Raw genomic sequence first — 72,089 nt, 5'->3', positions numbered from 1 at the left:
TTTGCCAGTGGAGTAATTTACTCTCTAAAGAGCTGATCAAACAATCCGCTAGTATCTCTGAAGAGCTAGGATCAGAAAAGTTGAATGAATCAGATTTAAAAGGCAATTAAATAAATGAGGACTCACTTTACTGTATATTTTCATTATTTTAATTGTTTTAATGATTGTCGTATCTGATCAGGTAATGACTCTGTCACAAAGCAGATGGAGTGATTAAATGAGTTAAAATACAGTGCAAATATAAGTGCATCCTACTGCAGAAGTGAAAACTGAATGAATGTCCTTGTACCTTGGTGGGTGGGATGGAAGTTGGCTGGAAGTTGTGGAAGGTAAGGTCCCTGCAGTAGTGGAGGGTGCAACTTTATATCAATGTCTTAAATGTTGTTCATGTCCTTGGAAGCAAAATAATTTCAGTATGTTTCACAGGTTTGTTGAGTTGGATTGCTTTTTCTTCCTTTCTTCTGTTTGCTCCATTGCTTGGATAAGTGTGAAGCCTGGAGGTGAGTGTAGGAACCTTAACTTGAAGTTTAGAAAGAAACCTTTTGTCAAGTGAAAAAAGGAAATGAGGATGATTATGCACTGGAACAGGTTGTACCATCTGTACCCATCTGTGTTGATGTACTACTGTGTGTTCTTCATGTATACCATACTGGGTTTTATCATTTAATTGCGAAGTAGTACTGTGATAGGGATATCAGTGTCCAACACTAATAACTTCTACAAACTTATGGTAATGGGAAAATTGCAGTTCTTGGAAGTGAGAGATAGATTATAAGAGACATAATTTGTTTGGAAATCAGAAAATTTGGCTGTACAGTTGGAGATTTGATTTAGAAATAGAGCCTCTGCCATATCTGAAACTTATCTTTAAAAATATATTATGGACTACACATGTGAAATTTCACTCCATCAGTCAGAAAATGCTTTTGTAGTTATGAATGTATAGCTTGGATAACTTTAGTGAAAACATTTCATTTTTCCATCTTGTAGCAGCCATGCTTTTCTCTGCAGAATGAGGTATTTTACCATTTTTGAAGATTAAAGAATCGATTATCTTGTGGACTGATGCAGCACAATCATTCCTATCTTCCAGTCACAGACTGCCACACCTGTGGCAGTATATAGGGCACTGTGTAATGTAGCTCGTTCCGAAAAGAGAAACTTCTGAATGAGGTACGGGATGCAGTAATGCCTCATCTAATCCATTAGTGAGGATGCTTCAGTAACATGGCTCATGGTTCCTCATAACTTGAGAAATGTTAAGGTGTGTGATTTCTGTACTGATTTAATGTAATTTCTCTTACTGTGGGTGCATACTTGTTTAAAAGCCTGCAAGTTAAACTAGCCTGCCTCTAAAATCCTCAAGTTAAAGGACTTGTGGATTATGTTCTGGAGCAAATTTTCTTTTTGTTATTCATCATTCACTATCAGTGGTTCACTGCTGCTATTGATGACTCTAAAGATTCCAGAAACAAAAATTTAGCACAGTTAACCTGAGACATTAAGCAGAGATGAAGTTCATGGAAAGTAGAGCAGATCAGCAGACTGCAAACCAGCAATTTTTTCTGCCTTAAAGTTTTAAGACTGGAGTGGGAGTGCTGGAATGCCAGATTTCTGCCTCCACCCTGTTACTTTTTCTGTTACTTTTTGAGACTTTGTTACGGCACTTTTTTCACAGAAAGGTCATGAGTAGGAGAGTGAGTGATGAACTTTTCCCTCTTTCCATTGCCTCATCCTTCCACCTACTTGTTGCTTTAGTATATGTCGGTGTGCAGACACTACTTTTTTTGCCTACTCTTACACTGACCTGCTGGGCATGTGGCATGTGCAAGAAGCCTAGTTTTTGATGATCACTCTGTGCTGTAAAATGAAAATGTGCACTTACAACGATGCTGTTTAGCCTTAGATTTGCCAGAGAAAGCGACGTTTGGGTTAATCTTTTAATTTCTCAAAGCTCTGTGAGCATCTTTTTGTATCTTGTTGCCAGGCAGAATGGCAAACCACCCAACTACTTCCATTTACTTTCTCCCTCATCCAGCTTTGCTGCAGTCTAAGAACATGTCCTGCCTTGGGAAAGGAGCAGAGTTTCTCAAATGCACTTCAGCTCTGAGATATTTAGTAGCAACAGCTGCTTCCATCTGCCTTACGTGTGCAGGAAGAGGTATTCAGCTGAACAGGCGGCATTCTCTTTTTATTGTGGTATGCATAATACTAGCATATGTTCTCAGTTTGCAAACTGAAGAACATGGCATACTTTTTCTGAAGCTCATTTAAGAAAGATGACTGTATATATTTGTATTTTACAACAAAGAAAGTAATAAAAACCCAAACAACCAACCCCAAAACCCCACCCTGAATCTTGCAGTGATTTGAAGATGTGATGCATTTGGTCATCTATCAAACCTATCATCACACAGGTATATTATTTTCCTTTCTGTGTATTGAAGTGAAATGCTACCTTCTGTCTAGGTCTCCAGAGGAGGAGCCAAGGCTTCTGGCTTGCACTGAGAGTGCACCTAGAATCTATTTGTAACTATCTGACCATTATCTGAGGCAAAGCTTTGATTCATTCAGCCCGTGCAACTCGGTCCACAAAATTTGTTTTGGATGCAAATCTATCTGTTCAGGAACTGGAGTTGTGACTTGAAAATCTTTTGAGGGAGTCAGTGAGCATGATGGAAGAATTTTTTAGGAATAATCAATGTTTGGGGCAATCCAGGCAACGTAATATATGTATGGCACAAAGCAGTGTTTTCTCCTTGTCTGCAAAAGCTTGGAGTTTGAAAGCAGACAGAAGAAAAGCTGAGCAGTTGGCACATATTGTGTATCAACACAAGTCTCTCCACACAGGATAATGTTAGGCACACACTTCTCAATTCAAACAGGGCTAGTTCAGGAGAAGTATTACCTAAGGTCAGCTAGAGAGAAAAGACAATCTAGATTTGCCTGTAGCCTGCACAGAAAGATTAGGAGCCATGGCATAACTAACGTTTAAAATCACTCTAATTATGTTAAGGTATTTGGAGCCAACAGCGAAGCTGTTTGCTGCTTGCAAAGAAGTATTTGCATATGGGCATAAATAACATTTATAAAAAAGCAGACCTACTCGAATGTTCTGTCAGTCTGTTATGTTTCTTGTATGGATTTTTTAAAAAAATCCCCACATTTTATTCAAATGCTGTTTGAAGTTTTGACTTTCCCATTCTGCAATACTGTATGTTCTAGTGATCAGTATAGACATGTCCCACTTTGAAGTGGTCTGTACTTAATTACCTCGCTGAAATTCCAAGCAGAGCTCCACTTAGAAATTTGCAGTGAGATTCTTTCCTGCCCCTGTGAGGCTTATCAGTTCAGACTATTTATTTTCAATCCAGGTACAACTACTGCTTTTTAACTCTCTTCTGAATGTTAAGAAAAATTGGTTTTCATAGGAGAAATAAGTTGGTGTCAAGTGTCATGATATTCTGATGCTGGTGAGAAACTTCTTCTCGCTCTCGGGTATCCTTTGCGGAGATGTGATCTTGGCAAATGAGCACAAATAGTCAGCACGAGCTAATTTTCCACCTCAAGTAAAGAACATACAAACATGAGATCATACTCCTGACAGTTTTAAAGAGTATTAGAGATCTGCCATTAGCTTGCACACAAATGTACTTGCCTTCTGATTATTCAAATAATACAGATTTGATTCCATTTTGGGTACTGAGTAAGGTTCTTCATGTAGCAGGCAAGATCAGCATGGTGCTTACATAGAGTTTCTCTGCCTGCTTGTTTGTGTAGCTTTCTGCACCCAGAGCAAAACACATGGTGGAGGCCTTGGTTGGAATATACGTGAGAGTCTAATGACCTGGTGGTATTCTTTAAAGTATGCTAAAATAACTTCAGGACATTATTGAAAGCAAGATTATTCCCTTCCCATCACTCAACTGAGTAAATGCTCTTTACTGTGGAGAAATTAAATTTCTATTAAAAAACCCCAAACCCTCTTGATGGCTAACTGCATTGGAGAGAGGCTCCTGTGTGCCTAAAAATTCTTGACTTCGAGACCATCAGTTCTGAAGCTAAGTCTTCCATTCAGTTTACATGAGCAGAGAAAAAGTTGTCCAATACCTTTATTTTTAGCAGATGCTGCCTGAAGTTTGCTGTCTAGTGTGTTAGAGAGGTTGATTTCTTACTCCTAATCTCTAAGATATATTATATTCTGAACCATTCTGCATACTTAGTGTTTTGGTGTCTCATATTTTTTTTCAATTCCTGTTTTCACATTAAAAAGCCATTTAAAAATTTCCTTCTTTTTAATACAGGAATTATAAATATTTAAATAGCTATTTGTTGATAATAGCTTTGTTTTGTTGGTAATGTCTAAAGTTAAAGCCAGAGGGTGGATGCTGTTGTCTTTCACTTTATTATAGAAGAAACTTGAAAAAATTTGCTTGAAGATACTGTGGAAGAAATAATAACGCCATACCGATTACTTCTAGGGAGAAGAGGGATATGATGGTATGTCTGCTGATGTTGTAATGTAAAAACTGCATCATGGTCTGAAGTCCCAAGTTAAGTATACTTCTGACAAGAAGTCATTATCCAGGAAAAGTAGGAGTTAGATTTTTAATTGTATTAAACAAACTACAAAAGAGAGTTACTGGTAAAGCAGCACAAAGGAAAAAACAAACAAACAAAACCCCCAACAAACAAAACCCCCAAAAAGGACACAACAGTGTTACCTGTTTGATAGAAGGGTTTGCAGGAAAATTTTAAGAACTCAAAGATGCTGAGCTAATAGTACTAGGACTCCTTGGCTGACACAAGAGTGAAGTTACTTGTAGCTCTATGGTTGCCTCAGAGACAGCAAAAGAATATGGACTGTTCACATAACACATCAATATGTCTGGTTTGGGTGATTGATCAACAGAGTATATGAAAAGAATGCCTGCAAGCCTAAACTCTTCTCTGTTCAGGCCATTTCTAGGGCCCCAGGTAGTCATGGCTCAAAAACAAAGTCTACAAAACCTGTAAGAAAGTTCATGGATGCCTCCAGATGCTATCAGCTATAAAGCTTTCAGAAAAGGAAAATGTTCATTTTTATCTTACATTTCTGTGATGCCAGTCCCAGACATCAGATATTTTGTTAGTCAGAGAACTTTTTCTCTGCTCATCAAGATTGACAGAGGAGGAAATCAATGTGACTGTCACTTCCAGGTAATTGAAATTATCCTTGCACCTAATCACTTCAGGTGACTTTTCAAATGCAGTGATTTTTCTTTCATAACTTACACAACATGTAACAAACTGCTGTAGCAGTAGGGATGTCTGCTTCATCCCTGCTGCCATTGGTATCACCAGCCAGCGTACGTCTGTCCCATTAGGTAGGTGACCCAGCTGACACTCTGCTGCTCAGACTCATAAAGCAGTATGCAGGTATATGATTGTCTGTACTGAACAGCTGTCAAAAGCTGAAGGTAGCAGAAGGCAGCCACGTTCTGCAGGCAGGCAAACTGCTGTTGCCAGCCTTCTCTGATGGCAAATTTGTTTCATGTCACATAATTGATGTCCAGTGACAGAGAGAATGTGTTACAAATAGAGGAATGGGGCCAAGAGCTGCTCGTAGGAGTGGACTGAAATAGGTGAGTGAATTCCAAGGCAGGATGTGCAGGTCTCCTAGCCAGGTGGTGTAGCAGCACAGGGGAAGCAACAGATACCCTTTCTTCTTACATTTCTGGGGAAAAAATATGTAGATAACTATTAAGTTGACTTATCACAATTACATGTGTCCATGTTTTTCTGTTCTGAGATTTTATTGAAAGCTTCATTTCTTTTTTCTCCAGCACCACAAGTACAATGTTTGAGGGGAAGGGGAGGGAGAATCTGCCCTGACAAAGGAATTTCTAAAACTTGTGTTATGCTTTTCCTGTGCAAAAACATAATCAGTCAAGGGTGGGCAAAAGTTCATGCTAACACAAACAAGATGCTGAACTTGGTTGCAGAATGTTGCATGTGACAGCAGTCTCTTCAGCACATGCACACAAACAGTGAATCAGCACTGGGATTTCTTAATACTGCGTGTTGTACAATAACATTTATGACTTAACATGTCACAGACAGAATTTTAAGGCTGTGAAAAACATACACAGGTTTGCACATTGAACTGGTCAGTATGATGGTCATGTTAAGCCTTCTCAGGACAGTGGACTTCCATGTACCAAAACTGAGACATAAAATGTTGCTCCATATTCAGACTTTCCATTTTGGACACTAAGAGCATGTGTAATTTGTTTATCTCTGTGCTGCCTCTATTTATTGATGTGTATTGGATTGGTTCTACTTACACCTTTTCAAGTAAAACCACCATAATTGGCTGAAGACCCTTAATGTTTCTGCTTGCTTGGAGTCTGTTTTGGATGCCTGGGATATTGTGAAACCTTCCAAGTTGTGACAATGAATGCCTGATAAGCTTTATAGTCTCCAATGATTGTATTCATTGAGCCAGCAAAATCATTCCACGAATCCTATCATTGATCTAAATTGATAACAAAGATAAGTCAACTTCTTACCTGTGCCAGGCTGCTTTGGGGATTTTTGCCTCTGTTTTTAAAGGAGGGAAGGAGTTGAGTTTTTTTAATTGTTGTTATTCCTAGCCCATATCTTGGCCAGGTCCTTGGGTTCCAACTTGCTGATGTTCTAGTCTTTCTGCTCTCCTATAATGTTACTCTGGTTCCTGTGCTCATTCACACTCTTCAAGTTCTTTGTTTGTTGCGTTTTTTCAGAACTTTTTGCCCCAAAGGATTTACTTTCCATTGTGTAACACTCAAATGCACAACACTTCAGTGCTGGGTGTTTGAGCCCTTCACATTAATGGCAAGTTGAAGTCCTGCTTGGTCATGTGTGTATTCTTTTTTGTTTGATCTGAATCTCTATCCAGCTCTACTTACTCTTCTGGCCTTGTTGAGAGACTGTCCTTTAGCTGGTGAGTTTTGACATACTAGTTCTGGTTTGTCTTCTACTGAACCTCTTATCACAAATTTGCAGTTGGTGTCTGAGTTTCTGGCTGGCAAGTCACATTTTGGGTGCTGAAAGGTGATGTCCAACTCTATGTCCTTCTTTGTTTCATATAGGTAATAATGTGGGGAACCTCATGGAACTAGGTGCTCAAAATGTGAGATACTGCTGCAAGAATAGAGGCAGTGGTTGGGCTGAAACCCACTAAGTGTAGTGAGAACATGCCTGTAGCAGTATAAACCCTCCGATTCATTCCTTGACAAGAGCCTGTTTGCTGCGTAGCTTCCTTTCCATTTATGTGATACTTAGGATTTTTCATGTGTTGAAACAGCAGTGCTCAGCTATGTTAACTGTCATTGTTTGGATTTTTTCTATATGGCTGAGACTTTGTTGCTTTTAAAAATATTTTTAAAAGGAAGACTTTCTATGGCACTCCAAAACAATGTTCTGTTTGATCATATCATGAATAATTTAGATAACTTGCTTGTATTATCAAAATAACATTGGTATACAAGTTTTTCTGTTTATTTTTCGTGGAACACACTTTTATAGAAGACATTTTAGAACAGTGTAGTGAAAAAACTTGCTAAGCACTTATCAGAGTAATTTTTTCCTAACTTTGGTATTGGAAAAGCAAAATATGTAGATTCCCAAATTGCATTCCAGCATGACCTGCTAACAGGCAAGACAATTTCTGCTTCAGTGCTGCAGCTCATTAAAGAGTTGTAAACAGAAATGCTGCAAAAGTGTACTGTGGGGCATGTGATGAGAGGTTCCTGATAACTTCAAGGCTGCCTCACAAATGATCTTATTAATTCTGTGAGTAATCCGGGGAAAATCAGTGGGGTTTCTTTGACTTTTGCCCTCTGAGGTTGCAGTTTTTACAGCTTGGAGCAGCTATTAGAAACAATAGCTCTTGAAGTGTAATTTAAAAAACCCCAGGAAATGTGTTCCTGTTTTTCTTTCTGATGCGGTTACAACTGACAACTCTTCTTCCTTTAGCCCCTAATTCAGTGTGCTGCTGTTCCTGGAAACCCGCTTGGAATGTTATAATGAAGTTTTTCACTTGTCTGAAGTACGTCAAATGTAACTCATGAGCCTGGTTTCTGATGGAGGCTTCATTCTGGGTGCAGTCAACTCTTTCTCATGAGTCACACCAAGGGCCGGGTGAGGAAGGAAAGGGTTACTTTGTCCAGGCTCTGGGAAGTTCATTATTTTAATTCCTCTCTATTGGAAAGACTTCTGTTATAGTTGTCAGCTCATTCATGTTCAAGGTGACCAGTGCCAGAAAGGGACATATTTTCTAGCTATTAGTGACAATTAAATGTCACTAATAAATCGATGTTTTCTGATGAACATGGTCTGTCTAATCTCACTTGACCTTTTTTTATTTTCTTTTCAGTTTCCCTTTGAGAATTTTTTTTTTTATTGTTCAGATCTTCTCTTGAAGAGTTATGCAGAGGTATCTCAAATTGCTTTTCTCTTTATACAGTGCCTTTGAGTGGCATAGTCCTACCTAGAACTGGATGAACTTTTTCCATGTGCCTTTTCTTCTGTTCCCTTTGAGTTGACATTGTATAATCTGCATTTGTGAGGGCCAGATTCCTGAGAGTATCAGACATTAACTGTGTTGAAAGGTTTGTGTCTGTGGCTTTGTGTCTGGAACAGAACTGATAACTACATATACCTATAAAAAATTGCCATTTTAAGACTGTTCCTTACTATGCAAATTAAACTTGGCTGTTCTTGAAAACTGTCACTTTTTAAAACTGCTTTTCAGCTTAAGGTAGGCATGTTTATCAACATATTTCTTTGATCCGTATAGCTTTGACACTATTACAGTTTTCTAGTTTAGCTAGCTGCCCTGTCTCTATGCTTTCAAATCAGATTTGGTCTTTTAAATGAGATAATTGGGAAGGCACATAACTTAATAGAACAACAATTTCAGAAAGTTTGGTCTGGGCTTCATTAATATTAAATCTTTGGTTGCCACAGGTAGGTGATTATGAAAGTTTCAAATTTGTTTCAGTTCTTTAAAACTTCCTGATAATTACTAGTTTTGAAGCCAGCAGCTGTGTTACTTGATGCATCAAATAAGTAGATAATGTTATTGTGATTAAATTTATCTTTGGAAATCTTTTTTCATTGTTTGATATCTGTTAAGCCTAATAATACCAAAGTCACATTATAACCCTGAAAAGTCATAGTATTCATTTTAGCCTGTTAGCATTATATTTGTTACCGGCTTGGAAGAATCACAATATCCAGTAATGCTATTAGGGAGCATGTGGGGATTTTTCCCCTAGATAGTTTTGGTAAGAAAAGTTACCTTGTATAGCTTGCTCATGAACTAGATAAATTGAGAGTTCTTATTTGATTTTTTTTTTTCCTACTAGCTCTCTTTTGTTATTCTTCAGAGACTTAATGATAATGTCTTCATTTCTGACTTCAAGAAAAGTCAAATACAAGTCAACTAATGTGTTGTATTTATATCCCAGGATCCAGACATAGGAAACAGGTTGCACACTCCATTATATATATGTATAATGTATCATTTGGCTGTTAGAAGTGTTCAGGCTTCTTGGCCTTTCTGCTTCTCAATTTTCTAGTTAAAAGAATATAAAGTTAATCTTATAAAATAGTTTCTGAAATACTGCTGGAATAGTCAGTGACCTACAATACACCTTGGCTTGCCAATTTTGTAAAACAGATTCGTGATACTTGCAGGGTTTAGATAATCAGAGGAGATACAGCATTTGAAGTGTTAAACAATTGTCAGGCATTTTGAATTCTAGTGCTCTGACTGATCCCACTGCAGATGGGTTTGGGTAATGTGCCTTTACCCCTTCAGTAAATGTAAGGGGCAGGCTTCTAACTGTTCAGGTACGAGTTTTAAGTGGGAGAAGCAAAGATTTGTTCACTTTATTTTTTTTCCTTCTGACTTCTGAAGCAGTTTTTTTAAATATTAAATAATAAGTTAAGAAAAATAAGTATCTACAATTTGCCAGTATCCACTATTATTTTAACATTCTGCTTTCAAGGGTTTAAAGTTCTAGCCCTAGTTCTCAGTATTTTCTTTTAGGAAGGTAGGGACTTTGATAAATAGCTAGTATTTGTTCAATGGACTTTTGGCAGTTGAAAGTAGTTGACTGGTTTGACCTGAAGTTGGTGAAATGTAACTGAATTGCAGCTTACCAGCTGAGTGAGAATCATGTAGAAAGGTTTTTCCGAAATACTGATTTGAAGTCAGTCTATAAAACCAAACTAATGACTGTGAGTATCGCAGTTTCTCACTGATCTCACAAATCAAATTTCTGATTTCATCTTCCAACTGTTTCCCTTAAGAGGATAAATAGCCTTGCAATAATCTTAGCCGAAATTGTAAAACTTGTGAAGTGCCTCAGCAATGAGCTTCATGGTGCCTGACACTTCAGTGTTGTGGAAGGTGCAAATGCAGTGCAGGTCACTGTGATGATTAAAAGGTGAGACCGGTTAATGGAGTCTGTGGAAGCTGTGTGCCCACAGAGACTTCTTGGTTATATGTTAAAACTGTCCCACACATCTAAACTTCTTCCAGTGATAAATAGTGTTTATGCAGGTAGGTATTCTACCCAGTCAGACTGCCTACAGAACAGAGACACCTCCTTCCCTATCTAGACTGCTACTTCTACAAATTTGTCTTCTGAGTTTCTGGTTCTGCTGATTCAGAAGACTTTATAACGAGAAAAAATCAGCAACAGAGGAGGTAAATGTAAAAAAAAGAAGCAGGAGATGAGAAAGAAGCCAAGGTCCATATGAAAGAAAGAGAGGGTGCTGTACTTGGCGCATAAGGAGAGGCGCTTATTGGGAGGCTGCCAGACTTGTGCAAAACAGGTTTGATAGTGCCATCCCTTTGAAGGTTTTTTCTGGTTTTATAGCAATTGGCTTTTTCATCGTTATTTTGCTGCCGTAGATTGAAAAGCAGAATTTGACAGGCGCTGCTTTCTATCCTCTTTTCTGGTTTGCCTGTGTAGTGTTCAGAGTTGGGTCTCGAAGAACTGTAGCTCCCCACTGTGCAGGAAACTGGTTTTAAGTTTCAATATTTTCCTCTGACACTTACTGCATACACTTGTACAGATTCTTAGGGGATTCTGGCATATACAGGGACAATCTCTAATTTAGACTCTTATCCCCCAAGTTCCCAGCAGCAGTAAGGGAGGGAAATTCAACTTCATCAGATGTTGTATACGCATAAAGAAATACTCGCTTTGATAACAAGAGGCTCTGGAAAGATCTCCTTCAAGTTAAAGTGCATAATTTGACAACTTTTAAAATAAAGAATACTGTCATACCCTTGATACTTTGATTCATAAGTGGCATGATCAGAAAGGTGGCATGATCAATGGCTTTAGCAGATTTTATTAGCCTTGTCTGCTCTGTTGTAACAGGAGGAATAAATGTTCCAGATATCCAACAGATTTTGGTTGAGTCAATGTGTGTTTACCAGAATAATGAAAGGAAAACTGATTTTCTTCTCAGATTACTCTGTTGTGTTTTCTATGTTCACATCTCCTTTAGATTTACTGTAGCTTAACTTGTTAGACTATGGGCTTGATTTAATAAACAGGATATAGAGCATTTCTCTTGTAGATCACTTTGCTGAATTCGTGTGATGCCAGCAAAGACCAAGCTGGCTTCCCACTTGGATAGCAGTGGCTAAACCATCCCTGGGGAGACTCCAAAACATTTACTAGCCATAAAACTGGCGTTTGCTTTCCTTTTGCATGTTGTTCAATGCTTGTATTTCGTTTGTCTGTCTTTAAGCTTTTTGATTTAAACTTTACTTTTACCAAATCCTTATATACAATGACAGTTTAATTTTTTGGAAGATAAATTGAGGTGGAGTATACAGTAAAATAACTTTTCAATGGCTTAGTGCTAAATGTTTCCAGATATAGATGCAATTTAATCACATCTACGCTTTATGAAAAATGTAAATCTGCAGTTCTGGAAGGACTGTTTATTAATACCTTTAATGTTTATCGCTGTGTATGAGGGAGGTATACATAATCCCTCTGTGTTAGAAAGACCCTTCAGTTTAAATTTATTAAAGATTACTTTACTCTGTCATGAACAAAGTGTCCCCTAAATCCAGTTCCCTCTCATGAAAGCGTGAGAATTTCCCCCGTACTTGGGGTCTGTGCAAATCATCTGCACTACAAAAGAACCTCAGCCCCTTCCATTTTAGGAATCTGGGAAGGGTAAATATTTAGAAGTGCTGGCATAACAATAGCAGAAGTAGAAGGAAATTAAAGTTTGAGATCCAGTGCTGAGACATTTGGCTTAAACTGTAGGTGGCGAAGAAAGAAAAGCTTTTTAGTAAATTGCTGACAGGTTACAGTTTTCATTTTTGGATTTAAGGAAAAAGCATAACTGTTACATGTAGAATAAACTTCCCAGTTTCACAGACAAAAAGGCTGTTGTGAAAAGTAGCCTTTTTGAGTTCTGGGTTAGTTTTTTGCTTTTTCTGTCAGACCAGAGCACTTTGTTGTTCAGTTACTTTCTGACAGATTGCAGGAACTAATATTTCACTGAGCAAAGACTAGCACTGTTGAGTGAACAAGTCTTTTTATGGAAGACTACTGCTGGTATGAGAACTTCTTGAATGCAAGGCTTAGAGGCTGTAAGTTGAGTGAATAGATGAAGTAGACTGAAATTAAGACCGTGGCATAAAAATTGATTTCGTTAGAGAAACCCCGGTTTTTAGGTTGCAAGGTATTTTGCTCCTATGAAAGATTTTTTTGTAGACCCTTTTAGAGAATTTCCAGCATCTGTTGTTTGTAACAGCTGTTCGATATTGAGCAGAAAGATGGGTCTGTCCTCAGAATTGCAAGAAAAATGTAATCTTTATCTTGATAAATTCGATTCACGTTGAATAACTCTTCAGATATTAAATCCTGTTTTCCTGGTGTATTTCACTTATCTTTCGGAGATTTTTGGCAATGTATTCAAATACCTAAACATATATGTTCTAAAGACCAAAGTCTGTTTCTGCCAAAACTTGCTGTGTGACTTATGAGCCTATATAAAGACCATTATAGTAACTTAAGCTGATACTTGGCTTGTGTTTATGCAAGACAACTCCAAGTAATCCTTTAACTTAATTTTGAACAGTCCTATGTTTTTTTCCAGAAAGAGACCATATAGAGTTGGCTGGAGAAAGGGAACTGTACTTTTGCAAAGAATTTTAGTGTTTCTAAATTTGATTTTTTTCTAAAATGCAATTTAAAAGTTAAAACAAACTTCTATGTTGCTTTGTAGAAGGAAACAGTTTGATCTCCAGAATGTTTATCTCCACAGGTAGGACACCCTGCTGTGTAGCCTCATCTGATGCCTCAGGGCTCTTAGCTCTCACTCAGCTTGCTCTAAATGGTGCAGGTCATCAGAAAGGCAGTTAGTTCTGTTGGAAGGTTGTCAAACTATACCATCACCATCATGTTTTAATAGTATTTTTTCGTTACCCTTCATATAATTTTGGTTTTTATGGTTTCCAGATGGTAGATAATTCAGTGCAGCTCCTGACAGAGTTTGTTGAATTTCACATCACCTAGTGTCTTGAAGGCTGGCAGAAGTTGCTCTTCAGATTCAGGCACCAGTTGCTGCAGGGGGAACTAGACCCACAGAACTAATGAAACATAGTAATAATAGTGAAATATAGTGTAGTAGTATTTGGAGGTCATGTTGACTATTCCAGGACGTTAATGCCTGAGTTTTCTTACACATTTCTCAGTATTTTGGTTACCTACTTACACAGATATTTGTGATCTTGAAGTTTTGTTTTGTGGAATGACAAAACACTTTGGTATTTAACTGTCCCCTCTTGGCTGAATGTTAGTGAGAGCACTCTGTGAATTCTGCCATGTAGAACAATTCAAAGAAATTCTTACTTCAGTAAGTTCATTTGTTCAACCTAGGCATCTGAAGAGCTAAGCGCCGTGATGGGAGGTAACTGAACACTACAATCTTCCTCTGAACCACAATGATAGAGAAACTGGCACAGCAGAAAACAGGTTGGTTACCTGCTTTATTTAGAAGCAAATGTGATGCTGAATCTCACAGTTGATTTATCAAATACGTTTCCAGCCTTTTGCATCATTGTCTGTTACCAGAGTATTTCTAGTTACTGCAGGAGTTGTGATAGTTATTAAAACAAAACCCCTCAAGATATTAAGAGGAAACAATAAAAAGTAAAAGGAACTCTATTATAATAACCTGAATTTAGACTGAAATCTGCAGTTTATGGTAGCTTAGTTTCTTAATGGCAAGTTTATCAGTCTACTTCAGAGTCTATGTGATAACTGTTGAGTTTTCCACGAAACTTGTGATAGGTAAGGGTTAGTTATGACTTGAAACTTGAGTTTCAAGTGTCTTTGCATAATAGCTTTCTACTGGCAAAATAAATTAGAGTATGTTTTTTAGTTTATGGCTTGTAGAACTCTGAAATGTTTACGAAGTTCCTGTTTAGTACTAATGAATGTTGTGGCTTAGTTATGACAGTGAGGTGACATTCACTTGAGCATGAGATTTCCCATGACCATTTTGTGGGGTGTTGTGTTTCTTCCCCAGTAATTCAGCCCTGTCACCATTTTGCCTGTAAGTTCCTTATGAACCAGTGGAATTAAAGATGTTTAGCCTGTTGAAAAATGGGGATTCCAAAATGCTTTTACTTAGGATAGTGTCGTTACTTCTAGAAGTTTTACTGACAAAGTATATCAGAACTTAGAAGGGGCAACAAAGATGAAGGCTCTCACTGCATGTGGGAGGAGTGGAGAAAGCTTGTTACTAACAGATGCCACACTCCAGACCTCTTGCAGCCCAAGCATCAGGGTGCACTTACGTGTTGTGGAGCAGAGCCTGTGACCGGTGCTCCTCTACTGATGCTCCTGTGTCTAAGTTCCATTGCAACAGCAATGAAGAAGCGTCTCTGAATGCTGTGCAATGCTCCTGTGTAACTGCTAGGCAACTGTATGACAACTCCAAGAAAAAGATGTGGATTTCATGCCATCTGAAGCCTTTCAAGCTTCTCACAAAGCAGCAGAGACTTAACTGCTTAACTGCTCTGCTGTTTGTTTGTTTGGGATTAAGGACACCCTTTGTACAGTAATGCAAAATTTACAGGACCAGTGTGAGGCAGAGCAGGAGAGATGGCACTTCATAATCCACTGAAGAGGTGTCACCTAAGAGGGGGGGCAAAGGGGCTCTACTTTGAGGATTGTATGTGTATTTTACATGGAACAGTACACAAGTTTATTAGCAGTCTTGGAAGCTTAAACAGAACCAGCCTGTAAAAATGGCAGATTGAACAATTTTTTTTGTCTAAGGTCCTTTGTAAATAATTGAGCGAAGCATTAAAATGGCAGAAATAAATACAGAATGAAAGGATGTGTATGTGGTTTCTCTTTTTTTCTCCCCAGATTCTTGATATTTGCAAAATTGATTTATTTCATAACAGAACTTTACATGGGGAAAGCCTCTGTTTAATCTTATTTTAAGCCTCTGTTTAATCTTATTTTAAATGTACTGATCAAGCTATGGTTTGTGCACTTGCCAGATGAATTACTCTTCACTTGTGTTACAGTTTTAAGAGAAATGAGCATATTGAAAATCAATAGAAATTCTATATCCACATCTGTGGATATAAAATGTTGATGTAATAGAGGTGTGTGCCAGCACTCGTGTATTTCTCAGTTTATAACTTTGAAGTGAAGAAAATGCAAATGTATTGTGCTTAAGTGCATGAGTACATTAGGGTGCTAAAACAGGTTCTTTATTATGTTTACCTCTAATTTTGATGGTTTAAAAAACTCACTTGTTAGTAGCTAAATTTACAATGGCAGTTTTAGGTTTCTAGGAAGCTCTAGTGACCTCTGTAAAGAGGTAATTCAGTGAACCTGTCACTAATAATTTCATTCTTCAGCTAATAGTAATGGGTTTAATCCAGAAATTATGAGCTGGGCCCCCCTTCCCTGAGGGAATTATTTCTTTCCATCTTTAAATGGGAGGCAAGGGGAGTGTAGTAAGTTTTAACGGGACCTGGCTGTTCTTTTATTTTTGAAGTCCATGAGGCTTTTGCTAAGTACTGCACAGAATGTAGTAATGTGTGGCACTTTTTTTAATTACCTCCATCTGAAGGCACACGTTTCACCCGTGCTGTTTTTTAATAGAATAGAGCTTTGCTGTCACTCTCATGCATTTACCTGTGGTTTTGCAAACTATCTCATAAGGACTGGCATCCTTTAGCTAACAGCGAGCAAGAAGCCTTGCTGTTTCAATCATGCCCTGATTGATAATTTGAAGAGTAAGGATGCTTCTGCTCAGTGTTTACAGTAGCTGTGTAAGTAGGTTAGTAATGCAGCAATTGTGAAGAAAGTCATAGAAGATAATGACATTGTTGAACTGTTGACTTGTTTAGCCCTGAAAGAGGGGCAGTCATTCAACAAGGAAGCAAGAAACCTGGGAAAATGCCTTCAATGGCTTTACCAATGGTATCCAACTATGTTTTAGTATTGAATTAGAATGCTAATCACTGAGGAGTTCTCCATCTTGTCCTAATGAAAGAAATTCCTGTATGTAGGGGACTGGAATTTTAATTCGTTAGCATTTCAAACACAGCCCTTTGTTTCTGCTTTGTTACTTTGTGAGAATTCAAAACTGGTTCAGCAATAATTTGTTTTATAGAAAACTTACAACTGGAAATCGTTGTGCTTATCCTTTTGATATGCAGTTCTACTTATTAGTTATATTCTCAATACTACATGCTTTTTCTTAAGCAAAATGTTCTGAAAGTTTTTGTTTAGAGCAAGTGGTGACTCTAAAGCATGTTGCTTTTACAATATGTACTATAGTCTACACATTATTCATTCTCTGATGTTGATGTGAATCAACAAGAATAACCTGTTGGTTATTCTTGACTGTTACGGTTGCCATCCTTGTGCCAGCAAACAAGCTTGTTGTGGGCATGTGGTGAGTTGAATTTAGAAACTTTATTGGGATTAAAACTAATCTGTGAGTGGAATGTGTGTGTCAGAGAGTCTTAACACATGTTTGTGTGATAGACACTTGCCTCTTAAAATTATCACCTAGCTTTGAAATTCCTTGTCCTCTGACCTGGGGCTGAGCATTCCAGGTTCTTTTTTCTCCCTTTTTCCCTTCCCCCCTCCCCTTGAAAGGTGTAGTTTGCTCTCATCCCTGGCATATAATATGCCAGTAACCAAGGCGCAGCAGGTCACCTGTTTCCACTTGCTGTGCACAAATACTGCTGGTCCTGCCTGACATCTCACATCTCACATTTGGTCGTAGTAGAAAGGTAGGAATAACGCTGCCAGATATTAATCTTTTCTAATGCCCAGCAACAACTTAGTATGCATTTGGCTTTGAGTACTGTAACCAGATCCATCTGATACAGTTTTGTTTGCTGTGAGGAAAAAAATGTAGTAGACATGTCACACAAGCATGAAGAACAAGTCATCCAAAATTGATTGGGATGCTATCCTCAAGGTTAGAGGTTGGTGGTTTTTTTTTTATCTTTGCCACCCCAAACTCTTTGGGGAAGTCTCTCTTTTTTTGCTGGTAGATTTATACCTAAGCTGTTTTGGAAAGGGTATATGTGAAGATGAATATTTTTTGACAAATGGAACAATCTTTGTGGCTGCTTTTTTGCTTTCAGTAGCTGATTGGGCCAGGAGTTCTTCCTGGGAAGGTCAATGTCTTAATGCATGCGCTGCTCATGTTAAAATAGTATCTGGCTGATGGCTATTAAATACTGTAGACTAAACAAGGCTGTTCTGTTAAATAAGATTTAACATTGTAAAAGGAATATTCAGGTTTTATTATCTGAACACTGCTAATAAGGTTCAATGGCTTGGTAGTAAACCGATTTCTGAGCTTTATTAAAATTAGCAGTGCCTGTGCCCTGAAACAGGTACACAGCCCAATTAAATGAGCTGTAAGGAAGGGAGCTGCAAAGGGACCAAACTTTTTTCCTAGCCACGGAACAGCTGTGCAGCTGCTGCTGCCGCCACAGGGCTGCCAGAAGTCTTTGGTAGCTGCTTTATGCCTGTCTCCGTGTCTGATACAGAGGTGGCTTACTGGTCCGGACTTTGTACAGCTGTGGTACTGCTGGCATGCGCCCAGGCACTCTTCTTTGCCAGGATATTAAAAAAAAAAGTCTTTCCACAGACCAAAAGAGGCTAGTGTTCTCTCAATTCCCATGTCCTGGTTTCCTGTGCAGAAGATTGGTATCAGTCCTGCTGCTTCACTGTCCTGGAGTGCTTCATGATCCTCAATTCCTGTGTGCGGAAAGAAACGATACTGCTAAAAACATTCCAGCACCTGATCCTCTTCAGCTTCCTTAATTCTTATGTGAAGAGAGTTAATCTGATACTACAATTCATGTAACTAGTAGAGGACCAAATCCTATTTTGATTAATTTCCTAGAAACAGAGCGTACACATAAAATGGGTAGCCTGTGGTAAGAAGGAAAAGCAATATTGCCTAACTGAATTGGCTGTGTGCATCGCAGGGGCTGCAACAGGAGTAATGCAATTGAAGGCTACTCTTGAATCGAATCTTTTAATATCTATCCAATTGTACCTATTGAATGTAGAAGTGGAGAGGTACTGTCAGGTTTGAAAAGTACATCATCTGAGACATTTGGTCAATACTGTACATCTTCAATATAAAAATTTGGTTGGCTAGATGGATCTTGTGCCAATACCTGGGTTTGTAATACAACTGTGATGCAATTCCTGTATCCCCTGTGCTTTTCCAAAGGATTTTTGATTTGAGAATACATTAAGAAGGCGTACAGTTGCAGTTTTGCACTGACAAGACTAGCTCAAAACTGTGGGGCTCCAGGGAACCCGTGTACATAAAATCATGGTGTTGAGAGGATATGCCTAGGCATAATAGAAAGGGAATAGAGAGAGCATTGAAGAAAAAAACAACCCAAAACCAAACCAACAAACATGTAGAGGAATGTTACATAGACGTTTCATAGTTTAGACTTGTCTCGAGGTTTTTGACTTGAAGTAGCAGGTAAAACAGACACATCTCAAACCTGCTTCAGTGAGCAGCTTTGGAAATGATGTTGCTTGTGTTGGATAGGCCGTAACTGTAGTCTAGTCTAAATAGGATGAAATCAGAGGGTCACAGAGAAATCTGACATTTCCTTCTGAAGCTGTGAAGGTTGGTGCTCTGGAAGGTCTGGTTCTTGATTTATCTGAGTGTATGAGAAATTCCCAGGCTCACATCTGTTTGCTCAGAGACAGCTAGAAAAGACTGACTTCCCACTGCAGGAGCTGTGTTTGGGTAACCCTCTGGCGTGCAAGCAGCCTGGGTGAGCAAACATCGAGTTTGTGCTCGAATAGCATTTTCTCTTGCTTTGTCTGTCAGGCCTTGGCTAGTGTGTCAGTAAAGCTCACAAAAAATAAGACCACCTCTGTGGGCTCTAGCAATCCTTGTTTACTTGTAACACTTGGATCTTTTTTGTTTTTTTCCCCTGAAGAAAAAAAGATCAACTTTGGAGCTTATTTCACTTTGCTAATGAGGAAAGGTGAAGGTACAATGTGGGTTGTGTGCAAAAAGGGGCGTGGGGGGAGCCCTTTCATGCATTATTTAAAGGTTTAGGCAACTAATTTTGAAAATCCTTTAGAAAAATTAGTGACTAAGCTGGTAGGGGTTTTCTGTCCTATTACTTTTACACAGCTGAGGGAACAGAATGCTAGGTTGAAGGTTGAACTTGCAATAGGTAGAAAAAGTGTTTCAGAACAGTCTCTTAATTTGCTTTTAAATGAATAGTGAGAACCATCAACTCTTTTTAGCAATGAAAGTGAATGCAATTAACAGAATGCATCATTTCCTGGTATCTGCAACATAAATCTTTATTTTGTGTGTGTTTATATTGCCAGGTGTAAGGCAAAACGTACGCAGTTGCAAGGAGTGTTGACATTATATTTTTAGTTTCCCCAGAATTAACTGCAAAACAATGGTCTGTATCTTAAACATAACAGATACCTTAGTGTTTGGAAAGGATCCTTTATGTTTCCAGACTTTGCTGTTTGCTGAATTAAGAATATGCATCTGAAGAAGTGACTTGTCCTTTGCTTTTCTAGCTGAAATAGAAATTGTGGTAGTTGTATTTTCTGGACTGTTGCTGTATGAATTCCTCCAAATGATGGGAGAAAAGCAGTTCTTTATTTCTTTGATTATAGACAAGTTAATCTTAATATGGTAATTACTGTAGTGACACTGGTGTAAAGTGCATTTCTCCTGCCATTTGGGGAAAAAAGCCCATGCTGCAGTAGTCACTGTAGCTGCAGCGCCAGGATGGTGGTTGTAACTTAAACGCTGGTGCTCTACAGGTGATGGAATTACTGCTTTTTATGTCACTTGTTTATTTAATGCTCAGATAAAGCATTCTGTTAGTTTTTCCCTCTGGTCAGTCTGGACTGTTTTACAAGTGACATTATACATATGTAGCCTTACATAAGATACACTTAAGTATCGTTAGTTCATAGTGGAAAAGGTACACCTGTGAGAAAGGAATGTGAATGAGAAAATTTAACTGTGTGTAAACATGTTTATGCAGCTGCATTTTAATGTACCTTATTATTGGAGCACTCTGTGTAGAGAATAAAATGGTGGTAACTGAAGACAAGCTATAAAAAATTCTTTCAAAATATTGTGAAATGCAGATAAATCAAAAGCATAGATCTTCAACTTTGCTTCGAGACTTACTTGTACTTTAAACAGGATTTTTTTCATATTAGTATCTGAAAACCATTTGAGATGCAAATAACTGTCTTAAAACAGGGGAGGTGGTGTGTGTTTGGTTTTGCATGATTAATACACATCTGTGTTTATTTCAGTAATGTAAATAATCGCTTCCAAGGTGAAGATTTTTTTTTTAACTTGCTAGCTTTTCAAGATTTTTTTTTCTGTGATGTGGGGCTTGAAGTTACTCTGTGAAGCCTCAGATATGCCTTTTGGTTCTGATTTTGCGGGATTTGGAGACAAGCAAAATAAAAGAATTATCTTTTAATGACTTTTTTCAGTGAAGATCGAATAAATTGATGTTAGTATTTCTGTTCTGTAAGTGGATAAAACAAGACAGTCTTATATTTCATAATACTCAACCTTCACATGACCCGATTTGAAACCTCAGGATCTCAATGGAAAAAGAGAAGTACTGCTGGAGTATCTTGTTTCAGTTGAGGGGAGGGGGGGGAAAAAAAGGCTGGAAAATGTCACTATCATACTTTTAGAGTTAAAAATAAAAGTCAATAGAGGAAATAGTTTAGAATCCTGTTTTATTTGTTTGCAATATCATGCTGAACTGACTCTTCAATTGCACTAGGGACTACGAGCACATTGTTCTAGGCGCCTCATGGACAATGAAAGACCCTCTTTGCCCCCAGAAATTTATGTCCATGGTTTGACTTTCAGTGTTATTTAAGATGCTGTGACCTTAAACGTCCAGTTTCCAGAATATTAAAAAAATGTGTTGCTATCTGTTTTATTGAACGTAGTGTGTAGAGTTTGAATTTCCCAATTACAAGCCAAAAGTCCTTTGTTTATCCAAAAAGACAAATAGAGCATGATCAGCAATCACATCTAACATTTCCCATGTTGCTAGAGCTGGAGAAAACTGCCTTGCAAGGTTTAATGATTTATTTTTTTTAACCTCTATACTCACTTCAGCCTTTCTTGAGGATATAAATTATGAAAGATTTTGTGATGAAGTCTGGATGAGTGGAACATAGAGAAGGACAGCAAATTTACTGCACATCATCTATTGATCAATGTCTCATCCTCATGGAGCTAGCACACTGAAAATGGACGCATCAGTACTTAAGGCTTCAAACATAGGTATATGATGACACTGTATCAGTCTTGCTTATGTTATGAGCTATATCTGTATGGAGGTTTGCCTCCACCACCACCTGGATGGGGGATGAGGGAAGAACGTATAGAAGAACGTCGATACAAGAGAACGTGAGTTTATATTTTTAATATCTCATATTCCATTAATTTCCTTTTCTTCATCCTGCATCTCAAAGAAATAAACACACAGCTCTAAGTACTGGTGGGTTTTGGTGGGTGTTTTGGTTTGGGATTTTTTTTTTTTTCGTTTAAATTGCTGGGTGCTTTTGTCTTTCACAGTATTCCCTTCCATCTCTGGATGGGCAACACAGGTGATGAATTAACTCCACTGTCTGTTCAGAGGCTCCCAAATGCCAGTGTGGAGAGTTTCCCTCTTGGGGGTGATGCTTCATGAACACAGCCATTCTGTTTCCAGGCTCAGTTTAGGTCTAGGAGCAGATGACTCACATTTGTGGCTGCAGTCTCAAATAAGTCAGTTTGTGCCTTTGCCTCACATTTTCAGACCCAAAGGCACTAGTGAACTCCTTGTAGGTGCTTGGCTATCTCTGTGAAACTGTCAGGTGTGACACAGTCAGTGGCAGTCTAGACCTGGTAATCTCTGATGGATCAAGCTGACTCAGTCCAATTAACTTTCTCAGTTCTGTACTCCTGGTGTGTCCCAGGTACTCCTAGAATCTGGAAGATCCCAGTATGTGCCTCTGAATAATTAAAGTAGCTGCTGGTATCTCAGTATTACCTGAAGTGTTGCACAAAAATATACTTCAGTATAAAGAGTAACCAATAAATGGTTGGGCCCTACCATATTTCTCCCACTGCATTGTTTTAAATGACGCCTGGTGAATTGCCTACTGCAGGTGCTCTGTTAGAGCATCTAAGGTGCAATAGAGAATACTGTGTCTAAGAAGAAAAACACCAGTCAGGAAATTCTGTAGGTGGATAGGAATTGTAATAAAAATGCTATGTGGCTACAATAAAATAATCACAGGGTACATGTGCCATGTGCACAACTCATTCTGTCATTTTAACCTTTAATTAGCTCTTCACTTCTATTTCATATTCCATTATTCCTACCAGTTCAGTAGCAATTCAAGGGAATCTCTACAGCACCTCTGGTGTCCTCTGTCTGGTTTTCAAGGATTTAAAAAAAAACTGTGGTTTTTTTTTCCCTGAGCATTTCTATAGTCCTTCAGCATCAATTTGTCCCCAGAGCACCCAAAAAGGCCATTAGCTCTCCTGTTAACAACCAACACTGTGAAAGTCCTTCGTCTTCTTCTGACTGTCTCTTTAAAAGAGTGCCATGACAAGAAGAATCTGTGATTAATCTCATATTAAGCTCAGAGAGGTATGTGAAGGCATCCAGCCAAGAAAAGGTACGGAAAAAAGGCTGCAGCCACAGTGTTGGAAGGGTGGTAACTTGGAAGAAGCCCTTGATTATGGGTAGCCAAAGCTAAAAGAAGTGGCTGGTGCTTGATGGCATTGCCCTGGAGTCTTCAGTTTAAGAAAGGCTATGAAAAAGTCCTGGACAGGAATTGCAGCTCTTTGTGTCTTGTTTGAAGAAAGATAACGTATGCAGTTTGACCATCCCAACACAGTGTGTCAGCTGTACTTCACAGATACAAATAGAAGCTTCAGTTTTTCAGGCTTATGTACCATGCAAACTCTTAATTCGTTTGAAACTCTAATGCAGTTATCATCATAACAGTATTTATTTTTTCCCTAAGGATTGTATATAGAATTCTGGGAACTCTATTAGTGTTTTTATTACTATTTGCTTTTATTCATTAAGCATACTATGAAAAATGTTCTTTTAAAATCTCAGTTAAAAAGCTGCTTAACGTAAGTTACAAGGGATGTTTTTTCCTGATTCTCTCAAGTTTAAATTTATTTTTCTTTAATCAGAACATGCAGAGTACTTTTGTTTGCGCAGAGTAACATGTCTGTCTTCAAGAATTTGAACATCAAATCACAAATTTTCAGATAATCCACAAAATCTAAAAATTATGATTAATCTCCAAGATGATATAATAGCCAAATTTTATTCTTTTCATTTTCTCTTCAATGAATAGTGATGCCTTGAGTGATACATTTTACTTATGGTAGAAATTCTGTTACCTGTAAGAATGCATTGATTGATCCACAGGTAGATGGAACTTCTGGGTGGATTGAGGATCATACTGACTTATGCCAAGGCTGAATTAGTAGTGCAGATGACCTGCAGATTCTTTGCATGTGTGGATTTACAGGTGGTGGATTGAACAGTGTTACTTATCTTCTCAAGGCCTCCACAGACCAAATCCGACATCTCTGATCTGCCTTCAGTCAGTCATAGAATCTTAGGGGTTGGAAGGGGCCTCGAGAGATCATGGGGTCCAACCCCCCTGCCAAAGCAGCTCCCCAGCTCATATTGCACAGATAGGTGTCCACACGGGTCTTGAATATCTCCAGAGATAGAGACTCCAGTCAAAACTCTTCCATCTCTTTCCACCTTTCCATTCCTGTGCTCCATATGCTGCAGAGCTCAGTTGTATTTCTTAATCACTTAAAAGTGACATCAGCATTTGCCAGATACCGCTGGAGATGAGCAGTGGGATAAGTAGCAACATGGAATGTTGAATGTAGTGTGGAAAGGGGTGTTTGGGTGTTTACAAAGGAGATGTCAAAACCAGGAGTTTGCTGGGGGGACATGGGGCAATTAAGGCTCCGTGGAAATAGAGCGTAGCATTGGGGAAGGGCTTCTCAACTCTCACGGTGCTGAGTTTGCTTGTCAGATACTGTTAAGGCAATAATTGATTTAAGTCTGTAATTCAGATATATGATACAGTATTTAAATCCGATTTGCAGAAGAATAATTTTATTAAGCATAACCTATGAACATACATTATATATTCATTTTACTGTCATCCTTGGGAACTAAGTATCTGCAGTAAGTTGATGTGCTAAGATACAGTAACACTATTTTGTGCAGTACATATAATCTGAGAGCTTTAACAGATTGTAATCCTTTAGATTTTATAGTACTTTTCCACCTAGATATCAAAGCAGCGAGCAAATATGCGCTTTTGTCACTACTTTGAGGTGGTTAGCAAGTACAAATGAGACAGCATCTGCAGAGAACTGATATGCAGTTGTATTTACATATTGAAGAAATACTCTCTGAAGTTTTATTTTTTAAAATACATAGGGTTTTGTGATTTTGGAAAAGTATCTTTCAGGTCATTCTTGTGACATTCCTGGGCCAATACTATGTGTCTCAGATATTCCGAAAGTGAATACTGTGATGTAGTCCTATTTCTGTTTTGAAGTGTAGGTTAACGTTGTGTACTCTGTGGTATTGCTGTTTTGTTCAATATCAAACAAAACATCCGTATCTGAGTTTCTTGTATAAAAACTGTCCTGGATCATTAGCGCTGAATGGTTCTACATTTGCATGGGAAACAAGTTTTCTGTTAGAAAATCCATTTAATGCAAGAAAAAATGATGTTCTGGATAGGATGTTTATGGTGTGAGAGATGGGGACAGAGCAGATGATGTCAGTGAAATTTTCCAATTAAAGGAAAGTGAGAAAGGCAAGAAACAGTGGGTTAAAAATGAAGAGTTACCTCTTAAAAATGAGGAAGCAGCACAGTCTCTCACCACCTATTAAAGACTACATCTAATGAGCAGGAAGAGCTGCCTCGCATAAAAACTTGGACTAGAGATAGAATGCATAATTCTAAGGTCACAGTGAAGGAAATTGAACCCCTGTGTTTCCTTTGGTATGATTTTTTGCTTTACAAATAGTGAAGATTTTTGTAGATGAGAAGTTCCTTTTGCTACAACCAGCTCTGCTTGACCCTGAAATCGGAGCTCCTGTATTTCAGTGGAGGCTGAAGAGCTCTTCTAGAAAGCCAGTCCCTGCTTCAGGGTGTCAGGGGACTGGTTTATAAAGTCTGCCTCAGGAGGACACCAGCTCTGAGGTTTGCATCTGAGATACCCAGAGCTGAGGGAAAACCAGAAGTCCCCTACCAAAAACACAAGGCTTGTGAGCATGAGTTGGGTGGATAGTCTGAGCATACCCTGGTAGAGCAGATTGAGACCAGTTTATGCTGTTTCCAATAGTAGTATTTTTTAAAGTTCTTGAGACTACAGCTCTGACAATTGAGTGTTCCCCACCTTAATACAGAGCTTTTACTAAATATTACATGATTCTATGTCTCTATGACCTCCTGTTTTATTCTTGAGAGCTTAAATATCCCCAGGACTTGGTAGTCAAGGTTTTGATTTTGACTTTTAAGTGACCGTGCTGTCTTCTCTGCTCCAGGATTTTTCACCTCTTTTGCACTTGCAGTCTGTAATGATTTGGATTGTATTTATAATGTCTTAAAAAAAAAAAAAGGGGTGGGGAGGGTAAGGGGGTGTCTGAGGACTATGTGGAGATGTTTGCTTTTGGACTACCAGATCTTCAAGTGCTCAGGTGTGAAGGAAGCTCACAAAAAGGCACTTGAGGTACAAGTATCTTAAAATCTGTTGGGGAGAAAAAGCCCTGTTTTTCAAAAGGGGGGGGTGTGGGGGGTGTGTGTTTGGAGGGAGGCTGTTTTGATTTTTGTTTTGTTTTGTTGGAGAAGTGCCAGAGATTTGTAGCCAAACAGAGATGCTCTGTAAGAAATGCCCGAGGACCAAAGGATGAAGTCAGAGCGTGGGGCTGGGGGGACAGGACGTGCTGCCAGGAACTTGCTGGGGAAAAAAAAAAAAACCACCACCAACCCACCTCCAAATGATACTTGATCCCCATGTTCGGTGTCCCGCCTTCCCCAGCCCTTTCTGTTTCGAACGTTCTCTGGTGCCGAGGCGATGCCACTCGCGCTCTCCGCGTAAGCGCGTGTGTTGGAGCCGGACCAGGAGCCGGGCGCCCGCGGCTCCGGCTCCCGCGGCTCCCGCGGGCGGAGGCAGATGAAGCTGCAGAGCGCGGCCCTAACTCTCCGCACCAGCTTCAACTAAACCAGATCAAAGCCGGGACTGGAAACCGAGGACGGGGAAGTGCCCCGGGGCTCCCCGCAGCAGCAGCAGCCGCCGCCGCAGCAGGGAGGAGCCGGCGGGTCGCTGCCAGCTCCCTGACCTGCCGTGGGGAGGGGCGGCCCCGGGCCCGGCTCTCCGCCGCGGCGCGGCTCGACGCTCCCCGGCTCGGGGCCATTGTTGGGGCGAGCGGCGAAGCGGCTCCGGCTCCCGGGTGGCCGCGGGGAGAGCGGGTCCGTAGGCGGGGGGCTACCTGGATCCAGAGAGGGCTGCTTTCTCCTCCCTGCTCATCTCCGGCTCGGCCCCGGTAAGTGCTAAGAGGTGGGGTATGTTGGATTGCGGCGAGCCTGGCCGCGCGTTCCCGTAGCGTGTCTTAGGTTACCGCGAAACAACTCGGGCTTTCAGGAAACCTAAGGAGGTAGTTGAAGGAAGACTGCTGTTTGCCTTCAGTTTATCAACACCCAAGCGCGACTCTGTAATGCAAGTAGAGCCCTGGGCTTGTAAAAAGACTACAGCTGGGTAGAAATGCCGGAGAGCTTAGAACAGGATCCTGCTAGCCTGAGGAGCCTGGTGAGAAAGAAAAGCACCCCCCGGACTCCAGAGACAGCTATTTCAACACATGCGCTGTTATAAAAGTGGTACGTGGGGTTTACCAGTTGGTAACAACCGGGGGACTCTAAGCCCACGTACACGTGGGAAATGAAGCAGGGGGGGGAAAGTAAAATCGTCTCGCTGGTGTTCACCGTTTGAAGCAAACGACTGCTGAGCTGCTGGTGTGAAACTGCTTCTGTATCTCCTGCGGCTGAATGCAAAGAATGCCCCGTGTTTAGCAAATAGGTGTGACTGCCGGTGTGTACCTGCCTGATGTGCCCTGGCGTTCTCACCCGGTGTTCTGTGTGTTTGATACACAGTGATTGCAGAGTTACCTTAGTGCTGCTATTAAAATATGGGGGGGGGAACCCAACCCCATTATTAGTAACAGATTCTTTCAAGATGTTCAAACCAAGCTTTTACATTTGGTCAGAAAACAAAAAAAAAAAATCTGCTTCTAAACAGATGGTTGAGAGGTTTCTCAATGTCTTACATAATGCTAATATAGTCAGGATGATGGTAGGCAAAGCTGGAGCTGTATCCTGAGGACTATTGCTTTTGTGTCCCTTTACAGCTGTAATAATTTACATGTTAATCCCACAGCATGATGAGGTAAAACCTGCGAATTTTCAGTGCAAGTAACTCCTTTTACATCCAGAAAGCAATGTGTTCATTCCCCCTGCCCCCCCATGTAAGCAAGATTAGAGCTGGTTTGGATCAGAGTATTTACAATTACAAAAACTTTAACGCCTTTGGTAATGTAGTAGAAAGTCAGTGAATTGTATAAATAAGACAGCGTGGTGACAGTGTAGCAGTTGTAAGCAATGTTTGGGTTTTCTTTTTAACAGCTTTCCGTGCTCTTAAGCGCTGTGTATATCAGTTTTCCAGAACTATGCACAGTTTTTCTTGAAGTAGTATGTTTTGTTCCAGTCACTTCTGTCTGTAGCTGTATCTCTTTCCAAAACTCAAGAGGATTTTAAAGCTTTTTCAGATTTTCTTAATACTTTTTTCCATTTCCCCTACACATGTATATTTAATTATTTTTCCAATAAAATTGTAGAATCATATAAAACTTGTGCAAGGGACTTTTCAGGGCACCTTGTTTCTTCTATCTATAGTTTAATTATTGTTTATTGTGAATTCTGACTTTGTAGCTAAAAGTACAGCAATTTCTTTAGTTAAAGCCCTGCAAATTATTTCAGTAAATGGTCTGGTGTTTTTTTACTGTCTGTGCCAGGAGAAGAAATTTAGCTTAAAAGCAAAGTAAAATCCTTTTCTGAAGTTCTGGACCATACTCTTTTCTCCCCTCTCTTTGCAGTCTTTCCCAGCTCCCTCACCCCACAGCTGTTGCTGGTGGGTCAGTTCATATGCCAGCTTGGCAACACAAGTTCTCTAGTGCCCATCTGTAGCATGAGCTGTGGTCCTGGCACGTCCTAACATCTGGAAACTCCCTGTCACAGGAATTGCAATTCCCGAGCCAGCCTGCAATGCAGGAAATGAACTCATGGTGTCTCGGGTTCAGGACGGGACAGCTTCTCACCCTCTTGGGCTGCTGAGAGGGATGGAAGAGCTGGCTGGCTTTTTAAACACTTGGTACAAAATGGAAGAGGGGAAATTTCCCTTCTGCGAGCCTCTTCTGCTTCCGAACTGCCTTCTAACTGCTGCCTCATGGTAAAGTACTGAAATTGTTGGAAATCTGCTCGTTAATAGGGGTACGCTAATGGAGACAGGGGGTGTCTGTAGACTGCAGAAAATACACTGACCTTAATGGTGTTTCTTGAATAGGAGACACACTGTAGCAATCCTCAAAGCAGAGCAGCTGCGTTAGGAAGGTTTTGGGGTAATCTGGGCATTTAAATAAGAATTAGAGAATCTTCTTGAAAATGAAATGTAAATATTTAAAATATTCTCCAGATACATGGGAAAAATTGGGAAGGACAGGAAAGTCCTGTTCTTTCCAGGGAAGATCTAGTGGTTAACAGCTGAAATGGAAAAGCCAGAGTCGGGGTGTTGCGGGAAGCCGAGCACCACGTGTGAACGCACAGGAGTGTAAGAGCTGGAGAATTTGAAAAATGTCAAGCTGGGAGCCAAAGTGGAGATCAGCAACCATAAAACACGAAAAAGCTGTTTGACTTGCTAAAGACCCTTGCAGTGATAGATAACTAGACATCTCCCATAAAACCCGGTATCAAACACCAGGCACCACCTGTTACTCCTGTGAGCGCTGAGGAAAAAGCAGAGATACGAGGAATTTTGGACATGTGTGAAGAAGGAGGGAACACTCCTTAAGAGTGGCTGTGCGCCGCCTGGCACAGCAAGCTGTGTCTGTAAGGGGTTTTGACTGAGTTTACAGATTAAGACCATGTAACCAACCCCACCGCCATGTTAAAAAGAAGAAAGAAGAAAAGAACAAACCAAAGAAAACCCCTTCAGTGTCTTAAGGAACTGTAAGTCCATTATAATGTGCCATATGGAAGGAGACTTAATAGGTAGCACTGGAATTGTTAAACATTGCTCATTTCAAGAACACACTGATTTCATCTCAACCAGTTGAATTTAAGCTTTTTACAGGAAAAGACGGTTTTGTTGCTTCAGACATCATGTTCATCTCAGAACCATGATGCTTTTGTAGCTGGCAGGTCTGCATGGTCCAGAAATCTTGAACTGGTTCAGCTGTCTGAGTGGGGCAATGCTGACCGCAGCTGAAAGGCTTTAGGTAACTTTTAAATTAAATTTGAGTTTTGTCCTACCTAAAGTGAAAAATGTAAAGTTTTATAACCAGCTTAGTCTTAGTGCAAGGTACAGATTTTAAAGATTTTTAAAAAAATTATTATTATTACATGGTTAAAACAGCCCTCAACACATAGCTGTTTTCTGTCATCTTCTACAGATCTATAAATTATCTATACTACTCTGCTAGGTTATACTAAATTTCCACTACATCATTCCCTCTTGAATTTGCACTTCTATCATTCTCAATTGCAGGCATTATGAGTCCAGATGGGATTTGTTGAACCAATGTTTTTTTAAGTCTTTTTTTTATAAAAAGAAACTTTAAAGCAAAGAAAAAAATCTTTCAGTTGCAGCCAAAGGAACAGGTGAACTTAATCCAAGTCTAAAAAGAACATGCTAGTTAAGAAACACCAAATCCTGCATAGTTTGTGTGGTACAGCATTACTTTATTTCCTGAAGGGCTTGCAATGCAGATGGCAGATGTCTGCTGGGTAAGCTTTGTCCATTGTTAGCTCCACAAATAATAGAGGGATTACTCCATAAAACTGTCACTAAGTACCATTGCTTCTACAGAGCATGGTACTTTCCAGATATGACACTCTTCCAAGCTGTTGTTTTGAACTGCATGGCTGAAGTGCTTTCTTAGCAGTTATTGTAATCAAGCATGCAGTAATTAAAGATAATTCTGATTTTTCTTTCCCTAGGAGTTCAGCTGGTGTAACTTATAAATAGATGTTTAAAATACTGTGTGTCCAGCTAGAGACGTGGATACCCACGCGTGATGTATTAAACATGTAGCTCAACACTTTGTCTAACTGCATTTAATCTGTTAAGTACGCCTGTCTCTTTTAAAACCTGTATTATTTACAGCCTCATTAGTCAGAATACCTGTCCACTGTTTCAAAGTCTTCAGATGTAAAACGGAGTAAGTCTGAAAAGAAACCCTGCTCTGTTGGACAGTACTAAATCCTGAGGTGTTCTGAAGAATGCAGCAAAAATAAACTTTCAGCACTGAAAGAATTTAGAAATCTCAAAGACTGCACTTTGAAAAATGTCTTGGGTTAGATTTTTTTTTTCCATGATGAACAGGTTTTTTGTTTTCCCAGCTCTGTATGGTATTTAAAATGTCCTTGTGCTTTTACATGTTGCATTTAACTTGACTGTTTGTGCGTCCTCTAAAGGAGAGATTCCCAGTTACTGTGAATGGCCCAACAATTAAGTTCCCAGCCACTGCAGTTGTGGTAGGGGAGACAAAGTTCGGAGAGAGAAGAGAATATACTATATTTGGTGTGATAGCTGCAGGTGAAGTTTCGCTGTCAGTGGGGATGCCATTGTTTGTATAGAGTATGACGCAAATCAAGTACCATAGCACGTAACTTTTAATACAAGTGAAACAAAACTCAGATAACATAACACTTGTGAAGTGTCATAACCCATCTTATGTTTGTCTGAAAGGAAGAAAAGCTATAAAACCAGATGAAAATACACAGATCAACTTGTATTTTACTTCGAGAACTGGTTTGAGTTCCCATTCTTCTTAGCTGTGACTGAATAAAATACTTGATGAGATGGCTACTTTAAGCGTGCAAATGGCATTTAATCTTTAATGTGGTATTGAAAGAGCTTTGAGGTAAGCAGGTGCTTCCATTGCCTTGCTCAAAGACTTAGTGAAAATCAACACAAGTCAGTAGTTGCTCAAGGCTTAGGAGGAAGGAAAGAATCAGCTTGATCTGTTAAAATTTTTATATCTTGAAACAGTTTGTGAATAGCCTGTTCAGCAGGAGAACAAAGGCAGAATTATATGTTGTGGTTCTGATGATGAGCTTTGGCTTTTCTTTGAATTGACTTTTCTAAAGACTTGTTCTGAAAATTGTGTTTAAACTGAAAGGCATACAGGTGAATATTGCTTCTGTTGAAAATAGAGCATTTTATCTTGGATCATATTTAACAGAGGCTGCTGGCTGTCTGGAACCAAAGCTACAACTAATTCCCATGTCAGTGTTGATGAGGAACACAGACACACTGACGGTCCCAAGCCTGTGTCTCTGCTGAGGTTAGGAGTTACCTTGCATCTCTGCCTGCCTCAAGTGTGCCTTGCACCTAAACAGGTGGTTTCCTTCATGAAGCGATCTAGAAACTACGTCATGTTATCTCAGTTGGTGCATGCTGCAGATGTCCTGGGTTTGAAGCAAAAGGATGGTGTCATCTTGAAGGGCTAGATATTTGCAGTGTATCATTACCTTGTTTTCAGTTATAATGGTAGTTGACAGAACTGTAATTTTTCATCAGTGGACAGCGGTCAGACTTAGAAATGTAACAGCATCGCCATGCAGCCTATCTCTTACGTGAGTGAATGTGAAATTAAGCCAGAAATTCCTAAAATGCTGCCAGACTACTCCAGAGGAGCTTTCTCTGCCTTGATGTCCAGCTCTTGCGCTATCCACTTCAGCGGGCTTTGAAGTGTGAGGGATGGGGGGAAAAAAGTCCAGACTGTTCAGACTCAGCGGTATTTCACATAACTAATATGTCTCTTCAGACTGCAAAGAAGTTTAGCCAGCCACTTCAATTTACTCTGTGTGCTCAGCAGAGTCCTCTGTGGGCTCAACTTGCCTAGGCCAGGGGAGGGGGTACCCAGCAGGAATGTGTGGAATTGGAGACTGGAAAAAATATGCTCGTCAAGCAGCATATTCTCCTGTTCTGAGCAGTTATCTAAATGAAAGTGACTTCCCAGGGCGTCTGGCTCTGCACATGATCTAGAACAAATAGCAGAGGATTAATTTTTGTTTCAGAAGTGAAGGATTTAGTGATGTCTAGCGGAGATGCTGTGCAGGGGGGCTGCCAGGGGGTAGCATTCCACTCTGCAAAGCACTTTCTGCTCAGAATTAGCATTCAGGCAATTACATAGCTTAGCTGGCTGGGCAGGCTCAGCTCTCTGAGCACTCAGTAAAGGCATTGGGGAAGAAAACAAGTTAGAAACTTTCTCACTTATCTCTCTTAATATTTATGAATATGTATTTGTGTCTTTGCAAGGTTCAGGGTGTGTAATGCAAGCCTTACAATTCGGACTTGGAATGTTGATTAAATTCAGTATTAAAAAGGTAATGGTGACTTAGCCAAAGCAGTTGTGATTTGCTTAAAAACCAGAATCAGTTAGTGTCGATTTATTCTTCTAAATTGTGCATAGTTAGTGTTCTTTCTTCCTCTTTCTTCATTCTCCCTTCCATGTAACTTGGGAAGCAAATTCTTACCTGTGATGTTTGAGCTTTCCTGTTACTTATCAAAATTATAATTCCCAGCTTATTTTAAATTCTTCTTAAATAACACAATTCTAGTTAGCACTAGCATAATGGATTTCTCAGCTGTCTCTGGAATACATGTCACTTGGAAGTATGAGCATCTCAACCAGCAGTAATTGAATCTTGGGATTATTTGGTGTAAGCTTGGGAAAAACATGGTTGTGTTCTCTCGTTAGTATTTGTAACAGTTCATTTTGAGCTTCTGAAGACCTAGTCTATTGTGCAGAAATTTTGACAGGTGTCTGCTACTGTGACTTAATTTATTTAAATAGGGCATTTTAAAATAATTTATTTAAAAATATACAAATATGTCTCATTTTCAATAGAAATCGGGATAGAAAAGGAAGCTACCAAAACCAGCATGTTAATTATTATTAAACAATCTCTACTGTGTGGTCCTGTCTCCTGCTGGCTTTCAAAGTACACAGGCAAACTGCAGCATGCAAGGTGTGGATAGTTTCATAGTTTAGCCCAAAATCTGTTTTCACAGTCGTGTGCAAAATGATCTTATTCCCGTGCATCTCAGCCGTTGCTCGTTAGCTGTGACCTAGTGACTGTCAAACGTCTGTTTATTTTGGTTTGATCATTGAGCGTTTATGTAACTTCACCCAACTTTTTGTTCAGCACCTGAAAGTCCTTCAAAACATTCCTGGCAGCGTGTGCACAATTCCTTTCTATTTCCCTGCGTTGTGAAAGATGAAGATGAGAGAGGAGCTTTGCTGGTTGTAAGCTAAAGTTCTTTCTGAGCGTCTGCAAACACCACAGCTCTGTAAACCTGGCTTTATTTGTTTCTTCAGGAACATCCCGTGTCCACTGAGAACTTGGAGCATGGCTATGAGCAGCGTCAGTGACTCGGTGGTTCTGAGCAATGGCAGCATCTTGTCAAACGCTCCTGGCCCAGGTATCGTTGCGGCTAATGATGGAGACGTTGCGGCCCAGCAGCTCCCGCCCAAGGAAACACCAAGAACAAAAGCAAGTCCCAATGGCTGCCTGCAACTTAATGGTACAATCAAACCATCCTTGCTGCCTTTAGACAACCAAAGAACTCGGCAGATGTTGTCGCAGTGCTGCCACCCTTGTCCATACCATCATTCTTTAAGTAGCCACAATGGCAAGCAAGAATGTCATTCAGTGGTTGGCAGCTCAGCACCATCTCCTGTGACTTCATGCTGCATTCAGCCACATACTGAATATTCAGCATCTATTTGCCAAAAACACACCCCCATTTATCAGCCTGCCTGCTGTCTTCAGCCCTCCCCATCCTTCTGCCTTCACCATCAGTGGCCTGACCATTTTCAGCATCAGCCTGTGCAGCAGCATATAGCCAGGATAAGGTAAGCAGATTGCATTTTTACTTTGTTCTCAGTGTAGGTAACCTTTTATACACCTCCTTCATTTTCTTACAAAAGCAGAAAATAAAAAGAAGAAAAATGAAGCTAATTTCTTCCCTGGTGTTTTTACAAGTTCATCTTTGCATTACCAACTTAATTGTTTTTCTGAAGAAACCACGTTAGCGATGCGCTAAAGGAATATTCCTGAAGTGAATTAGTTCTTGCTGGGGGTGGGGGGAACTGGTTGGTTGTTTGGTTTGCTTGTTGTGGTGGACTTTTTTTTTTTCTCTTGGGGATTGTTTGGAAGCTCATTAACAGTTTTACAGGACAAGATGGACACCTACTTTCTGTGAAGCAGGAGATAGCTAAGGCAGCCCTGATTTCCTCAAAAGTATACACTGAAAAAATACTTTCAGTTCTGTTCATAAATCTGCTGGCTGGTTTTTCTTTGTCAGACCAGCTGGTTTGGTGAGTTGCACCCATAGTGCTTGCATCTGGTAAACTTTAAAGTTGTGCTCAGATTGAGAAATTTTGTTTTAGGCTTTAGTCCTTTCTATCTTTAGACTTACCATTTTATATCTCTTAGATTTGGAGTTGCAGTGAAGCATTTATGCAAGGTTGATTTTTTTTCCCGAGTTGCAGTTGGATGGGATTTCACTGGGGTAATAAAGGCGACCCTTCTCCCTGTCATCCAACATCTGTGTCCTTGCTCCAGAACTTGAGCTGCAAGTATTTCTTGGTCAGTTACAATGAGTTTGTCTTGATGAAATATATGACAAACTAATTTTAAACTTCTGAGAATATCAGACTGGGGCAAATACGTAATGTGGAAAAAGTCAAAGTGAATAAAGCTTTTTTCCTTAAGGTGAAAGCAGATGAAAATAAGGATAATACAGAGTGCAAATCAGCTTTCCCCTGCCAGTTATTCCTCTGATGAATGGAAAAAACTTAGTTATTGGAACTGCTTACAATCAGACATGTTTTTTCCACGCCATACTTGTTTAAACCTTAAATAAAGATGAAAATTTCTATGTAATTTTGAATGCAAAGATATGCAGGAGGTCGAGCAATTACAAAATCAGTAATACATGTCACTTTGTCAAAATGGGTGCACTAATTTCACTGGTTTTCTCCCCCTGCAGCAGGACTGTTAAACTTGATGTGTATTCCATAGTCTTGAGGAAGGGAACAAATGTGGTCCATAATCTGAATTTCTGTTCCTACTCCAGAAAAAAGTTAAAAATTCTTCCAGATATAATAAAATAATGTTTTCCATAAGACTTTATGAATACAAAGACTTGGAGCAGTTTGAACTGCTGTGAGCTAAGATGCTTTTTTATCTTGCATTTCCTCCCCATTATGTACATTTATGTATGTTTTTACATAAGCGTACATAAACTATAAGTAATGATTTATGGTAAAAGTTCATCTTACTGTTAGCAGTTGAAATAAGGACACAAGATGACCTTTAAAGTATCTGTACTTCTTAACTATCTGCATTAGCACACTCTACATACCCCATCAAACAGCGACTGTTTCATTTCTGGACTTCCTTCTAGCTAAGGTAACTGACTTTTCTCAAACACAAGATACTCGCAATATGCCTCACAGGTCAGCAAATAAAAGTTAGTCCGTCCTCTAGAAGCCAGACAGCTTGTGGTTGCTGTTACCTGTTCTAAAGGTAGCTCTAAACTTGTGGCAAGTAGGACTTGGGTCCCATGCCATACTGGGGAAGCTGGGCCTTTTGTATACATCTTAAGTCTGTAAACTGGCCGTGGCTAACAGACAAGGCCTACATTTAACCATTATCACTTGTGTTACTGGTGTGGAACCAAAGGCTGCTTTTCTCTCTGAATAGTCTGCAAGGTGTGTCTAATATTACGGCCTCCTGTTGCATTGTGGATCTAGTTTATCATACTGTGAGGCCATTGCCAATGAGGATATGCTGGTTGATGGTAAAAACAGGGAGTAACTGGACGTAGCCTTGCAGGTAGATGGTTGCCATTGAATCACAGAATGGTTTCGTTTGGAAGGGACCTTAAAGATTACATAAAGTTCCAACCCCCCCTACCATGGGGCACCTCTCACATTATGTGCTCAGGAAGAAGCAATCTGGCTTGTTAGTGCTAAAGAGAAATAGCACTAACAAGCCAGATTATTAAATGTGTTCATTTGCATTCGAAAATGAACACACAGTTACCCTCTCCCACAGCTCAGGTAAACTTTGTACACAGACAGATAATGCTTCTACATGGTGATATTTTTGTGATCTTTGTTCCACACTCTAATTTCATTATATTCTGAGCCTGTAATCTGCACAGCAGCTTCTTCTCCAGATAATTTTCTTACAAAGCTAATTGGGAATCATCAAGTTTAATCATATATACATGTTTTAACAGGGTTATATTATAATGCAAGTTACAAAAACTAAATTCAGTGTGTAGTCCAGCTAACTTTCATTTTGGTCCTTTGTATTTTTAAAAAATAGCATTTAAATATTGTTACAATTTTAAGGGCAAGTGGAGGAACGTGATGAGATAGAGTTGGGTGAACACTCTTTGCAAACGATATTGCTAATGCTTACAGCTCTGGGCAGGTAACCAATTGTTTCAGCATGACAAGTTTTGTCAGGTTTTGAAGCCCAGGGCTTAACATTTGTCAGTGACCTAATATTGAAGGAATGTGGCTCTGGTATATCACTGTGGATTGGAGTGTATAAAGAAGACAGATTGAAATAATGCCATACTTGTCCCATCCTCTTAAAGCTGTCTGGATCTGGAATTTTGTAGTGTATTCAGCTTTGAAGTTTAAACTAAATTACATAGTAATGTCATCTATATACCATAACTTGAATGGCTGGGCAACTGGTAATTTTTTTGATTGGTGAAAAAGGCTTGTTGCATAAAAGAAAATTATTTGTGGTGGTTGGTGGTTTGCAACTTGATTCTGGCAAAAGATTCTTTTGTAAAAGTAGATAAAATAGGTCAGCTGTTGATTGTAACAATTCTGAGGGTTTTCAGATACTTTTCTGAGGCTGGAAGATTTTGAGCAAAGTTTGTGTTATTTTTTGTACATATTTAAGATGTAATTCACATGTTCAAGTCTCATTTTTCAGTGGGCATAATATCACAACTGCAAAAACGCTCCCTGGGAAATTCTAGGCATCTCTCTGTATCAGAATCCAATTGTCCAGGGACATGATTTGCTTTGACAAACAGTTTCCCAACTTACCTGTTTGCAGCATGGAATGATTAGTTCTTGTTTTTGGGTACTGTTGAAAGAATTTTTTTTCTACCCTGGCCCTTCAGAAGGCTGATGTTGAAGTAACACTTTTAGGCTGAATGCACTTAAGTATCTCAAGAAACCTGTGGGTACTGTCCCTACTTTGCTACCATCTGCTTCTGTAATCATCAGTAACCTTCAGTGAGTAGACAGTAGAATAGAGGAAGAGGAACCAAGCAAGGCTGGTAATCTGAAGAAGTAGAAGCAGCGTGAAGACTGATGCTTTACAGCTGGAAGCGCTGAGTTAGGAGTCACTAGGGAGGAGTAAAACTATGCAGCCCAGCAGCATGTTTAGTGGGATGAAAGGAGAATAAAATAAATAATGAAGGGTTGCATATTCCAGCACAGCTAAGCACTGCAGTAAAGAAATGGGAAACCAGAAAAACCTTTAAATTGTTTCTGGTATTTTTCAAAAGCTATTATTTATACAGGAATGTGTGTCTGTAAAATAAGAGCAGAAGAGGAAGAATATGGGGAGATCATTCAGTAATGTCATTTCAGGGTTGAGGAAAGCATGGGGTAGCACTGCTGTGCATGGCTGTTGTCTCTGGTACCAAATTGAATTGCTCCTCTCAGACTTCATGGGAGAACACCAGTTAAAAACTGCCAACTCTCTTGGAATATCTTTTTTTTGTGATACAATTTAGAAAACTTTGGGATTCAGAGACAAAAGGTAAGGGAGAAGAGGTTAAGGAGCTGTGAAAGAACCTATGGTAATGCTGATAAGAAAACTACTCCATGCTGCCAGTGCACCTAGTGTTTGCAGTGCTGCACTGATAAATTCATACAAGTACTCTCTGCTTGGAGGACACCTGCTCTGCGTCACTGCTGTGGTTTCACTCCAGCCAGCAGCTCAGCACCACATGGCCGCTTGCTCACTTCTCCGCTCCCTGGTGGGATGGGGAGGGGAATTGGAAGAAAAAAGGTAAAACTTATGGCTTGGGGTAAGGCCAGTTTACTAGGGCATCAAGAGAGTGGGAAAATAACAATAACAATACTAATAAAAGAATATATACAGAGCAAGTGGTACACGAAACAACTTGCTTATCGCCCAGAACCTGATGCCCATCCCATCCCTGAGCAGTGATCTGTCCTTCCTGGCCAGTTCCCCCTGTTATATACTGACCATGATACTGAATATCCCTTTGGCTAGGTTAGGTCAGTTGTATTGGCTGTGTCTCCTTCCAGCTTCTTGTGGAAATTATGCCAGCCGAAAACCGTGACAGTCCCCTGCCATGAGTCACCTTTCAAGACTACAGTATTAATGCTTTTGGCTAAAGCAGGTAAGAGAACTGTTCTGAAAAGCATCTGAATTATTCCTGGTAAAAAAGCAGCTTAAAAGGAGACATGGGATGATTTCTCCTTGGTCATGCAGTCATCTCAAGCTTGAACACACAAAATCAGTTTACAGCCTTATAGAACCATCAATTTGGCTACGGTTTAAATTTGTGGGATAGACATAAATTGCTCTTCATCCTCCACCAGGCTGGAGGTTCTAGCTCCCAAAGCTTAGTTTGAATTGCTAGATTCAAAGTTTTCACTCGCTACAACAATTTATATTCCAAGCAAGGCAAAACCCATATTATTTTGGAGTCGGGACACTGTAGAGCATTAATATCTCCAGACTTACTGTGTGTCTTCCTTTCGGTTAGATTTAAGCTGCCTTTTGAACTGTTTTGGCACTGCAGATTTATGTGACAATGCTGGGATACTGAGTTCTGCTATATCTCAGATAGTTCTGTGCCACACAGTTAAACCGTGTTGCAAACATACTTGAATACTTGCACTGTTAATTAATACTTTAAAAAGGAGACGTATACAAATGATGAAGCTGTGAAGTCAGGATAGAACATTATAGCTGCCTTTTACCCATTTTATATTTTCCTTCTAGTTACTTATCATAAGGAATGGAATGAAGAAGAAATTTAAAAATTCCTATTTTTTTCAAAAAGCAAGGGAATGTTTGCCAAATACCAATCTTAATAACAAGACTTTGTTATGAAACAGCTCCCTGCTTGATTCCAGGAAAAGGATAACTTATCTAGTACATTCTGCATGGCTTGCAGAGCTGATTATATGTACACATGTGTATACAATATTTTGAAATAGTCGCATTTCAGCAACATTAACTGTTCACATGAGCCCCTATGTGGAGTTCTTTAAGCAAACTATTTTGCACCTATCTAAATATTTTCCACTTTGAAAATTGTTAGCTTCTGCTGCATTTGCATTGAGATACTTCTGTCTTCACTCTGTATTTGAAATGTGTACTGATGTCTTTTGTGCAAAATACATGTGTACGTACTGTGGTTTAGATTAATAAAAGACACTCCCTTTCCCTAGGAAGACCAAAAATAGCTTTTTATAAAACATCCTTTAGGTCAGATTTTTGAAGGTTGTTTCTGAGACTTTTTATCAACCTTTAGTGACAAAGGCAAAAGCTGTTACCATCACTTCATTCAATGTTCAGGATGTTGCAGAATATTCATGCTGTAGATCAGGAGATAAATCGAGCATGTGGGTAATTTTGATGGAAGCAATACAAAATCTGGCTTTATTACATTTGAGCCATTTTATTCCATTCTAAAATAGGAATTCTTCATCCAGTGGTTTCCCAGAATGAAGAGGTTGAAAATACATGGGAATCACAAGCTGCCATTCATGCTTGCAGCATTAAGAGCCTGGTGGCATACTTGGGGATTTCAATGCAGTTGAGGAAAGGAAAGAAGAGAATGTGGCAGTCTCGTGCATCCTTCTGTTGTGCACGTGGAGGTAGAGGTCTCCTTGTGAACAAACAAAATTGGCTCTTTTTCTTTCTCTGAAATCACTTTTCGTGGCAGTCAGTAATTTGAGCTGTACCTTCTCGGGGTTTTTTTATTAATTTTACTCGTTTTTACTTTTAGTCTTACCTTATCCCAGAGTGTGATGCCTTAAGAGGTTTTAAGTAACTTCTGGTTCCATTAACACTTTTACTCTTCCCATGACAATTATTGTGCAGGCAACATGCTGCACTTTCTATTAGTCTTGCAATGGGCTGACGCACAGAGGCTGGATTACACATAAAAAAAATGCAATTTATAATCCATCATCTGACCAACGTAAAAAGAATATGCCTGGAAAAATATTATACATGCTTAAATCTTATTCGTTACGTAATCCAAGGGATTTTTGTGGGCTTTTAATTGTACTGATTAAGCGTTAGCGTTTGTCTAGACTTTAGATGGCTTTGAAGCAAGCATTTTTGTGATGGGAAAAGGACTTGGAAGGTTCCTGCTCTGGTCTGACCGCAGCTGAGTACCAGCCTGGCCCTGTTTTGACCTTTAGTCTCTGCTACTTACAAACTTCAGTTTCTGTGTGTGGTTGAAGATGAATTTCCTGTGCCCTGTATCCCTCACCTTTCCTCCAACAACAGAAGAGCAAGTACTTAACCAGCAATCTGCTGGACCTTTGAACTGCAGTCTTCAGAAGACATAAAGCTAATAACGCCAGGGAAACCGTAAAAAACATGGGTCCTTTCTTTTGTGCTAAATTGACTGGAAAACTAGCATCAGCTGCGTTCATTCTTGAAAAGAACTAATTGGTGTGGTTCTTGAGATAGCTTTTAAAACTGAGCATCTACATACATACATTTAGGGGAAAAAAGTGGTGGAAGAGCCAGAAGGATGACGGCTTATTTGAGTGCTTTCACTGTGTATAGTTGTTATCATGCACTTTTAATTTGATAGTAGGTTGTAGTAATGTTTAAATACAAAACTAGAAAACAGAGAGCAAAAGTCTAAACTAACCATGGCCAGTGACCTGATTCTCACTGTTCTTAAAATGGGATTTCAAAGATTTCGGTATTCCCGCTACCTAAAGGTTTTCAGTCATCTGATGGGTGGGAAAGTGCAGAATGAGGAACATTGCCCTTGGAAAGCTCTTTTTAAGTTGCCATAATTGTCTCTAGCTCCTTTCAAAATCATTTGTCCTTCCTCTCTGATGGTATTTCTGTGTTGTCTTTATCTCCTAGCAAGTAATAATTGATGTGCATGCTTTTAAGTAACCCCAAACACAATGCAAGAGGGAAATACACAGGGTGCCTGAGTAATTTTGGCATTAATTTTGCTACACTAAGACTGCTATGAGACATCTGCCCAGGATATCTGTTAAATAAAGAAATCTCTTAAAGCCTTGACTATTAATGCAAAATAGAAATGAGTTGGTACCACTAACACATCAGTAGATGTAAGGGAACTTAGAGGTAGTAATCCTGATTGTGTTTCAGAAAGCTGGGCTCCACTATTCAGAAATTAGAGTTGTTTTTTTAAATAAAATCGTAGATGTACTGGACTAGAAAAGCTTACATGTGTCATTTCTCTCAATTTTCTGGTATTTTGGGATGTTAATGGAATACCTTTCTGCAAAATTCCTGTGCTACGTTTCCAGCTTGCAAGATGTCTAGTTCATTCAGTCAAGTAGATGAACTGCTTTTTGCTGTGAACAATTTTGATTATACTAAATCTAGTTTATAGTCTGTTTAATCTTGCAATGCTGTTTTGGTGTCTTGGCTACAATACTGAAAACATTTAAAAGTTCAGTAAATACTCCTTTTTTTTGCTTGTTATACAGAGCAAACAAAACAAATATAATCTCAGGAGGTACAGAAGGTGATGTTGCATTATATATGTACAGTTTAATGTTTTATGTCAGTATAAGCCTTCTTTCTGGATTCACTCACTAAATCCTTTTAAATATTTTTTGTGTTGAATATACACTTGTTTTATATCACTTAGAACATCATAATTTTTAAGTGACAAAATTCACAAAGATTGGAACAGCAGCTCAACACTGAAATGTTTCTTTGAAGTTAAATACTTAGCTAAATTTAGAAGAAAATTGTTTCAGTAACAGTATTTTTATTTGCTGCAAGAGATTAAATATGTAGAAAGATAAAACCTAGCATTTTATATAAAACTAGAGTCCCCATAGTCAGTCTAATAACTTGGAGAAACTTGAAAGGCTTGTATTCTACCTCAAAAAAGCTCTCTGGTCAAAGGAGATTTTCTGAACCCCCCTTTGACTTCCATTCCCAAATCCTTACATCTCCGTAGGAGGGAAGACTGAATCACGCACTGGTTGAAGCGAGATACATGACAGTCTGAAGCCTCCTTACTTCAGAGTCAAACATAAATGTGTTTAATGTCAAGCATTAATGCCTGTAAGAACATGCATTTTGTGGAGAAATACCTTGATAAAAATAGTTACTCTGCTATATCTGTTTCATTCTCTTTGGTATCATGGGATGGAGGTTTTCTTGTGTGTATGTTGTGATTTCTTGGGTCACATTAATTTCCTGTCTGTTGGAGAAATGCAAGATGTGACCATGACCTTGAGTTGCTCCATTCAACTGGGAAGTGTAATAAAACTGGCTTTGAAATAAAATATTTCTAAGGAAGGAACTTTTTGCCAGTAAAAATGCTGAAGCCACTCTAGTCATCATTTAAATCCCAGAACATATCTATTAATTTCACTGTAATTACAAAAAAAAAAAAAAGAGAAAAAAGACTAATGGTTTAAGACTTGTGAAGGATCTTGAAATAATATTAGTCTGCTCCAAATTAGCTGTTGGCTTGTTTTCAAATAATGATTCATGGTGGTATTTTATGAAGCCGTTTTTATTGTCTTGAAATGTTCAGAACTTTTGTTTAACTTGCTGAGCAGTACTATATGTGGTCCTGCCCTTAGTGCTTCACAAGTTAAAGGAGAATATATATAGTTTCAATTAAACCTTTTGAAGAAGAATATACTTTAAATTATGTATAGGCTATTTAAAGCTAGGACAATCCAGTTAAAGTATATTTGGCAGTTTTTGTATTGAAAGTTTGAGAACTGTTTAAAAGTTGCTATGCCAATTGGAGAATAGTGTAGGGAAAGAAGATTGCAAGAAAAATATTTGTAGTGTGTATAATACTTGGTTTCTTCATACACTGTCACATTTTCCAACAGAGATGATGATTTAATTCCTGGTCAAGAGAAGTGAACTAGGTAGGCACTGTTAAGGAGGATGGAATGTGTTGGAAGTCAGTATTGCAAAAATGAAGTTCTAAAGAACCTTCAACTGAAAACTTTGTGTAAATCCTGGGCTTCTGCATGTATGCATCCATACAGAGCAGTGAGGAAAAGGGAGGGATGGGGGAACCAATCCCCAAACCTTGGATGTGTTTATAGGAGCATTTCAATTTCAAGTCGTTCATATGCTATAAATTTATAGACTTTTAATTTTAGCATAGGATTAATAATATTGGGAGTCTAAACTCATCAAAATAACTTCTAAATGAACATACAAATGTCTCTGATGCCATTATGATCGCACTGACCATTTCATATCTCCGTTGACTTCATGGGACTGTATTTTCCTGTTGCATGTTGGCACAAACCAAAATTTTGTGACTAGGAGATGTGACAAACTACCTGGCACTTTTTCAAAGCAGGTTTTTGAAATTCAGTATTGATGTCATAGCAGAAAGCAAGCGAGCAAAAACAAACTTAATTTGATAGAGCAAGAATCACTTGGACGATTATTACTCTTAATGCCTTTGTTACAGTTGCTTTCCTTGCAGAAAGGCAATGTTATTTGCTCCTACTTGCTGTGAATGTAGGGCAGATCCTCAGCTGGAACCAGAGAGGTAAAGAGTACAAGAAGAGCAGAGAGCCCCCCTTATAAAGCTTGGTATCTCAACTATAAAAAGGTGAATTGACACCTGTAATAGAGTTGCCAAGCAGCATATTGATTTTGGTGCCTCTGCTGCAAAAACTTTCATTTTGCTTGATTTTGTCTGTAATAATAGTCTTAGCAGAAATAATTCAGAAATATAACCTTAAGTAGAGCTGCAACATTGCTATTTCACACTTTTAATGGGATGAAATATCAGTTAGTTTCAGTTCATCTCATTCTGATAATCTAGATATTTAAAAAAAAATCCTTTTTGATTTTTATGTGGGAGAGAACAAGAAAATTCCATGTTTTTCTTTCAGTAAAACCTTTTTTAAAAAAAAGCAAGTTACCAGAAAAACGAGTTCTGTAATCTTTAGAACATCATTCTGCTGTGTGTTATCCCGCTCCTCCTTTATAGATGTAAATAAATAAAGTGCAGATTAATACAACATCTAGAGAGAGATCATGATTATAATCAAGGAAAACTCTATACATCATTGAAAAAAATAATTCATGAGGCTTGTCAAAGTTTTTTGGCAACTTAATCAGCTGGATTTATTGTCTGAGTGATTGTAGTGATTGTTAAGGTGATAAAGAACATAGGTATGATACCTGATAGAGCAGCAAAAGTTAGCTTGGTATTTAAGAACAATTCAGGTTGTTCGCATAACTCAGTGACGTTCTGAAAACACAAGGATTTTCTTCCTCTGCCAGGATACAGTTTTGTATCGTATGTTCTAATGGATCTTGTACAATATGATGCATAGCTTATTCTATCCTGCAAGGATTTAGCTTATCCTTGAGTGTAATAATGACAAAAAGCTATGTTTTATCGCTTCTTGTAACCAGATCTACCAACAAAGGGAATAGCTTCCCTCTGGCAAAGTAAAGCATAAGGTTAAACACCTCATAATCCTTGGACAGGAGAGTCTTTATATTGATTTTTTTCTTTTTTTCTTTTTCCCAGTAAGTACAGCTATTTATTGTAACTTAACATTTTTAACTCAAGCAAAAGGCAAGAGTGGAAAATTAGTTTTTCTGTTGTTTGTTTTTTAATGATTTTTTTTTTGGCTATTGCTATGTTTAGGTACCTGTGGTATATAAATTGCTTCAGAAAGACGGTATCAGTTTGTGTCCTGAAGAGTACACTCTATCACAAATACACAGAGTGTTTTTATGGTTGTGATGTTATTTGTAGCAAGAAGAAATAATACACCCCTTCTATGAATACCTGCACAAGAAAGGTAGAATTAAGATTATACAAAACACCCATTGTTTGTCTGTTCTGTCAGAAGCTGAAGGTGTTACAAATCTACTGCAGTAGCTACAACTTTCATTTATTCTGGATCCCATTCTGCTTGGGCAGTTGTCATGATTGCTGCTGTTGGTGTGTTACCTTCAGTGCTATCAATGAACATTTACAGCCCTGTAACAACTACTTTATGACAAATAGCTGTAAACTATACATTTCTTTTCAAACCTTTTTTCAGCTCAGTGCCAAAATGGAGCCCAGGCACCCAACCTGTTGGTTTCTCTGAATGACTGGAAAAACAGAGATTTTCCTACTCTGTCAAGTTTCTGTCAGTGACCATTTTCATGCTACACTTGCACCTGCTTTTGAGCCCTGAAACAATGGCTGGCTGTCACTGTGAATTCATATGTGGATGTCACAGAGCATGGATCTCAACTGGGTTTGCTAAAGGATGGCATTTAGCAGCAGTCAAAACATTTTCATCTGAGGCCAACTTCTGGTGCGAGGCAAAGGTGGTAACTTAAATCAATACCTTTCTTACTACTGGGATTTGTGAAGAAAGACTGCAAAAAGAATATCTTGTAATATCTAGGTACTTTTATTGCCCTTTGACGCCTTCAGCTTTGTGTTCTCCTGAAATAGATTAATGAAACTAATGCACTGCAAAAACATTGAACTGTCCGTAATTCTAGTAAGTGTGAAATTCATTTGGAGTGGCTCTATGTTGAGGAACATGCTTGTGAAACACTGTTTTTTGCCATGTATAATGTAGAGGTAACATGAAGGTGATGTTACTATTTAATAGTATCTATGATTTCCAAAGGCTTGCTTTCCACTGCGGTTCTTGAAATTAGGACCAGACTCCCCTCTCTGCTGTACCTGTGCCGATCTGCTAACTTTGAGAAAACTCCTTCAGTGCTGTAACCAAAAGGAAACTTTGGGTTCATTGAGAACCTGAATGCAGGATGTAGCCAAGTGGCACGCCATGTTTTCCTTCAGGAAGCTGGAGCACTAGTTGTTGACTCTCTCAGATTGGAAAATAAATAAAATAATAGTATTTTGTGTGTGTGAACGGCCCCTACTCAAGTTGGCATATCCACAAAGGCACAAATGTGTTCTGTTGCATCTGTTCAGAATATTGGTAGAAGTGCTGGGGTGAAGTGCTGATGTAGTTGGAGAGGTGAATATTAGAGCCATACTGGTCCAGTCCAAACCAGTGCCCTGATCCATCCTCCTGATACGCTTATTTCCTACAGTGAACTTCCAGAAATTACAGCAACACTTCTCATAAGTACCACGTTGCCTTTTCACCGTGTTACATGGAAGGATGCTTGGTCAATCAAATGCATTTCATGTTGAGAAATCTCTGGGGGTATTAACCAATCTATTTATTTTCTTTATGAAGTTCCTGACTGAATGATGCTCAGTCTGAACTCGCCATTAGGGAAGGACAGGAGGAAGCGAAGCATCTGTTGAGTTGGAGCTGCGACCTGCAGTAAATGGTGGTAGAATAGAGCCTGTCCTTTCCCTTCCCCCCTTTTCTTTCTCCTTCCCTCAGTGCATAGTATGCATTAGATTTTAATCAGTGACTGTAATATATGTAATAACTTGGTTGTGCTAGTGCCTTCACAAACAACTGTGATTGTCGCTTTCTGCTGTCTTAACTTGTGAGAACTAAGTACAGAGGTAACTTAATACACAGATCAACTTGGCTTTTGTCCCAGCAAAATAATGGAATTCACCACTTTTCTCATGAAAACTGATGAGGGTTTTTTTGTCTAGATTTTTTTTTGGTTTTAGGTTAGTGGTGTTATTTTAACTGGCTAAATGAAAGTATAATACTTCAAAAATTAGATACAGCAGTATTAATTAAATGGGAGAGATCTGGTTTTGCCATGCATTTCTGTATTTTAGAGCATAACTAAAGAATTTTTTGGGCGTAGTTTTCAGGGATAACTTTTCCTATTGACTGATATAATAGAGTCATCACAACAGCTGCAAGGGATTGGTTACACTCCTGGAATTCACCCGGGTGTACACAGGGTTTTCTGATGCATGCTTTTCGAAACAAAACAGTTTGATAGCAGGTGTGACCTTTAACCCTCCCTAACTTTGAAGAACTTAATCATCATCATTTTTTCAGCCCTGAATATATTTTGCAGGTGGAGGAAACAGAGGGAAATGTAGTTTGGTTTTGATGGGCAAGAGGAAGAGTGAAGAATGAGTCTGTTGGTATTTTTACTCCTTTTGTGTAAACCAAATTAGGCAAAGTTAAGATCTGGAAGTTCCATCTAAAACAAATTTTATGCTCTGTTGAGAAAATCTGTTCTGTCATATAGTTAGAATTGAAAGACAGAGTAAAGCTTGAAGAGATATAAAACATGGCCATCTACTAAGGTTTTGCACACAGAAGTGGCCTTGGAAAGAATGAATGTGCCAGAAGATAGACTGAGGAGGTGCCTGCATTGTCCCCACAGTGTTATCACACTGGTCCTTCCCAACAACTTTTTGTCCTGCTGGCTCTGTGAGGACCTCAGATGAGGTTCAGCTCTGTACCCCACTATTGAAGCAAACCTTTGTATTTGGGGGCAGTGTGCAGTGATGTGGTCACGGCTCTGTGGATGAACCAGCTAACCCTTTTTAGAGTCACGGGAATCACAGTAGTGATCATGTAGCATGGTGTATGATGATGAGGGTAGCAGTCCTGCAGCCTGTGTGGAGGGAGAGAGACATTGCTGCTGTGGGAGTTAATTCTTAACTAATGTACCCCTTGTTTTTTCATCTTGTAGAGTAATTTTGTTGTAATAAAATAACATAATTTAAAAGCTTGTATTAATTGTCCTTTGGCTGTTGGTTGTGCCTAATAGCTGTATGGTATTGTTGCTCATGGTAGGGTGACACTGATGAAAACAAGACTTTCTTTCACAAGTGACTGAGCATATATGGAAATTTAGTTCTTTAAAAACAAAATCTAGAAATTCATGTTTGAGTCACCATGTTAACAGTAAATATGTCTGTGAATATTTCTCTCTAATCTGGAAATCCAAGATTCTATGCTGCGATTACAGAAATCTGTTACAATTGATTCTGCAGCTTTGTCCCCTTTCCCTATGGGCATGGAAGCTCACGTGCATTTTGCACTTTGTTGGTGCTGAATTGATCCATGAAAGGGCTTGACTAAGCACCTCTCTTCCTAGAGTCCTGTTACTGCTGACTTCATATTCAGGCTTAGTGAGTTCTGACTTCAGTGTAAAGTTTCTTATCATCCAGTCATGCCTTTGTTGAGAAAAGTTGGATTTGTGTTTCAGGATGTAGACAGTCCTTTGAGCCTGCCACAACTTCTTTTTTAGCCTCAGGCAAAGTAACGCTGCAAAATAATTTCCAAACTCAAACTTATTTGGGTTTCTGTACCTTTTGTCTGCTGCTGAGTCTGTTGTTCATGGGGTGGTAGTGAAGTTTTTGTCATCATTTGCAAGCTCAATACCTCTGAAAGTCAGATTTGTACATCTTGAACTGCAGTATGAAGTTTGAGATTTCATACCTTTAATCTTAATTTTAGTGGCTAGATTTAAGAGAAAATCCTTGTTTGTACATTTCCTTAATCCTTGAGTTACTGCAGATTGGTTATTCTGTTTTTCTCCTTTTCTGCAGCTTCTGTGTGGCTGCAAGGAACGATTTTGCTGCTGTGTACTGCCTGCAGACTTGTCCCAGTTAGCAGCTGCACTGCTGCATTGGCTGGGAGCGTTTCCAGACAGCAGTGATTTGCAGCTGATAGAAATGTGCTTTTATACAATTCTGACTTTTTACAACAGTTAAAATAAAACTGATTTATATTTCTTGAGGAAATACATACAACAACTTTATATTTTTTGAAGGAATGTTCCAGGATAGTTATATTTGTGCTGTGTTGCTTGAGGCACACCATGGATGGAGATGAGGAGGGATTAGCATCGGGGTTTAGCTTTGCTGGTTGAATTTGTTCTTCCATCCTCCCTATGAAGGGGATAATAGGAATGGTCACGTTTCCATTGCACTGTCAATTTCATTTTCATCGCCCTTTTGCTATCGTGTTAGTTAGCAGTGCCTTGAATATATGTCTGAAGTGGCCTATTACTGTGGTGAGAGCTGGTTTGCATTGGATTATACATCTTGGTGTGACAGCTTGGCATTTCTGAGACGTGGTTTTATGTGGATTATTTCCCCTTTACAGCTGTTCAGAGTTAGAATAGGTACAGTCTGAGCAATAATCACACATAGTAAGGGCAAAGTTGCAGCCACCTGGAAGTGATGGTGCCAAAACATTTTGGTTCCCCTGGACTAGAATTTCTACCCCATGTGTTGAACCTTATCCTCTGAAGGACAGCAAAGCTGACTCCGGAGCACTGATTTAAGCTTTAAACTTCTCTGAAAATCTCTAAGGAGCCTGAAGTTTGAGTGGTTTATCCGGTGGTATGAAAGTATTCAGTCTTTTGGATTAGTATACCCCAAAAGGGTATACTAAGTGATGTATTCTATGCAAGCAGCTGTTTCTTAATTCATTGGTTTCTACTCCTTTTTTAGGAAATAATATTAGATATGTCCTTGGTGTACAAGAAGTCCATAATTTATATGAAACCATAGTATGGTTATGTCTCTGGAGTGACTGTATGTCACATTCAGAGGCAGGAAAATTTTGAAAGTACTTACAGATTCTTCACGGAGAGTTTTTAAGTGAAATTTATGTGAAACCTACTGATCCCATAGCCAACAAAATGAAATGCTCCCTAAACAGGGCAGATATGGATTATTTACATTTGTGTTTGCTGTCTTCTGAAACTAATGTTGTTTGTGTTAGATTTTTAACAAAATACTGTGCAGAAAAGTTGGGGTTTTTTTAAAGGCACCTTCTATCATTCTATTTCCTGCATTATGACAAAACAGAATTTATGTCTGAAATATTTTTAGTGGAATTACAAAGGACAGTTCAGAAAGTTTGTGAATTGCCATTGCAAAACATGGTGTTTTGGTTGCCTGCTCCCATCATGTGCAAACTTTTCCATGGTTTTCAGTGGTACTGAATTTTTATCCTGTGTACTTGTTTTCCTGTTGAAAACTGGAAAAGCCTCTAAAATAATGATACCAAAAATCATCAGCATAAAATTCCACTTTTTGAAAACCCAGCTGTCTGTAGCTGTAATTATTCTCTGAATATTTTGCTTGGAAAGACTCAATTAAATATGATCATATACTTTTAAAAATCATATTATAAAAATATATGATATTTATAATTTTGTTGTTTATCCCTGTATGGAAATAATTAAACAAATCAGTGTATGCATGTATATTTCATATATTTTCAAATATTTTCAAATACTCTTTTTCTTTTTTCCTTCTTCCAGGCCAGCCAGACCATTCAAGTTACCAAAAAGGTAAGATCTCATACTGTCATATGGGGGGGTTTGCAGAATCATAAAGCAGTTGTTGTGGGTTTGTGTGGCAAAGTTGATGGGGGGAGAGGGCTACAGAGTGGCTTCTGCAAGAAGCTGCTAGAAGCTTCCCTCAGACCCAACAGCGTAAGTACCAGCTGGCTCAAGGCTGGAACTCCCCCACTGACTAAGCCTGAGCCAGTGTACAATGGTGGTAGCATCTCTGATAATATATTTAAGAAGGAAAAAACCCTGCAATCACCCGCATTTTGCCACCAGAGAAGGGAGTGAGAAGATGTAAGAAACTCTGTAGACACCAAGGGCAATGAAGAAGAGGGGGCAGGAGGTGCTCCGGGCATCAGAGAGAGAGAGAGAGAGGGGGAGATTCCCCTGCAGCCTGTGGAGATGACCATGGTGAAGCAGGCTGTCTCCCTGCAGCTCATGGAAGATGATGGGGAGAAGAGATCACACCTACAGGCTGTGGAGGACCCTACACTGGAACGGATGGAAACACACAAAGGACACTGGCTCCCAATGGGAAGCCTGTGTTGGAGCAGGCTCCTGGCAGGACCTGCAGTGCATGGAGAGGGGGGGCCTATGCCCGAGGAGGTTTGCTGGGGGAAACTGTGACTCTGAGGGGGACCAGGCTGGAGTAGTCTTGTCCTGGAGGTCTGCACCCCGTAGAAGTGACCCACAGTGGAGCAATTGGTGAAGAGCTGAAGCCCCATGGGAAAGGGCTCTTGTTAGAGAAGTTCATGGAGGACTGTCTCCCATGGGGGGGACCCTACGCTGGAGCGAGGGAAGAATGTGAAGAATCCCTGTCCCTCCATCCCCCACCCAAGAAGGAAAACAATTTGCGAGGAGCTGACCAAACCCCCAGTTCCCATCCCCTCTCTGCCACCTGAGATGGGGAGGAAGGGAGAGAAACCATGAATGAAGTCCATGAAGGGAGGGATGAGGGGAGATGTTTTACAATTTGGTTTTACTTCTCATTATTCTACTCTGTTTTCATGGGCCACTTTTGGGGAGGTGGTGTGGTGGTGGTAATGGATTAGATGCTTTTTTTTATTCTGTGTTGAGTCTGTTTTGCCCATGATGCTGATTGCGGAATGATCATCCCCTGTCCTGTCTCAACTCCAGTATATGTTTTCTCTCCTGTCCAGCTGTGAAGGGGAGTGATAGAGTTACTTTGAGCATCTGGCCTCCAGCCAGGGTTAAACCACCACAGCAGTAGATAAGGTGATGGCAAAACTGTTACTCCCCACAAAATGCAAGAGTAAGGAATGTTCCAGGAAAATCATAGGCAATCAAATTAAAACAGATTTAAAAGAAGAAAAGTATTTATTTAGTGGGTAGTGGATTTCTGAAACTGCCCCAGGAGATTGTGGAGGCAGATAGCATCAGCAAGTTCAAACAACTTTTTGAAGAACTGATCTACAGTGGGTCCCTAAGTAAACACTGAAGGAAGGAGCCAGGGACAAGCTCTTTAACATCCCTAATCACACATCTGTGAATGTTGGGGAAGCAGGAAGGGAATAGAACACAGATAGTGGCCAAACTGTTGTGCTCCCCCTAAGCAGTCTTTCTGCAAATGGCTTCTTTTGGAGATGCTTCCAAACATAGTATACTAGGCCATAATTTTAAAATCTATGCAGGTTTCAGTGGGCCTTTTTGGCAAAGACTTGATTTTTTTTTTTTGCCATTGTCTTTGTCTGTATATACACTTTCTTTACAAGCATAAAACCCCTGTGACTCAGTGCCTTTCTGATTAAGGGTTATTCTGAGAAGCAGCTTGATTGCATCAACAATTATAAAACAACCTGATGGAAAAGTTCAAATATTTCATCATAATGATCTTTTTCTTCCTAAAACCCGAAGTTCCACAACCAAGAACACTAGATTTGGAATCGTATTCTCTGAAGAATGGTCAGAGAAAACAAAGCAACTTATCCAAAACTGTTTACAACTTGCTTCCAGTAAAAAACAAGCCTGTTTGCTAAATACCTGGCTTGAGTTACATAAATGCCTTCGTAAATATGAATTTAGCCACACAAATTGTGTGCTTATGTTGCTCATAGTGACCTCTTTATGATATGGAGATGGTACATGGTATTCTTCTATCTCTATATGAGACTGGTTACGGGCTTAACCTCAGTCAATTCTCCGTGTGCTACACTACAGCTTAAAATGAGAAGTGGAGTACTGTCTTATTTGGGTTGGGTTTTTATTCTCCTTTTTAAGAAACTGTCTGAGGTCTTAAACCACCCTATGGCAAATTGCTTTAAGCCAGTCTTTGGTAGTGCTAAATGGATGAGATGACTATAGATTGAATTAATTACTGTATCTCCTAAGCATTTTTAATTGTTTAAAACATGCATGAGGAAAAAAACCCACCAAAACAGTCAAACCTTTTGCAGGTGTGTGAAAAAGAAAGGAAAGAAATTAATGGTAACTGTATGCATCTTCATGGCACAACTAACAATTAGATGGCAAACAAGAGGTGACATCTTCACTCATAAAGAAGATATTTTAGTCAGTGCCATAATTCTTGAGAATTCATTGTTTAGTGTTTGAATAATTTGGAGGGAAAAAGAACCAATGTATCAGCATAGCCATATGCCCAGCTTATTGACCAGCTGTAGTTTTTATTAGGCATCAAAAAGCAGTATTTAGAAGAGTATTGCAGTATCTGCTGTGCAATAAGGATGTGTGGTGATTCCTTGGCTCAGCAATTGATTTAAGTCCTCTTGGACTCGGGCATTATCAGCAAGTGGTCATTTACACAGCATCTAAGTCAGGCAGTGGCTTGCTTTTTCACAGAGGAAACAACAACCGAAGACACTTCATGGCTTTTTAATGGGTGAAAAATAAAAACACTGCCATCTGTTTAGTCACTTAAAATGGATTGGGACTGAGGCTGGCTGTAAACAACTTGGTTGGAGCCAGAGCCCTCAGCAGCACCAAATGATGCTCAGACAAAATTAAAATATAGTGTGGTTGGTCATTTTTGATGTTCTGGCCCAGGTCTGCTTTGCTTATCTGAATTTCAGTGTGTGATCCAAAAAACAAGACAAACTTGCAGTTGTAAGCAAGCACTTACTGCCTTCAGTAGGTGGCTTGTTAACATGTTAAACACTGCACCTAGGACTAGTTCCTTTTACAGCTACAGACTGAAGAATTTAACCAATTAATTGCTGCTCATATGAGAACAGAAGGGTAGCGATGACGTGTCAAAGGGGTACATCTGGCACTAGTGATGAATAGGGAAATAAGTCTTTGGGGTACAGTTTTTATCACTTCAGAGCAGATGTCTGTAATAGCTAGTCAGTCTAGCACTGGGTGTTTATTAAAATGCTTAGTCCTATAAATAGGAAAATTCTATTAGGTCATTTACTTCCCTTTGCTTCTACTTTGTACAATTGGTCATTTGGCAGGCTGCCCCTCAGTGATTCACTTCAGCAAAAACTTAAGATTACTTTTCAGGCTTTTGCTAATTAATCTCTTGTGAGAGAATGTAAGAATTATTCCACGTTTATCTAATGGGAAATTAAGATACACCCAGTGCTTTGGGCTTCCTTGTCTCCTTAAAGCTGTACTTGGACCATACTGATTCCCACATGCTGTGCAAAGTCAGCAACAAACTTGCTCACTGCCATTGATTTCACAGCTAGAAAACCCAGAAACTTCTTAGCACAGGGAGAGAAACTTTCTGTAGAGCAAATAACTGAATTGGATAATGGGTTGCTCTGAAACTGAAAAAGAATCATATTCTTTTAAGAAAGTAGAAATAAGTACAGAGAGCACTCTGTTACAAAGTTTTGTGTTATGGTGCATGGAAACTGAGGAGGAAATAAGAGTGTAGATCTTATCAATCAATATTTAATGTGTACAGAAGCTATCAGTAGGGAATGATTCATAGCCTACAATTTTTCTAATGCCTTTTAAACTTTGTGGAACTTTTTGTACTCTTTTTGCTCCCATGGTTAAACAGTAGCACCCTTGAAACACAAATCTACAAATTCAAGTCTTTACTGGAAGAAGAAATAAGAAATTAAAATGTCTACTTTTCATTTTATTGTCTTAGGCTTCTCTGTCAATTTAACAAAAATTAAAATATTTACATTATGAAAGTTAGATTTCCTTTAAGAATTCTTACAATTTAGAATAAACTTGGAGATGAAATCTGTGTTATACTAAAAAGCTCAACTAAAGCATCTAATGATGATTAGTTTATACATTGTGTCACAACTCTCCTGCACCTTTGAATTTACAATAGATTTTATGGATCACTAGTATATAGGGTTTCAGTATCTTTTTAATGACTGTTTTAAATATAGAGGAAATGTTTTCCTTTGGGTTCTACTATAAAATTGATTTTTCCTCTTTTGTATTTTTCTTAAAGCTTGAGCTTTATCATTAAATGTCTTCTATCATTAAATTTTTAACAGCATCTATTTTATAGTGGTCCCCAACCATGGGTAATATCCATACTAAAAGTTTAAGTATAAACTTAAGGAAAAGGTAGTTATATTTTTTAAAAAAAATTGTCTAGTCTTAACAATTTTCACTTTGTGTGCTATTTTTTTACATTTTTATGTAAAAAAAAAAAAAGTAAATTATTGCTTTGACAGTTTTAGATATTTCTGTTGTTTACTACAAGTTCAGTATTTATTTCAGTAGCCCAGATGTAATCATCTCTGAAGCAGCACAAAATAGCTGAGATAAAGCTCGCATTTTTGTCGGGATCCTGGAGTAAAAATAATCTGATATGTAAAGCTTATCTATTGAAGATTAGAAAGTTTCAGTGGGGAGACATGATAGCAGTGGGGCTTGGGTGTTTTTTATTTTCTTGGAGAAAAAGGTTAATTTCATGTAGATAAAATACACCTGGCCAGTGTTTCAACATGGTTCTTCAGACACGTACGTATTCATTTTGTGTGCAACTTTTTTTTTTCCTCCCTCTAACATGTTTTTCTCTGTTTCTTTTCATGTAGTTATGCTGCACTGATAGCCGACTGGCCTGTGGTGGTCCTGGGCATGTGTACTGTGTTAATAGTGGTGTGTGCACTGGTTGGAATATTAGTTCCAGATCTTCCAGATTTCTCTGATCCATTGCTGGTAGGTAAAATTAATAAATTGTGCTGTCAAATAAGTGGTTTTGGTGTGCTGGGTTCTTTTCAGTGGTGCCAGTAAACAGCATCGGTCAGTATATCAATTGATAAGATTCCTCTTAAGTGGACATCCATCCCAAGTCGAATTGCTGAGAGGAAAAAACTAACTCTTGGTGTGCCTGAAAGTGTTCCCTGTACAATGAATCTGTTTGGGTATCATTTTTCAGAGAGATCCTGTTGCTATTAAGTTGCGTATAATGAATCCACATAAGAAATGAGCCTTGTAATTTCTCTAATTGAGAAAGTAAAAAAAAAATTGTTAAATCTTTCTATTGGAGCAGCTAATGGTGACACAAAGATGCAGTTGCCATCAGAGAGTGCTGTCCACTAGTTTAAATTTTTTATGTGTTTTGCTGTTGAAAGCTTGTATGTCCTTCAACAGAACTGGTGTACATTGAATAATGTAAATTCACCTCAGTTGTAGACGTACAGCACAGTGCAACATTGACCATACTTTCTAAGTTGGATTTCAGAGAGCAAGGGCCAGGATCCACGAAAGGAAAGGGGATTCTAAGTGCCTTCTGGACATGAAATGGTATCCATACTGAAAGTAATTTTTATTAGGTTCTATTAAATCCTGTGTTTCAAACGTAAGAAACATCAAATATCTTACCAATATCTTACCAGCTTTCAGGACTCTTATGGAAAACCCTGTATTTAAGTATTATCCTCAAATAAAATATCCTGTTCTAGAGGTCATTGTTATTTATATTATAGTAGCATATACCTGTATTTAAGCATTGAATGTTGGGAAGACTTGAGTCGTCGCCAGCTCTGAGGGAGAGTAGTACGTGCAAGAATTCTTAATCTCTTGTCACTCTGTGCAGTGGGCCATTATTTTGTCTGATCTGTCAAAGCGTTTTACCTTTAAAAGTAGATGCCTGAAGTAACTATGCTTCATAATGAAAACTATCCATCACTTTGATCATGCCTCCACTTTCCTGTTTGAGCTAAAGAATGGAAAGTATTAATGGAATTTCGTCATTCTTTTCTCCTAGGGCTTTGAACCAAGAGGGACAGCCATCGGACAAAGACTGGTCACGTGGAACAACATGGTGAAAAACACAGGGTACAAAGCAACACTTGCAAACTACCCTTTCAAATATGCAGATGAGCAAGCCAAGAGGTAAGAATTTGTATTAAAAATGTATTTTACTTTACTGGGAGGTAGGGGGGAAGGTTTTATGTACATAGCACTTCCTGCAGTACCTTGTGAAGTTAATGTATACACTGCTGCTAATTTCAATAAATACTGAATCTGCTTGTCTACAGTTCTCAAGGCCTTTCTCATGGAACTAGATCTCTCCTGTTGCAGGCTCTTTTTAAAAGTGTATAATTTTAGTTTCCATTTTGTATTATGGATATTTTCAGTACAGGGCTCAATGTAATTTTGTTTGAAGTCTCCAATTTAAACAAAAAAAAAAAGACTGTTTCAGTCTTTGTATACCAAAATCACATTGATAAAAATACATTTTCTCAGATGCAGGAGCTGTTAAGATGTGTCTAGGTGCTCCTTCTATTAATGTTCTCTTTGCTAAGGGAAGGTGAAACTGTTTATTCTGTTTTAGTCATCAAGATGACAGATGGTCAGACGATCACTACGAAAGAGAGAAGAGGCAAGCAGACTGGAACTTCCATAAGGATACCTTTTTCTGTGATATTCCAAGTAAGTGGGAAAAATGATGTAAGGAAAGCTAAAAACTTCTGCCAGTTGAATGATTTCTGATCTCTTCTGTATATTGTATGCTTTATTAGGAAAATATTTTTTGCTTAACACATTCATGATAAGCCCCTTCTTTCTTCTTTGAAGAAATTGGACTGAAATGTGTTCTATTGGTTCTTCCTAGGAAGCAACAGTGGTAACTTGAAGTAATTCCTTCAAGTGTTTTCGTTTCTTGTAAAGATTTTTTTTAGTTATTGGTAATACTGCTCATTGTGAAAGCAGTGTTTTGTGTGTGGCTGTAGATGTAGCATGCAGTTCATGGTAGGGAAGTTTTATCTGTGCTGTAAACTAAAAAAAAAAAGTCTACTGCCTTTTCAGCAGGCATACTGCAAACTGCTGATAGTTTGTGTTCTGGCAGAGAGCGCACATTAGCGGATGTAGGTCTTGCCTTTATTCATATAATGACCCGGGCTCTTTTGCAGCTACTTCAAGATGGGAGGACTGATAATAGGGCACAAAAATGTAATGGTGAAGTTATTTGTTTGTAGTACTTGATCTGAGAGAGCAGTGACCACTGAAAAAACAGGGTAAAAACAGATTTACGATTCTCCCCCAGCTCCAGCCCCTCAGCCTGATTATGGTATGTTCTTACATCTAAGTGAGAGGTTGTGAGCAAGGTTGTCATTTCTGCTTCTGTGAGCAGAACCAAATTAGACTGAGGGTATTTTGCGTAAGGGAAAGGAAATGTACTCAAAATTCTACCAAGCATTAACTGCAACTTGAAGCAGAATTAACTCCTCTTATCCTGCCTGCATAGTCTCACTCTCATTCTTTCCACTCCTGTTTCTGTGTAGTCTCAGTTGTGGCAGTCATGAAGGAATTGTGCTTCTATGGGAAAGTTTGCCGGTCCATTATGTAAAGAAAACAGTTGATTTCCTCTTGACCCGTTTTTATCATTCCTGGTATCTTTCTTTGTCTGCTCTGGGATCTGCAGATTCCAGTTTCCTTGATCCTAAAGCACAGTCGGACATCATAAAGCACCACCCCAAGCCCTTTCATTACAGCCTTGTGAAAGGCAAACATTCTGCACATTCACAGCAGTGGGAAAAATTCAGCCTTTTGGGTTCTGGAATATTGTAATTAACGTGATAATGTTTCTTAACCCAAAGTGCCATGTTGTGTTATGCAGTACCATGTATTTGTGTTTGTATATGTGTTTCACTTGTTAGCTGTGCATAAAGACCTCACTGCCACTAAGTAATTACTGCCTTTTCTAAAAGCTGTCTAAACGTGATTTAATTTTAAATTTGAGCTGTGTCTAAACTGTAGAAGTCTTAAAAATGGCCTCAAGGATATCACAACAATTTCCAATGCAGTCATTTGCTTCTAAAGCAAAACATTCTTGTAGGAACAGCTTTATAATTATTATTTATATTCCCAAATGACTTACTAAATCAGCCTTTGATTACTATTATCTATGTACTGCCATTATGCTGTGCCAAGAATTTCATAGTTTGCTGATTAGATCTTTTGATTTTTATGTTTGTCGTATTTCAGAAGACAATTTGCTTGAATAGAAGTCTGTAGAGCCTCTAAGTGGTATATAATATCGAAGATGCTGTGTTTACTATAAGCACTTTAAGGAAACTGAAACTTTAATGTGAACTGAATCTTACAGATAAATAGCTCATCTTGTAAAGGAGCTGGATTCTTCCTGACACAGATTTCATCTGTGTCATTGGAATGGTGGGATTTTTCTTCAGTCTTTGATACCAGACACACCCAAATAATCTGTAACACCCCCCCCTCCTGTAATTTCAGGTGATCGCTATTCACGAGTGGTGTTTACATCAACAGAAGGAGAGAATTTATGGAATTTGAATGCAATTAAGTCAATGTGCAATGTAGATAACTTGAGGGTAAGTGAAGACAGTATTTAATTTGTTTAACTTGCAGAAATGAAACATATTTGAAACCTTGCTTCGCTGCCTGTTGTTGTCCAGTGTGAGGACTTCACCTTGTTCACATACTTTTTTGGGTGGTCAGTTGGCATACAGACGAAGTCAAAACCCAACTTTCACATTCTACAGTTGGATTAAATAGAGGAATATATATGGATTTACTACTAATACCATTCAGAATGGAATGTGGTTGCTTCAGAAGTCTCTTTCCAGAAGGATTATCTCGACTTTTTCCATGTTTTCTCTTAGAACATTGTTCCACAGATTTTTATTCTTGTTTCCCAGCAAACACATCTTTCTTGCATATTCACCTCCTGGTGAACTGGCTGCATCCTCATAGCATGTGCAGGTTTTCTTTGACAGCTGGTGGATCAAAAGAGAATAGGTTGGCAAACATAAAAGGAACATAGCCCAATTAACTAGATGTGGATATCAATACTTTCAGAGTAAATATATTTTTCTCTTTAAAACTGAGAAAATTAAAGATGACGTTTGGACCTTGTTTATCTGGCCCTGTTGTAATTTGTACTGGCTTTCCTTGTATTAAGCACCTTGCACAGTCAAAGTAACCATTGTAACAGCCAGCCTCAGAGGCTGCCCTGGCTGCTTGTACAGGTGCTAGAAGATACGTTAGCACTCTCATTGAAATTGATGCCTGGTTTAAACTGATGGAAGTTAACTGGCAAAGGCTAAAATAAAATAAGCATTCAGATGGTACATTTGTAAAAATAGGAGCTTGCCACTTGCTGGAAATGAGTTAGTTTTTCCTTTAAGCTGCTGAGTAACCGTAAATTTTTGTGTACTGCTGACTGCGTATGGAAGCAAAGCACTATATTTTGTTTTGTTAATAATAATCCATTTATTTCCTGTATTTTTCCCCTCTAAAACAAGAATGATTGTCAACAGTTAACTTTATACCAAACTACAGTCATTGTACGAGGTATATTTTCATTATTAGTTCTGTTGATGATTGCCTTTTAGACAACTGTATTACTCTACCAGATTCCCAAACCATTTTTCCTAACGGCTGGCGTTTGCCTAAAACGTTGAGCTGCAGTAAAACATTGTGTAATGAATCTCCCTCGCAGGCTGCTGACATGCAGTTTGTCCTGGTTGGGTCTGTTGGTGTAAGTGGCTTTTGTCCTCTTGTGCTCATGAAATGCTCTTTGTTTGCCCATCAGAGATAATCGCGCAGGCAGGATGGCTCATGTGATTACCCTTTATCTCTATCAGTCAGAGTGAGCCAGGTGAGCAAAGTACGGTATTTAAACTAACCCAGCTGAATGAACCGAGCTAGAGGAGTAATCAAACTGCTGCTTCACTTGGGAGACACAGTGAAGAATAACCTTTTACAAGGGTAAGAATTGAGTTAGAGGGCAGATGCTCCTCTGTGCATCTAACTGTAGAAATGTAGTCATATAGACAGCAGACGCAGGTAGATCCCAGGTAGCATAAATCATTGCAAAGCAATGCAGTCTGAATAAGAAAGGAAAAATATTTTTGTGTAACAAAATGAAGATAGTTAATTACCTCAGAGGAGTGATCTTTGTAATGGCTGTATTCCTCCTGAGGATTTTTTTCCCCTCCCTACATGCACACTTTGATATTAATGTGTTATTTCAAATGCTGCTTTACTCTCTGAGGGAAGGATGAAACTACTTGACTTTAGAAAAAACAAGCACCACCCATCTTGTATCCACAAAAATAGCTCTTCCTTTGAAATAAGAACACTTCAGAAAATTGAATGTTGGCTATTTCAGTTACACCCACAATTATGTAGATATTTATATAGTATATTGTTGCAGATAAAATTTCTGTGGATGTTTTTTGTGATTTAGGTTTTACTTAAGAATACAGTCATCAATCATCTCAGCTGGGCATAATGACAGTGCCCAATGATAGCAGGTAGACAAAACATATTGATATGATTAGGTTTTGCAGTTATGGCTGGTCTATATATGTAAACATAAAAAATATATGCTATGGGCTCAAGGGGCTGAAGCCTTTTTTCATTTTTTTTTAAATGCTTGTTATGCGCACGTAACATGTCTAAATGATTTTAACACTTTCTAACAATTTCTAAGCACTTTTGATGCCTTTTGGAACTCATGAAGTTCTGCAATATGTCCCATTTCTGAATGCTGAGTTCCAATAGCAGCCAGTCCCTAGAGAAGATGCTGACTAGCACTGCAGCTATCAGAAGGAATTTATGACTTCAGTGACCTTCTGTTCTTAGAGACCCTCTTTTGACTGTACTTACTTTCATTGTTGAATTCATACTTGTTTAGGGCCATAATTCTCTTGAAATAAGTGACAAAGCTTTCTGTATTCAAAGACAGGAAAATGAGACTATTTTCTGGAAATGCAAACCTTGTATTTTTCTGTTGATAAGCAGGATTTCAGCACCAACTTCTGTTTGCTTCAGTATGAGCCAACAATATATCCCCTATGTGTTAATTGTATTCCCATCTGCTTCTAACTATTTTAACTATATGTTTTAATGATACGTAGGGACTCCATCCTGCAGCTGCTCAGCATATGGCAGTCCTATAATCTTCATGGAAACATTATATACAAAATAGCTATAGGTGTTCAGGTTTTTTACTGCTTGGATAAGAAGAGCCCTTTCTTTCACCTGTTAATTGCAGAGTGTTTTCCCTATAAACCGTAAACAACTATTTTATAAACTTCAAAGGCTGTAAATTATCTTCTCAGACTGTTTCCCCAAAACTGTGTTTTTGTGATTCTTTTTCACTGTGTAGATAGATTTGAGGAAGTCTGCCTCGAGATACAGCATGTGCACAGGTTGTGCAGCTTAGTTTCCTTACTTGTTCCAAAATAAATGAAAATGTTGCCAGTGGCAGACCAGGTCTGGCAGCAGCAGAATGGCCTCTTTAATTCCTTTGGATTGCCAACAAAGCCCAGTGCTAGAATATATTAATATTTTATGTAGTACTTTAATGAGCTATCCGGAGCTAAATTTTGTATTCTAATTTCTAATTTCCAGCTGCCAGCTCATGTTACTTTGTTTGGCAACAGCTACTTTACCAGTGAATGTTTATGGCCTGCAGCAAGTGGTGAAGAACAGCATATAAACCTCATTGTCCCATACTGCACTTGAATACGTAGAGAAGATAATAAAATCCTTTCCTCCTAATTTGCCTATATATCCTCATAGGATTAACCTGGAGAGGTGCCACACAAAATACAGATATGCTATTCCACTGCTTCCTTTTATTTAGTAGGTTGTTCAGCTTTTCCTGAGTTTGTTATGAGCGAGTGTTTTTTATCTGGAAACAATCAAACGTGAATTATCCTGGGTTTTTTTTTTTGAATGCCAGTTTGGTATTGCTCAGAAACTGGTTGACAAAATTAAGACCATATTAAAGCTTTTATAACTGCCATGAGAATCCCCAAGTGCAGGGGTTTTGTCTGCATTACGAAGGATTGCTAATAATAAACCTGTGCAATTTTGCTTATTAAAAAAAAAGCGCTGAGTGGTATGTTTCAGATCACCTACATTTAAAATATACATGGATAATGGTTTCAGGACCCAATCCTGTAATCTCTTAAGCCCGTGGCTTTATTAATGTGACCACATTAATATGTGTTCGTTCTGTGTAACTTGATTAAAACTGAAATGTTACATATGTCTAACTATTTGAAGGATTAATTCTAATTTGATACATATAATAAGCCAGAAGTTCTGTTTGTAGATTTATATTCCCTTTGTCCTATCAAGATTGAGTTTTCCCAACTTGAGAAAATTTCCCTGATGTAACTTGGTTACTTAAGAGCTTCAGTTCTCTTTCTATAGATACTTTCAATTTTGTCTAGAATCATTTTATGGTGATTTAGTTCAGTTGTGCTCTTACTGGCTTCAACTAAATTGGGACTGTTCTTGAAGTGAAAGAAGAGCATTGACATAAGGGATTAACACTCATTTAGCTAAGGAGAGTCCTTAATCAAAATGATCAAATTGCTATCATTTGTGTAAAGCTCTGGCAGGAGTGCCTAGGCTTGGGGCAGTCACTTGAGCTGGCAGCAGAAGTCCTCCCCCGTGGCTCAGCTGTGTGCCCTATCTGCACTCTCCACTGGTGCCTGCTTTGTCCCTGTGACACCTCTGGGTGTGCAGCACTCAGAGGCATGATTGTTCATCAGTGACAGGACAAGAGGTAATGGCTTCAAGCTGAAAGAGGGTAGGTTTACATTAGATGTTAGGAGGAAATTCTTTACTATGAGAGTGGTGAGGCCCTGGCACAGGTTGCCCAGGAGCCTGTGGAAGCCCCACCCCTGGAAGTGTTCAAGGCCATGTTAGAGGAGGCTTTGGGCAGCCTTATCTCATGATGGGTGCCCCTGCCTATGGCAGGGGGGTTGGAACTAAATGATCTTTGAGGTCCCTTCCAACCCAAAGCATTCTCTGATTCTATGATTCTTTGGAGCAGGGCTTATTTTGGCATGCTTCATGCACAGCAGTAGTTATCTTTTTGTGCTTGTGCCTTGGAAATCCTGTGTGACCCAGTGCCTGGGTGGCAGGCTGACCTGATTGAGGGGAAATGTCTGTCAGCTGTGCAAGAGCTAATAAAAGACTTATAAAGTAAAGCAAGGGTTGAAGAAGGGAGGTCAGACAATGGAAGTCATTGTAAAGCTTACGCATCCTTTCTTCCTGGATGGTAAGTCTCCTCCTCTCCTATGAACTTCAGTACGTGATTCCAAGCAGAATCAAGCTTCATTGTGATTGTTCATTTTCAAGAGTACAGCATGACCTAATAGAAGAGAGTTGATCTTCAGTCTGGGGAAAAAAACACCTCAGTGCATCTTCAGACAACAGAATTGCAGTAATATTAATGCTTCTGACAGTTTTATGCTGTTGTGGCAACTCATTATACAGAGTTACTGCTGGTTTAGTCTGCCTCATGGAAGCGGATGCTGACCAAATCCAATGTGTGTGCAAATAAGAATTTGAAATGTTAAAAGCTCTGTAAGCTGAATTTTCATCAATTTTGGATTTTTCTTTTTGTGGGTTAATGTTTCTAATAATTCAGAGTGTTCTAATAATTCAGACTGTTACTTTAAACTGGATTTTTTTTGCTCTGCCTGTCTTTCTACAGATCAGATCCCATTCACAGTTTGGTGACCTCTGCCAGAGAGCCACTGCTGCTTCGTGCTGTCCCAGCTGGACACTGGGAAACTATATTGCTATTCTAAACAACAGGTCGTCGTGTCAAAAAATTGTGGAACGGGATGTCTCTCACACCCTAAAGCTGCTTCGCACATGTGCCAAATACTACTACAACGGAACCCTGGGGCCGGACTGCTGGGATATGAATGCCAAAAGGAAGGACCAACTCAAGTGTACAAACGTGCCTCGCAAATGTACCAAGTACAATGCTGTTTACCAGATCCTTCACTATCTAGTGGACAAGGATTTTCTAAGCCCAAAGACAACTGACTATGTCTTACCAGCTTTAAAATACAGCATGCTCTTCTCTCCGACTGAGAAAGGGGAGAGCATGATGAGCATTTACCTAGATAACTTCGAGAACTGGAACGCTTCTGATGGTGTAACAACCGTCACAGGGATCGAGTTTGGAATAAAACATAGATTGTTTCAAGATTACCTGTTGATGGATACTGTGTATCCTGCCATAGCCATTGTAATTGTTTTGTTAGTTATGTGTGTATACACGAAGTCCATGTTTATCACGCTGATGACCATGTTTGCAATAATTAGTTCCTTGATTATTTCTTATTTTCTCTATCGGGTAGTATTTAATTTTGAGTTCTTTCCATTCATGAATCTCACAGCGTTGATTATTCTTGTTGGGATTGGAGCAGATGATGCTTTTGTCTTATGTGACGTTTGGAACTACACAAAATTTGACAAACCTCATGCTGGAACCTCTGAGACAGTGAGCATCACATTGCAGCACGCTGCTCTTTCCATGTTTGTCACGAGTTTTACTACCGCTGCTGCCTTCTATGCTAATTATGTCAGCAATATTACAGCAATCAGGTGTTTTGGTGTTTATGCTGGCACTGCCATTCTGGTGAATTATGTTCTGATGGTTACATGGCTACCTGCTGTAGTTGTGTTACATGAACGATATCTCCTCAATATTTTCAGTTGCTTTAAGAAACCTCAGCAGAGGGTATACAGCAACAAAAGCTGCTGGACAGTGTTGTGCCAAATGTTCCACAAGATTATTTTTTCAGTCTCAGAAGCATCCAGGATATTTTTTGAAAAAGTCTTGCCATGCATTGTTATCAAGTTTCGTTACATTTGGCTTTTCTGGTTCCTTGCCTTAACAGTTGGTGGAGCATATATTGTGTGTGTAAATCCAAAGATGAAGTTGCCGTCACTGGAGCTCTCTGAGTTTCAGGTATTTAGGTCTTCTCACCCATTTGAACGGTATGATGCAGAATACAAAAAGCTTTTTATGTTTGAGCGTGTCCATCATGGAGAAGAGCTCCACATGCCAATTACAGTAATCTGGGGTGTCATACCTGCGGATAATGGTGACCCTTTAAACCCTAAAAGTAAAGGAAAACTGCAGCTAGATAGCAGCTTTAATATCGCTAGTCCGGCCTCACAGGTCTGGATTTTACGTTTCTGTCAGAAGTTAAGAAACCAGACATTTTATTATCAGACTGAAGAACAAGACTTCACGAGCTGCTTCATTGAGACATTTAAGCAGTGGATGGAAAACCAAGACTGCGATGAGCCATCTCTTTACCCCTGCTGCAGCCACTGGAGCTTTCCATACAAACAAGAAGTTTTTGAATTATGTATCAAGAGAGCTATAATGGAGCTAGAAAGAAGCACAGGGTACCATTTAGACAGCAAAACCCCAGGGCCTCGCTTTGACCTAAATGACACCATCAGGGCAGTGGTGTTAGAGTTCCAGAGCACCTACCTCTTCACGCTGGCTTATGAGAAAATGCATCAGTTCTACAAAGAGGTGGACTCATGGATTTCAAGTGAGCTTAGTTCTGCTCCTGAAGGTCTTAGCAATGGTTGGTTTGTGAGTAACCTCGAATTTTATGACCTTCAGGACAGTCTTTCTGACGGCACTCTGATTGCCATGGGCCTTTCAGTTGCTGTTGCATTTAGTGTAATGCTTCTTACAACGTGGAATATAATCATAAGCCTTTATGCAATAGTGTCAATAGCTGGAACTATTTTTGTCACTGTGGGTTCTCTGGTTCTACTTGGATGGGAGCTAAATGTGTTAGAATCTGTCACTATTTCGGTGGCTGTTGGCTTATCTGTAGACTTTGCTGTTCACTATGGAGTGGCTTATCGCTTAGCCCCTGACCCTGACCGAGAGGGAAAAGTAATTTTTTCTTTAAGCCGTATGGGTTCTGCTATTGCAATGGCTGCACTGACTACATTTGTAGCTGGAGCGATGATGATGCCCTCAACAGTGTTGGCATACACACAGCTTGGCACGTTTATGATGCTTATCATGTGCATTAGTTGGGCTTTTGCAACGTTCTTCTTCCAGTGCATGTGCCGATGCCTTGGACCGCAGGGCACTTGTGGCCAGATCCCACTTCCAAAAAAACTACGTTGTAATGCCTTCTCTCAGACCTTTTCAGGAGCCCAAGGAGGCAGAGGGCAAAATAAATCACATCCTGTTAGCAAGTATCAGCTGGACTCCAGAAGTCAGAAACCAGAAATGGAGCATGAGCACTATGAGCTCGAGCCTCTGGCGTCCCCAACCGCTATCCCTGCGGAGAAGGTGACTTATGAAGAAACTCATATCTGCTCAGAGCTCTTCAGCAGCAGTCCCCAAAACACGTGTATGCCTATGCATTCAGCCTATAGTGGTGAAGTGAGTAAAGGCATAAAAAATGTTGCTAGCTCAGCTATGCTGCAGACATCTGTTGACCAACATGCCATATGCCCAATTTTCTCTCAAAGCAGGCAGTGTAGCTGTCCGGATGCGTATAAGCAAGTGGCAGTGAAGTGGGGTCCACACTCCTGTCAACAGTTAAGCGAGACCTTCTGTTACCAGTGTTCTCCTTCCCTGGGAACCGTACAGATCCAAAGCTCTGTAGCTCCTATAAATGCTTTACAGCAAGCTGCTGAAGGTTATGTGCATCCTGTCCAGCATGTCCTCCACTGCAGTTGCCTTCAAGGAAGGCTCAAAAGAACGATGACGCAGAACTCCCTGCCTAAAAATTTTTTCCTCCACTCTGTGCAACAGTTTCAAAGAATAAATAGGGCAGATTCACATGCTCATCAAAACCCAGAGGAAAGCATAAGAACTGTTCCAAAGGTGATGAGCTCCTCACAGTTTCTCTGCCGAAACGCAGGACCTCTAATAGTACATTGCTCTGAATGTGAGAACAGTGTGTCAAATAACCAAAAGGGAGTCTGTCAGCAGACAGACAACTGTGATGAAAAGGGTGGTACAGAAGCGAATGGAGTTGAAAACAAGAAAGCCTCTCTGTCAAAGCAGAAAAAGAAAGCCGAGAGTAAGATTGATCCGTGTTCTTTGCAGAACGACCGGGTTTTGAAGGCTGACCAAAGTGATAAAAAACATCTGCTGAATAGGTCAGTGAGAGAGGTTCACTACGAGGGTTGCCATGAAAATTCACACTGTTGTAGCAAGGCTATCATAGTGAAGTGCAATTCTGTTGACTGTCAAATGCCAAACATCGAAGCCAACGTGCCTCCTATGTTAATGCGCCCAGAACTTTCCAATGAAAGTTTGCTAATAAAAACACTATAATAGATCTTTAATTTGGCAATCCCGTGTCTTTATTTTAAAAGTAAGTCTAAAACATTGCAAGGGAAATTCCTGGGTGAATATGAATTACAGTTTTTGGTTTGGAATGAAAAAATGTATTTTATAGAACGTAACATTTATAAATTTCACAAAGCCATTACATGTAGTAAAACCTGGTGTTGTCCCAAATGGGTGGGTTTGGGTTATTTTTTACTGTAACTCATAAGATGGATTACTCTTAATTTAGTTTTTTCCCCCGGGGCATTGAATTTGAATTCTTACAAGCCATCTCAAGAACTAAAAACATGACAAAGAAACTCCCTTTCCTGAAGCCAGGGCTTGTGAGATTGATAATGTTTGGGGTGGTCTGAGATTGATGCGGTTTCCAAGTACGGCACTTACCCTTTGTTCTGCTGCTGCCCAGGCAGCCTTGTGCACACCTTGCAGCACCGGCAGGACTGTACCTGGTTTTGTTCAGGATTGTTATCCTGACAAAACCAAAATAAAAGCTCTTGGAGGTCAACAGTGCTCGTATTACATTGTTGTGTATCTGCATATCTAGCGTAGTAAAACATTTAAACACCCTTTCTGGTGGTTACTGTGTAGGTTTACCATTAAGTACCAGAGAATGCAGGTGGAAACTATAGTAAGTGAACATTATTTGCTTCTCCGTAATGACATGGAAGGTGTTATTCACATGTATGACATGTATATAAAATCAGAAGTTAAAAAATTGGGCATGAAGTGCCTTGCAATACTGAATTTTTTCCCACAAAAGTGTGGAAATTAGAAGTAAATCTACTGTGGAGGAAGGCTTATAGTTAATATGTAGTTAATAAAGTTAATGCTCATGTTCTGAACTTACTGCTGATAGAATCAAGTTAAGTCAATTCAGAGGGCTCAAATCCATAAATCTAAAATATTATGCTCTGCGTTTTCTTACCCAGAGAAGTTCCAAGATGTAGTTACAAATTCTGAATGAAGCCGTATCACCAGGACACTGGATTTCAGAGGCTGTGTTTGTGTAAGTACAGGGTTTAGTCAAATGGCTGCAATAGTTTGCTTACGGGAACGCTTGCTGGTTTCATCATTCAGGGAGCTGGAGCTGTGCAGTATAGATTTGTGTGCACCTTAATGACAAACCTTTCTTCACGTAATCCTTTGGTCATGCTGGTAATGTTGATTTACTTTACACAAATAACAGGAGGTAGATCTCGTGGACTGATGTGATACCCTGTATTTGTTGTGTTATGAGTCACTGGAGGAAAAGCCTGGTGTTTTCTGTTCATGTTGCAAGGAGGGAGATGGTTTGCATTGCATGATGTTGGTGTTTATACATCCCAGCAACTGGAGCAGAATAGGAGGTTGAATTCTACAGAAAAAGCTACAATAGCTTTACATGGTTTCAGGAAAGTCATGTTCTTTCTCAGATGTAAACTTCAACTCTTAGTTCTTTTAAAACCCATAACTTAATTCAGAAGAAGATTCTTCCAAAGTGTTTGTGATGACAGCAATTAAAGGACTTTCTGTGCACCACAGAGACCCTTAATTAGAATTAGCACTAGCAATCTAAAGAAACTAAAAGGGGTAAGAAACAGATGGGGCTGTTCCTGTTGTCCATCTTTCTTCTGACCGCTCCACCAACTTGAGAGGGGTGCATGTAACACACCAAGCAATAAATTGTCCCTGAAGGAAACACAATCTTCTGCTAGTTTAACTGACCTGCAGTCAGACCCTGCCAAAGCAGTGTGTAATGCTTCTGTCGTGTCACATCAGCTGTCATTCACAGCTGTTCCCTTGAGCCATCAGCCTTAGGGGAGGTCCCTAGCTAATGTATCCTCATAACACAGGACGTTTTGAGCTGATAAATTCAAACTTGAGTTTTTGTCTAAGACAGCTTTCTGTGACTGCATTCTGTGCAAAGAAACCCCTTCTGACTGCTTATGCTAAGGGGGTAAGCGATAAAGATGAATATTGTGTCTCCATTCTGATTTGTAGGTTTCTAAAGGCTGATGCAGTAAAAAAAGAAAAAGGGCAGATGAGTTGTGATGTAATGTACTTTTAGAAAACATTAAAATGAGCTAATGTACTTGGCTAGTGAACAGTATCACTGCTGTATTTGCCTTTGGGGACTTTGCCGTTGCTTCTCAGCTAACTTCTTTATTCTTCCCAGATCAATTAGCTGGACCAGGAGCAATCATTGAAGTAGATAAGTTTAATGTAGCACCGTGTGTGCGTGTGTGTGCAGTGTCTATATCAATTCATGTGTTGACTCGTAAAATCCAAGTCAATACAATTCATGGAGAGTATAAGAGAATAGGAGTTGCTTCCAGGAAGAGGTGAAGGCTGATAGGGTTGTGCACTACACTATACCCAGAAAACTTTTGAGAGAGAAAATATTAATAAGTTTTTATGTGCTACTAGGAGCAACTGAGGAGAGGTGTGAGCCTGTTCTGCTCCAGGAGATCTTAAATACCATTAAGGACTAGGGAGGTGATTGTGCTCCTGGTCTTGGCATCAGTGAGGCCAGACCTCGAGTGCTGTGTCCAGTTCTGAGCTCCTCACCATAAGTAGGACATTGAGGTCCTCGAGCGTGTCCAGAGCAGGGCAACCAGGCTGGTGAAGGGGCTGGAGGGCAAATCATGTGAGGAACGGCTGAGGGAGCTGGGGATGTTTAGTCTGGAGAAGAGGAGGCTGAGGGGAGACCTTATCACTGCCTACAACTACCTGAAGGGAGGTTGTAGAGAGGTGGGCCATGGTCTCTTCAGCCAGGTGACAGGATATGGGACAAGGGGAAATGGCATGAAGCTGCACCAGGGCAGGTTCAGATTAGATGTTAGGAAAAAGTGGCTCTGAAGCTAGTATACTTTCTTCAGGAATGAAAAATACAAACCAGCATCTTCCTGGGAGTGAGATTTGCAGCTGAGACCAAGTCTTTCAAATTCACCTCACCCAGGGGAAAAAATAATTAACATACTAGGTACTTAGTTGTCTGTATTGTCCTTAGGGACTGTGTTTTCCAGATTGCTATCACCTTTACTGTGTGCGTAGTACAGGGAGTA

General features: G+C 39.3%; 1 protein-coding gene across 1 annotated transcript; it reads left to right on the top strand.

Moving 5' to 3' along the window:
• Positions 1–34,334: 34,334 nt before the first annotated feature.
• On the top strand, positions 34,335–69,030 carry DISP1 (dispatched RND transporter family member 1; the record flags this gene model as incomplete). The annotated part of the gene is made up of 7 exons (XM_084261265.1): positions 34,335–34,864; positions 51,468–51,497; positions 56,489–56,612; positions 57,664–57,791; positions 58,234–58,331; positions 60,150–60,247; positions 65,401–69,030. Exons 1-7 carry the CDS (start codon positions 34,359–34,361, stop codon positions 69,028–69,030), a joined length of 4,614 nt encoding a protein of 1,537 aa, XP_084117391.1. The 5' UTR covers positions 34,335–34,358.
• Positions 69,031–72,089: the final 3,059 nt, after the last annotated feature.

Source organism: Gallinula chloropus (assembly GCF_964237585.1).
Source record: "Gallinula chloropus genome assembly, chromosome: 3".
NCBI classification, from domain to species: Eukaryota; Metazoa; Chordata; class Aves; order Gruiformes; family Rallidae; genus Gallinula; species Gallinula chloropus.
Note: the sequence above shows the minus strand (reverse complement) of the source record. Positions and strands in the feature narration are given on the sequence as shown.